The 68,685-nt window shown below is 44.6% G+C and overlaps 7 protein-coding genes, 1 long non-coding RNA gene and 1 other non-coding gene across 18 annotated transcripts in view; 6 read left to right on the top strand and 3 right to left on the bottom strand.

The window, feature by feature from the left end:
* cdk16 (cyclin-dependent kinase 16) overlaps positions 1 to 1,422 on the top strand; it is a 10,412-nt gene extending 8,990 nt beyond the window's left edge. For all 4 annotated transcript variants that reach the window (XM_044130632.1, XM_044130555.1, XM_044130465.1 and 1 more), the window contains one exon: positions 34 to 1,422. In XM_044130632.1, coding sequence (XP_043986567.1) covers positions 34 to 71 — 38 coding nt within the window. In that variant the 3' untranslated portion in view covers positions 72 to 1,422. The remainder of the gene's footprint in view (positions 1 to 33) is intronic.
* Positions 1,423 to 2,756: 1,334 nt separating this feature from the next.
* Positions 2,757 to 2,947, bottom strand: LOC122840523. The gene has a single exon (XR_006372251.1). It is a non-coding gene; the product is annotated as a U2 spliceosomal RNA (small nuclear RNA).
* A 9,187-nt stretch (positions 2,948 to 12,134) lies between these two features.
* LOC122839047 lies at positions 12,135 to 12,609 on the top strand. The gene is made up of 3 exons (XR_006371981.1): positions 12,135 to 12,167; positions 12,254 to 12,304; positions 12,385 to 12,609. It is a non-coding gene; the product is annotated as an uncharacterized LOC122839047 (long non-coding RNA).
* A 14,836-nt stretch (positions 12,610 to 27,445) lies between these two features.
* LOC122837334 (putative uncharacterized protein DDB_G0271606) lies at positions 27,446 to 35,225 on the top strand. Of its 5 annotated transcripts, none has more exons than XM_044127889.1 (7): positions 27,446 to 27,735; positions 27,864 to 28,011; positions 28,110 to 28,265; positions 28,359 to 28,616; positions 31,630 to 32,215; positions 32,315 to 33,559; positions 33,671 to 34,011. In XM_044127889.1, the coding sequence occupies exons 5-7, from the start codon at positions 31,667 to 31,669 to the stop codon at positions 33,869 to 33,871; spliced, it is 1,995 nt and encodes a 664-aa protein (XP_043983824.1). In that variant the 5' UTR covers positions 27,446 to 27,735; positions 27,864 to 28,011; positions 28,110 to 28,265; positions 28,359 to 28,616; positions 31,630 to 31,666; the 3' UTR covers positions 33,872 to 34,011. The 5 variants fall into 5 exon arrangements, with proteins under 5 accessions (XP_043983824.1, XP_043983900.1, XP_043983748.1 ...); XM_044127965.1 differs by having other exon boundaries at positions 32,315 to 33,670; positions 33,830 to 34,011; XM_044127813.1 differs by having other exon boundaries at positions 27,449 to 27,735; positions 32,315 to 33,781; positions 33,830 to 34,011.
* Positions 35,226 to 35,374: 149 nt separating this feature from the next.
* On the bottom strand, positions 35,375 to 39,289 carry LOC122838647 (L-selectin-like). Its single transcript, XM_044129473.1, has 2 exons — positions 38,414 to 39,289; positions 35,375 to 37,412 (listed from the first exon to the last, which is right to left on the bottom strand). The coding sequence occupies exons 1-2, from the start codon at positions 38,529 to 38,531 to the stop codon at positions 36,991 to 36,993; spliced, it is 540 nt and encodes a 179-aa protein (XP_043985408.1). The 5' UTR covers positions 38,532 to 39,289; the 3' UTR covers positions 35,375 to 36,990.
* A 2,823-nt stretch (positions 39,290 to 42,112) lies between these two features.
* LOC122837833 (deleted in malignant brain tumors 1 protein-like) lies at positions 42,113 to 47,109 on the bottom strand. 3 transcript variants are annotated; one of them, XM_044128171.1, is made up of 7 exons: positions 47,058 to 47,109; positions 44,490 to 44,804; positions 43,621 to 43,935; positions 43,216 to 43,524; positions 42,828 to 43,142; positions 42,590 to 42,681; positions 42,113 to 42,250 (listed from the first exon to the last, which is right to left on the bottom strand). In XM_044128171.1, the coding sequence occupies exons 1-7, from the start codon at positions 47,092 to 47,094 to the stop codon at positions 42,149 to 42,151; spliced, it is 1,485 nt and encodes a 494-aa protein (XP_043984106.1). In that variant the 5' UTR covers positions 47,095 to 47,109; the 3' UTR covers positions 42,113 to 42,148. The 3 variants fall into 3 exon arrangements, with proteins under 3 accessions (XP_043984106.1, XP_043984223.1, XP_043984136.1); XM_044128288.1 differs by lacking the exon at positions 47,058 to 47,109 and adding an exon at positions 46,161 to 46,213 and having other exon boundaries at positions 43,621 to 43,948; XM_044128201.1 differs by lacking the exon at positions 42,590 to 42,681.
* A 2,272-nt stretch (positions 47,110 to 49,381) lies between these two features.
* On the top strand, positions 49,382 to 53,808 carry LOC122838313 (C-type mannose receptor 2-like). Its single transcript, XM_044128910.1, has 6 exons — positions 49,382 to 49,492; positions 49,679 to 49,860; positions 51,778 to 51,997; positions 52,120 to 52,452; positions 52,812 to 52,903; positions 53,117 to 53,808. Exons 1-6 carry the CDS (start codon positions 49,456 to 49,458, stop codon positions 53,243 to 53,245), a joined length of 993 nt encoding a protein of 330 aa, XP_043984845.1. The 5' UTR covers positions 49,382 to 49,455; the 3' UTR covers positions 53,246 to 53,808.
* Positions 53,809 to 54,028: 220 nt separating this feature from the next.
* Positions 54,029 to 59,448, top strand: edem2 (ER degradation enhancer, mannosidase alpha-like 2). The gene is made up of 11 exons (XM_044128159.1): positions 54,029 to 54,230; positions 55,258 to 55,368; positions 55,946 to 55,985; positions 56,076 to 56,181; positions 56,249 to 56,374; positions 56,699 to 56,910; positions 56,982 to 57,123; positions 57,780 to 57,904; positions 58,020 to 58,164; positions 58,654 to 58,775; positions 58,861 to 59,448. Exons 1-11 carry the CDS (start codon positions 54,136 to 54,138, stop codon positions 59,329 to 59,331), a joined length of 1,695 nt encoding a protein of 564 aa, XP_043984094.1. The 5' UTR covers positions 54,029 to 54,135; the 3' UTR covers positions 59,332 to 59,448.
* A 7,668-nt stretch (positions 59,449 to 67,116) lies between these two features.
* Positions 67,117 to 68,685, top strand: part of LOC122838501 (peptidase inhibitor 16) — a 9,260-nt gene continuing 7,691 nt past the window's right edge. The window contains exon 1 of the mRNA XM_044129234.1: positions 67,117 to 67,545. Coding sequence (XP_043985169.1) covers positions 67,288 to 67,545 — 258 coding nt within the window. The 5' untranslated portion in view covers positions 67,117 to 67,287. The remainder of the gene's footprint in view (positions 67,546 to 68,685) is intronic.

The following is a 68,685-nucleotide window of genomic DNA, read 5'->3' as shown; positions in this document are numbered from 1 at the left end:
GGTTTCTGACGTTGAAACATTTTCTGTTACCAGCTACCAGCCCGACGCGGAGGCGGAGTCTGCTCTTCTGACACCTGAAGGAGACGGAGCCATCTGAAAGGGAAGTGACCGCAGGAAGTGACATTTTACTTTGAAGGAGCTGAGACTACTGATGTGAAACAAAGAAAACACTACAGATTTCCGGAATGTGAAGAAAACGTGTTTACAGACGATGCAATAATGAATCACAGCAGCTTCTGACCAATCAGAGGGCAGCATGTTTCAGAAACAAACCAATCAGCTTCCGTCTTCCAAGACTTAAAATCCAAACATGGTAGACCAGGAGCATCACCTGCTGCAGTGTGACATCATCATGATGACGTCACACTGCAGCAGGTGGAACGGGTCCCAACATCCTGACAGGTGATTCCAGGAACCAGTCACCTGGTTCCAGTTACAGGTCACATGACCTGACAGCGTAACAGGTCCAGGTCCCGTTACCACCGGTTAGCATTAGCTCGTTAGCTGCTAACGAGTTTCTGGCCTCTGACCACCATGACCAGGTGTGTTTTACATCTTCTCCTGTTTAACACCATTTCTGCTGGACGAAGCCATCTGGACTCTTATTGTGAAAGTTCTCTGCTGCTTCCTGTGTTTCTGTCATGATGAAACTCAGTGACGAAATTTACAGTAAATCAGCTGGATTCCCCCAGGGACATGTTGGTAAAGGATTGGTGGGGCAGATAACGGGGCAGATAGCATGCTCTCCCTGTCTGGGTCTCTGGGTTCTCCAGCATCTTGACTGTTAGTCGATCTGATCGTTTCGGCCGTCTGAGCAGCTCTTCGTTTCCTGATTCCATCCTGTAGAGTTCAGGGGTCAGTGGGCGGGGCTTCCCAGGTGTCCAGGTGATTTAGGAACCTGTTGGTGATATTTTTATACTGAAATAATAAATGGGTCGAGTCTAGCAATAGAGGAAGAGCTCATTAACCGCTATCCAGTTTTTGACTGAAACATGTCGGTTTGTGAGGCGAGAAAGCAGAAAGCAGTGGATGTTTCAAAATAAAAGCATTCCATAGAGGAGCAGGTTGGACGAAGCTTTCTGTTGACCTCTGACCTGTGGGAGTGGGGTTGGTTCCAGTCCCGTTCTCTCCGTCTGACTGCTGAATGTAACTCAGGCAGCTCCCTGATGCGTTCAGGTCTGCTACTTAAACTATCGTTGTTGTTTTTAAGCCAAAGTTCTCTGCAATATTCTGACCTGCATGATGGTATTCTTCCAGTGAACTTCCATGCTGTTAAATTAGAAATCTTCCGACGGCTCAGAAAGCACTGCAGTGTTTGTTTTACTTGAATGAAAACAGGAAGTGGATGTTGTTCTTGTATTTATCTGTCTGTACTCTGGATATATAAACAGACCTGACATTAAAAGACTTTATTTATTATCAGTGTTGGTTGGTTATTGAGGAGCATTCATGCTGGTCTGGAGAGTTTTCAGTCTCAGAAAATCTTTGCTTCAATTTTTTACTCAAATAGAAAGAAATGACTGAAGCTTTGATTAAGTAAACGTAAAAAAGTCTTTGGTAAAATGTCTTCTAGTCAGATTATTTAATATTTATAGCCACAGATTAATTTATTCATCACAAAGAGATGATACACAACAACCTGTAGAACCTGTAGAACCTGACCGAGTTACCAAACATCTCACTTCCAACCTCAACCTGGATCTCTTATCAGGGACGTATGGAAAGCCGTTAATAAACTTACTTTACCTCATCTGAGCACAGGTGAAGCTTCCTCACCAGAATGTTTGCCTGGCGTTCATCTTCATCATCTTCTTCATCATCTTCATCATCCTCTGTGATGACGTGACCCAGCTGTTTGGTTTTCGTACCAACATTTCAGTTCTTGCCCCGACAGATAAAACAAAGTTCTTTGCTTTAGTTCTACATATTAGCATTCTTCGTATTATGCTGCACATCAGAGCAGACATCCAGTAACTGCTGGGTCAAAGGTCAGCCAGGTCGGCAGCATACACAAAGAGATCAGAGTATCACCGATCCCTTTTCCATCTTCGGTTCTTACAGGTTAAACTGGCGAAAGAAGCCCGACTCTCAGCACAGGCAGAGGAGTTGTTGCCCCGCCTACCTGCCTCTGGAAAGACGGTCAATTAAAATCCTCTGTTTTAATTGATCAAACTTTTAGTGCTGACCTAATCAAAGGCCTTAGCTGTCAAACTCCTGTCCTGGAGGCCCGCTGCCCTGAAACGTTTGGATGAGTCTCTGCTGCACCTGAACAGAATAATCAGGTCATTAAGGTTCTGGAGAACCGATCCACACCAGGAGGAGGTCATGAAGACGTTTCATTCCAGGGTTTTGAACCTGTAGTTCATCTAAAACCTGCAGGACAGACTGGAGCTTGAAAACCAGCATCCAGCACCAATAAACCCAATAAACCCAATTTCTCCTCAGAAGGAGTTATCTCCAGAGCTCTGCTATATTGTGAACACCAGCGCCCTCTGTGGCTGTGGAGGAGTAGTGCAGCCAGAAACATGGAGTCTGCGCTCATGTTCGGTTCACATTTGAAAATGTGTGAAAAAGTGACTTTATAGTGAGTTTTCAGCACTACCTGCACCACAGTTTATGCTTCTGTAGGTTTTCCTCACATGACTGTCTCAAGTAAAATATAAGCTCATGTGCAAACTGATATTTTGACGACTAATATAAAACAGCAGATACAGCATCAGAGCTGTAGATATATAGATTTTACATATAACAGCATCAGGGGGTGCACCGTTCCTGGAGGTACTGCAATACCAGGTCGATGCGTGGAGTGGACGGAGCAAGCCCCTATTCCATCTCCCTGCTCCAAAAATCAATTTAATATATGGTCCCCGGGTAGGGGACGTATCAGATATTAAACTGATAAGAACAGATACTACACTTGATCTTAGCCAAAAGGCCGAGAAGCGATAACCTATTTAACTGGGGAGGTAACCATTTCAACCTCGACCATCCCGTTTTTACTCACGGTCCGGATAATTTAACATTTTATCACTCAAAAACATCAAACATAGTAAGTAGAAAATCTAGTTTCCAAAACATTTATGTTGTTTTTGTATCGGAAAATAAAAATGAACGAGCCAAATTAGTCAAATAACCTATGTGAACAAGAAACCAATTTGTTCATTTCTGGTCACGTGACTCACTGAGCTCCAATAGAAAGCCTGAAGGTTGAAACACGTTTAGAAAAGTTTTATCCTTACTTAGAGGTTTAAATATGAACGCAGCTGTTGCATTTTATGTAAGGTCATTTATGTAAAAGTCACTGGATTTACAGTTAATTACACTGTTTGCAGCTGTATGGTTAAAACTAATGACGCGTTTCCCGGGTTTTGACTCTAGTTTGAGCTGAACACGCCCTTTATGTCCACCAGAGGGCGATGTAGGCTCAGTGTAAACATTGCTTACGGCTTAATGTACAGGTAAAGTAAGAGAAGAGAATATTTTTACCATATTTAATATTGTTGGGAGGGACAAGCAGGCCTCCAGACAGACACACAGTTAATTACACTGTATGGTTAAAACTAATGAAGCCTTTCCCGGTTTTTGACTCTACACTGAGATAAATTTCAGCGAGTTTGTCAAATCAAAATCAAATAAAATTTTATTAGTATAGCACATTTCAGCATCAAGGCATTTCAAAGAGGTTTACATCAAATCAAACACAGAAACACAATGAAACATAGAATCAATAATCAAAACACAACATTAAGTCAGATTCTGTCATTAAATTTAGAATTGATTACTTTTTAAATAAAACTCTAAACAGGTGGGGTTTTTTATTTTTCCCCTCCAGGGGGTCTTTTGTGGCTCTAGTATCCCTTATATGACAGTCGGCTGACAGGAAAGGGGGAAGACATGCGCCAAATGTCGGCCGGGTCTGGGAATCAAACCCGCGACCACCGCGTCTTGTTTTTATTTTTGTTTTTTTTAGAAAAAAAGTATAAAAGAAAGTAGTTTTTTAGAGCAGGATTTTACCCTTCTAGAACTTTTACAGACAGTAAAGAGTTTTAAAAGTGGAAAATCTCCGGGCTCAGATGGACTCCCTTTGGAATTTTATTTAACTTTTTGGGACTTTTAGCACCTGATTTAATTGTTTTTATGGATTTTAGCAAACTAGACACACTCCCCGATAGTTTTAAAACAGGAATAGTTACACTTTTATGTAAAGACAAAGATAAGACAGATCTTAAAAACTGGAGACCCATAACCCTTTTAAATGTGGATTGTAAGATTTTTAGCAAACTTTTAGCAGCCAGGATGTGCAGAGTGATGGGGGATCTAATCCACCCGGATCAAGCCTGCGCCGTGCCGGGAAGGAGGATCACGGACAGCCTGGTTCTGATCCGAGACACCATCTGTTTAGATGGTGTCACCATCGCTTCTCGGCCTTTGGCTAAGACAGCGGTCGCCTCCATTGGGTGGTGATAGCGGTAGTCTGTGTGACTTGACTGTTACCACTGTGTTTGAGGTTCATTAAACTTGTCCCTGGTGGAGATATTGACCACTAAATAGTGGAAAATATATCTCCCTTTTATTGTATTTATTTCTGTGTTTGGTTTTAATTATTTATTGGTTTTAGTAAAGGTTTTAGCCTTTAACTGGTGGTGCCTCCACCATGGCGGCTAGCCACGCCGGCATGCGGAGGCACCACAGTGTTCGCTTTTTATTAAATGAAAAAGGAAAAGAAAGTGGTATCACGAGATTGGATTTCTCACGAAAATTGATTCAACAGACTCTCAAGTTTCGGCCAGATGACCTGAACTGTATCCTCTCCCTGCCTTTCAACAAAGGATACGATGCAAGTTTCTGCTCTGCCGCACTGCTTAAAGACTTCTGGACATGGTTTGAGAATGCTAAGACCCAGTTTTCAGCTTTTGACGTTGAGAAACTGACTGACAACTCCCTGAAAACGGTGATTGTCAGGATGTTCAATGAGACTGTCAGTGCTGAAGACATCAGTATGTGGCTGGGTAGATACTGCACTGTGAGAGGCCAGGCTATGAAGGTGCGGGATGTGGACGGCATCTGGAACTGCGCTTGGCGGGTCCCCATCAAACAATGGGAGGACCCCCAAGGCTTCCAGGGCCTGAAACATCTCCCATCCATGATAGTCCTGGGGGAGAACAGAGGCTATATTCACTATCAAGGCCAACCCAAACTGTGTCGGAAGTGCGGCGAGCACGGTCATCTGGCCGAAACTTGTGACAAGATCTTCTGCGGGAAATGCAGAGAAGTGGGACATAGAAGAAATGTACGAACGGGTGGAAATGTAATTTGTGTGGCGGACAAGACCATTTGTTTAGAGACTGTCCAAAATCGTTTGCCAATAAACTAAAAAAAGGGAAAGAACCGGTAACGGAAATGACAAATGAGCAAGTGGACGCAGCTGGGCCGGAAAATTCAAATCTCCCGCCAAATCCTCTGATTGGAGGAAAGGAGGAGGAGGCGGGAGGCGGGGAGGGGAAGGAAGCATCCCCCCAGACCGAAACATCCAGTGAGGGGGGAGATGCTGACTGAAGGCGGAGCTAGCTTGGACTCTGAGGAGGAACAGACGGACAGCAGCGATGATGCCCCCCTCCCCGACGCCCAGCTGTCAAAGAGGCCGGCACCTGAGTCTCCCTCCGATGTTCGGTTTCTTCGGGGAGGAATCCCGAGTCTTCCTCGCGGGCTCACCTAGTGAGACCTCTTTGGACTTTGTTCATCAATCAACCCCAGAAGACTCTAACAAGGTAATGGCTTTAGAAAAACAGCCGAAAATCCATACCCCAAAACCGAGAGTCCGAAGGGGGAATGGAGCTCCAATCCGGCCCAGGCCACCTGGTGGGAAGGAGGAGCTCTGTTCACAGGACATTCTCTGAACCCGCTTTATTTTAATGACCGCCCGTTTTTTAGCATGGTTTTAACTTTGAGTTTTATCTTTGTTTTAATCCTTTAAAATGTCTTACTTGTTCTTAACCATAATACTCATGACTCTCACCTTCTCAACCATAAATGTTAGAAGTGTGAAGTCGCGAGTTAGAGCTCAGAGTGTTTTATCCTTTTTAAGTTCCGTACAGTCGGATTTGTTTTTATTACAAGAATGTGCTCTTCCGTTTTTAAAGAATTACGCCCGGTGGCAGGATTTGTGGCCACGCCCCTCTATATGGAGCGGCTCAAATGAAAATAAAAATGACGGCGTGGCCATTTTAATTAATAATCCGCACATCTCGGTGAAGGGGAGCACCGTGGTGAAAGAGGGAAGAGCACTTTTAGCAAATTTGACTTTTAACGGACAGGATTTTAACCTCTTAAATATTTATGGTTTTAACGATAAACATGACAGGTACGATTTTTTAGAGGACCTGCAGCCCCACATGCTGGGAAGAAAACCTTTTATAATAGGGGGGGATTTTAACTGTATTTTAACTAGAAAAGACAGGAAAAGAACCGGACAAAATCTTAAAATTGATAAGACATCGCTTTTATTACAGAAAATAGTTAGGGATTTTAAATTGACGGATTGTTTTAGAACTATGCATCCCGGAGAGGAGGGCTACACCTGGATCAGTGATGATGGCTCTAAGGCCTCTCGTATAGATTATTTTTTCATTAGGGATTGCGTCCTAACGGATGCTAGAGTGTCACCGGTTTTCTTTTCTGATCACCTCCTTCTGTCCTGCACGCTTTCACTTCCTTCAGGTGCGACGACCGGGAGAGGTCTGTGGAAACTCAACCGCTCCCTGCTGGAGGACCAGGTTCTGGTCGGCCAGTACAGGGAGCGGTACCGCGAGTGGCAGACCCTCCAAGACCTGTACGAAACACGAGCACAGTGGTGGGAGATGGTGAAGGGTAGGACCCAGACTTTCTTTCGACTTGCAGGGAAAAATAAAAAGAACAAAGAACAAAGATGCATGATGGGGCTGCAGAAAAGACTCCAGAGATATCATTTTTTAAATCAACAGGGTATGGATTTTAATAAAGAAATAAAAGAAGTAAAAAAGAAATGAACGTTTTAGCAGAAATAAAGAGTAAGGGAGTAATTTTAAGAAGCAGGGAAAGAGAGATAGAAGAAGGAGAAAAATGTACAAGATACTTTTTTAAGAAAATTATAAATAATCCAAGTTTTATTTCCGAACTAAAATCGGAGAATGGAAATATTGTCTGTAGTATAGAAGAAAAGAAAAAAACGATAGAAGGATTTTATGGCGAATTATACGCAGAGAAAATAGTAAAAGACGAAAACATAAAAGAAACTTTGGATTTTTTAGATAAAAGTATAAAAGAAAGTAGTTTTTTAGAGCAGGATTTTACCCTTTTAGAACTTTTACAGACAGTAAAGAGTTTTAAAAGAGGAAAATCTCCGGGCTCAGATGGACTCCCTTTGGAATTTTATTTAACATTTTGGGACATTTTAGCACCTGATTTAATTGTTTTTATGGATTTTAGCAAACTAGACACACTCCCCGATAGTTTTAAAACAGGAATAGTTACACTTTAATATAAAGACAAAGATAAGACAGATCTTAAGAACTGGAGACCCATTACCCTTTTAAATGTAGATTGTAAGATTTTTAGTAAACTTTTAGCAGCCAGGATGTGCAGAGTGATGGGGGATCCAATCCACCCGGATCAAGCCTGCGCCGTGCCGGGAAGGAGGATCACGGACAGCCTGGTTCTGATCCGAGACACCATCTGTTTAGAGAGAGACAGAAACATTCGACTGATAGTCTTAAATCTAGATTTTGAGAAAGCTTTTGATCGGGTCTCGCACCAGAACCTCTTTCAGGTACTGAGAAAAATGGGTTTTCCTGGGAGGTTTGTAGAGTGGGTGGGACTGCAGTACCGAGACTCTCCAGCAGGTTTCTGGTTAATGGGTTTCTGACAAAAGCAGTGAAAGTGAACTGCGGTGTCCCTCAGGGTTGTCCGTTATCCGCTCTTCTCTATGTAGCGCAGATCTTGAGAAAGGACCCACAGATTTTAGGAGTGACCAAACCGGGGAGTGGAGGGCAGGAAGCCAAATGTCTTTTATATATGGATGATTTTAACATTTTAGTTACAGACCTTTTATCAGTAGATAGAGTTTTTCAACTAACGGAGTGGTTTGGGAAGGCATCAGGGGCAAAATTAAATAAAGAAAAAACAAAGGCACTATTTTATGGATCATGGAGGGAAAACGACAAGATAGGATGTAAGCTGCAAATTATGGAAGATGACCTGAAGGTGCTGGGTGTGAAATTTGATAAAAATGGAGAAGGAAAAACAAACTGGGTAGAGATAGTAAGACGAGTAAAACAACGACTGGGATTCTGGGGGATGAGAAAATTGACACTCAAAGGAAAGATTTTAATAGTAAAAGCAGTGATTTTACCAGTGTTTTTACTCACTAGTTCTGTTTGTCAAGAAATCTGATATGTGTGTATGAGATCTGTCCAGGCTCATTGCAGAAAAACCGAGCATAAAAAGGCCTGAAGAGATTGTTGCAGCTTTGTAGGTTGATTAATGCTGTTTATCAAATGTGTATTCCCTTATTTACTTGATATGTAGTCCCTCTATTGATAAAGAGAAAGGAAAAGTTATAATGATGAACTAAAATCAAATGATCTATGGTTGTTAAAATGTAATGAATTGAGGTTTTACACAGGTTTTACACAAATAACCCTTTGCAGCGACAGGAAGTGGTTAGAAGTCAGAGCGTGTGCGCTCTGACTCCCTGTCAGTTGCAACAGGGAGCAGCAACAGGAAGTCAGCGAAGGTGCTTGCTGCCGCTGATTCTCCAGTTTTTAAATAGAAACGAAATGTCATTTGTCAAGAAAAAGTCTAAGTCAAGAAGATGCTGGAGATTTTAGTTAACAATAAACAAAGTTATCTTTAAAATGAATCATTTAAGAGGAATTTATACTCAACAGTAAACTTAAAGGTTAATAAAATAAATATTCTGTTTCCAGCCTGCAGATAAGAAAGACTATCTAAATATTGTGAGTAATTGAATAAGAATTAAAGAGCAACGCTTTTGTTGATGTTGGTTTGCTTATAGTAAACATTTACTCATGTATTAAAACTGTAACTTATTCCTAGTTTCTTTTCAGAAAACTTGTAGTAAGCTCACGTTAAGTTACAACTGATGAATTATGGATATTATAATGAATTGGTAGATGATGAATTGGAGAGGTAGAATAAGTTATAAATGTGATTTGTACTCTGAACTTGAAATGGTAGAAGGATGCAGCTGCCTGTGAAAGATCAGAGGAAGAGCGTGAGGTGTGAATGGAGCAGATCTCGGGTTGCAGGTGTCACAAGTGCATTAGTTCAACCGCCCACGTGGAAAAAGAGACACGTGGAGAGTTGGGGCCTGGATGGGACCATGGGTTGCGTGCGCGGAGGTTCCTTGTCTTGGTACACTCCCATGGAGAGAGAGAAAAGAAAGGTATAAAGCCACGAGTCTGAAGAAACACGAGGTTCTTCGTCTCCGGAGCTGAGGCTCAACACAAGAGCGGCAAGAAGACCAGCAGAGGATTACGCCGATGGAACCAAGGAAAGCGAGACTCACCTCACTCTGGATTAACAAGGCGAAGATCCACCGACCCACTGCCTTGGTTCCTCATTGGATTTCCCTACTCTGCACTCAACCCAGCGATCTCAAAATACATCGCACAGACTTGGGGAATTGAACAAAAGTCACAGGATCGATCAAGAGCTGTTCGGTTGGATATAACATACAGTTCACCTTATTTCAATTCCGAGGAAGGATTTACTTTTTTAAAGATAAAGATTCCGATCAAGAGCTGTTCAGTTGGATATAACAGACAGTTCATTTTGTTTCATTTCCAAAAGAGGATTCATTTTCCACGGAGAAGGATTCTGACCAAGGACTTCTGTTGCCGAGATCCAATTCCATCTGGGTAGGAGTAGGAGTTTGCCGCACCCTAAAGCCTTAATTTATAGATGACAGTATAGGGAGATTAATTAGAGAAAGGTTAAATTGATCTAAATTTTATTGATTTTCTTTGTATAGTAACCTCAAGTAAATTCTGTATGCATGTCATTTTCCCTGCTAAAGCTTGCTTAATAAACGCATATAATATAAAATTCTAATCAGGTTGTGGACCTTGAAATTAATTGAGTCATTTGAATCAAAGTTCTTCTATTTATAGTAAAACCAGTATACACGATTCTAGTAATGTGGTGGCTTCAGACTTTCCTTTGGTGAGTTTAAGATGATGGCCTTGGGACTTGATTTTTAATCCTAGTCACTAAAGATTATCCAGCCGTTAACAAGTACTCGTTACATTTTAGAAAGAATACTGCCGTTAACAGAAGTGGTTATTGAAACTATGCAGTTGTGAGGGCTACTCGGCTGACCGTTTCCTAACTGAAGAAGGCCATAACTTCTGGACGAAGGTAGTGAGAGCTGGACGAATTTCTTTCGCCACCAGTTTAAACAGATTATCTCTTATAGATCTTGATCAGGGTAAGACCCAGGTCTTAGAGATTTTCCGGACCTGTTAGACAGAGAACTGGTCAGTAGTCAGCCCCGAGGAGTTGAGAGGAGAGGGCGAGGCTGGCTATTGCGTAGTAACAAACAGTTTTTATTCCTCCCAGGAGAGTGTTTTTAGAACTGCAACGTGCCATCTTCTATTTTATCTGGGACTCCAAATGGGAACGATTAAGACGAGAAGTGATGTACAAACCAAAGGAGAAAGGAGGGAAGGGAGTTCCAGATCTTTACTTGGTTTTAGGCAGTTATTATACGAGCATCCATTTACAACAGGCCATGGACATTTCAAAAAATAATAAAACAAACGATATGAACAAATTCTGGTCCGGATCCTACCTTAGAAAATTAAAACTGATAAAAAGTGATTTTAGAACTCCGGTAGCTTTTAATCTTCCCCCGGCATACGCTTTTATACAGAAATTTTTACAACATTTTAAGCTTGAAGGAGAAGAGAGTAGGATTTTAACCAAATCTCGTTTTATCATTTCTGTTGTTCAGGACCGGGAATCAGTGACCCCAGTAACTCCAGTGACCCCAGTAACTCCAGTGCGCGGCCTCCTGTATGGAGACGCCGCCACCGTTTGGTTCAACGTGATCCATCCTGTCCTTCCAAACAGACTGCAGGATGTCCTGCATGGTGGCTCATGGGATCCTGCCGGTCAGAGCCGTAATTCACTCACGCGGCATGTCTGTGACGTCCATCTGCCCCCGACCCGGTTGTGGCGCCGGAGTCGGTGAGGCTCCTGCTGTGGGAGTGCAGCGCTGCTGTGGACCTGTGGGCGAAGGCCGGGTCTTTGAAATTCCCACACTTGCCAGCAAGGGAGGTCCTAAACGTACAACTGGTGCTGTATGGGGTGAGCCACCAGAAAAGGACTAAAAAGGACTTTGAGGAGATGTGGCTCACCCTAACCACCATCAAAGACGCCATCTGGACCTCCAGAAACTTGCTGGTGAGCAGGAGCAGGCAGATCCTCGGTGGCTGTGGTCCGGATGGCGACAGCAAAAAGAGAAACATTGAGGGCTGCAGGTGGCCCCCCAAGGACACAGCCACCAAGAAGAATCGCCTGCGCCTCTGTGGACGAAGGAGCCGGTGACCCACAAACGGAGGTCCAAGCAGCGGCGCAACTTTTTTTTTTTTTTTTTTGTCTGTGCTCAATTTGAAGAAAAAAAAAGAACAATGTATTTTTTATTTCCAGTTACTTTAAAGTCCCACTAAGGATTTTTAATGAATAAAACAAATGAAATGTAGAGAATAAACTCTAAACTAACAAAATAAAATAAATAACCAGTGTTACTTCTTATTTTAGTTAATCTAATTTTTTAAAATGCAGTACTTTAAACCAGTCTTTCTGAGACCCTCCTTTTCTTCACACATCTCCTCCAATAAGATTCGCGGCATTATGTAATCTAATCTAATTGTTTGAGAAAAGTTGGAGGGTGGTTCCTACAACGATTTTTCTGGAGTAAAGCAACATCTCCTCAACTTTGTTATTTTGTCGAGACAACGGCTCAGGACAAGATCTTCCCGAGGTACCGAGGTACATTCTGAATTGTATTTTTTAAAATCTTTTTTTTTTTTTTTTCTGTTATCATTTTTTATCAACAATAATGTCGCTGCTTTCTGATTCTCAGGAGTACAATGCGATATTCAGCAGTAAGTAGCAGAACTTAATAAATAAGAAATCTTAACTGGATATGTTTGAAATGTTTCAAATCATCAAATGTTTTATCTATGTTCAGAACCCACCGCAGAGGAACTTGATGGTTTTGTCCTAACACAATCTAACTACGGTCAGTAAAATATATGTTTTTTAATTTATTTTTAATGAGCTCTTCAATCAATTAAGATAACTAATTATAACAATCTACAGATTTCAAGGAAAATCTGATCATTAGCGAGGATGGGAAAAGCAGCCGTCCCAGAAGTCGCTTGTCTCTGAGTAGATCAAAAAAAGCTCGGGTTCTAAACCCCGCCGATCAGACAAGCACACCATCCAACGCTAAGCCTGAAGCTCCCAATAGCATAAGGTTAAACTCTGCAACGGTCCTTCCTTTTCCTGCCGCCGCGGGAGAAGAAGAACCAGACGCTGATGCCGCTTCTCGTGCTCCAGTAACTAGCACCCCGCCCGGTAAGTTATTATTTTTTTTCCAGAGTTTCAGATATGGAGAAAAAAAAAATCTCTAATCTACTAATTAATTATCTATAAACCAGGATACAAAGCGCCGCCTCCAGTGATCATTATTTCTGACTCGGAGGACGAGTTTCAGGATGATAATCGCGCCATTCGACCGGCTGTAGCTAGGCTACAACGCACAGTAAAATAGTAAAAGCAGTGATTTTACCAGTGTTTTTACTTACTAGTTCTGTTTTTATTCCTCCCAGGAGAGTGTTTTTAGAACTGCAGCGTGCCATCTTTTATTTTATCTGGGACTCCAAATGGGAGCGTTTAAAAAGAGAAATTATGTACAAACCAAAGGAGAAGGGTGGGAAGGGAGTCCCAGACCTTTACTTGGTTTTAGGTAGCCATTATACTAGTATCCACGTACAACAGGCTTTAGACATTTCAAAAAATAAAAAAACAAATGATATGAGCAAATTTTGGTTTGGATCCTATCTTAGAAGGTTGAAATTGATTAAAAGCGATTTTAGAACTCCAGTAGCTTTTAACCTTCCTCCGGCATATATTTTTATACAGAAATTTTTAAAACATTTTAAACTTGAAGGAGAGGAGAGCAGGATTTTAACCAAGTCTCGTTTTATTATCTCTGTTGTGCAGGACCGGGAATCAGTAACCACAGTGCGCGGCCTCCGGTATGGAGATGACACCACTGTTTGGCGCAACGCGAGCCATCCCGTCCTTTCGAACAGACTCCAGGATCTATCCTGGATGGTGGCTCATGGGATCCTGCCGGTCAGAGCCGTAATGCACTCCCGCGGCATGTCTGCGTCGTCCATCTGCCCCCGACCCGGTTGTGGCGCGCCGGAGTCGGTGAGGCACCTGCTGTGGGAGTGCAGCGCTGCTGTGGACCTGTGGGCGAAGGCCGGCTCCTTGCAATTCCCACACTTGCCAGCAAGGGAGGTCCTAAACGTACAATTAGTGCTGTACGGGGTGAGCCACCAGAAAAAGAACAAAAAAGACTTTGAGGAGATGTGGCTCACCCTTGCCACCATCAAAGACGCCATCTGGACCTCCAGAAACTTGCTGGTGAGCAGGCGCAGGCAGATGCCCCCGGTGGCTGTGATCCGGATGGCAGCAGCAAAAAGAGCAACATCGAGGGCTGCAGGTGGCGCGCCAAGGACACAGCCACCAAGAAGAATCGCCTGCAATCACAATCGCCTCTGTGGACGTAGGAGCCGGCGCACCACGAACAGAGGTCCAAGCAGCGGCGGCCTGGCTCTCCGGGTGAGGCAGGAGGGAAGGAGCTTCAGGGCAGGTTTCCCCTCTGGGCCCCAGAGCTGTTTTGGAAGAACGGGATGGCTCTGAACTTTGTAAGGGGAACCCCGGTCCTGTACAACTTTTAACACCTAGAGCCTTTGTGTTTTTATCCCTGTTTTAAGCTCCTTTTAGTTTGAAATGGAAATGGTGTTTTTAATCTTTCTTAAACGAAAACGAAAGGAAAAATTTCTGTATAACAGTAAAAATGTTGTGTATTTAAATTGTTTGAAGTAACAATAAAAATTTTTCGAAAGAAAAAAAAACAACGCACAGCTCCTGTAACCAGCTCTGCACTGGAAAAACAACCAGACACTGATGCCGCTTCTCTTGCTCCAGTAACTAGCACCCCGCCCGGTAAGTTATAATTTTTTTTTTTTCAAAGTTTCAGATATGTGTAAAAAAAAAATATCTAACCTACTAATTAATTATCTTTAAACCAGGATACAAACCGGCGCCTCCGCTGAGGATTATTTCTGACTCAGAGGACGAGTTTCAAGATGATAATCGCACCTTTAGACCGGCTCTAGCTACTTTACAAGCGGTTCCTCCTCCTCCTGCTGTGAGAGCGCGACCCCCACGTCCTGCGGCAGCTTCTGTTGTGAGACCCTGGGGTCCCCTTAATACTCCCGCTGCGCTTGCGCAGCGCAATTCCGAGCCCCATCCTCGTCGTCGTCGAGTGGCTAATGGGGGTAACTCACCTACCGTTCAGGACACCCAGAACACACCAGGAGCGGCACGATCGAGACGTAGAAGATTGAATGTTCCCGCATTGCGTGGTAAGTTTATTTAATTTATAATTTCAAAACTTTAAGGAGAATATGGCATTACTAAAAGCAAATTTTGTTACCTAGACTTTGCTAGCTGCTACTGTTGTCTATAACAAGTGTTAATACTTACAGGCCGGGACAGGTGTGCTCTTGCTGATGAATTATTTACAGGTACATTTTTATTTTTTTTATTCTTTTTTTTTTTTTATGAATGCCTGACCCAGCACCTACAAATGTTAATTTCTTTTTCATCTGGTTCCTATTTTCAGAGGCTTTGCTGTTCATGAATCGGATCCCTGCCAGACGCCAGGTTCTTATCAGAAGCGGTAGTGGAAGAAGAATTTCGAGACGTCATCTGGATCAGGTTAATAAAGCGAGAGCTACAACGCTTCTTGAAGCAAGCCAGATTCTGATACGTCTGTTTCCCACAATGTTGAGGTGAACGGTGAAATGAGCTTTTGAATCTCTGTGGGTGTTCTTCTTTTTTCTTGCCGTCTATATAATTATGGATGAACAAAGGGATGATTTCCAAGCAATAAACATACTACAAGAGTTAAGAGAAGCATCTGGTTATTTTAGACAATTTGATGATGCAGTTAGAGTATTAAGTAGGTCTCTGTCTCCAATAAATGTTCAACAAGAGGGGTCACAAAATCCTACCGGTCAACCACCCTCACCTGGTTCAGATAATTCTCAAATATCAGAATATTTAATACAAATTCAGAATTCTGTTTATATTTTGAATAGACTGTCATCTGCATTGCAGCCTCTACAAAATCCAAACAGTCCTAGTCCTCCTCAGAGTCCTTTGAGGTCGCCCTTTTCAAACGACTCTGAAGTGCCAGACCCATTCAGGCAAATTGATGAGGCCGTAAGACAATTAAATGGGCCTCTGTCTCCAAGAAACAGTCAGCAGACACCTCTTTCTCCACCCGGTGACCATGAGCCGTCCACATCAACAGCCCCTCCCATGGTCCTTCCCACATCAATGGCTCCTCTTACAACACCTCTTTCTCCATTGGGTGACGATGAGCCATCCACATCAATGGCCCCTTCTGCAGCAGCAGCAGCAGAGATTGTTGATCAGATTGATCAGAGCGGTGGTAATCTAACTGATCCGGCTGTAACTAACCATGCTCAGATTGGGACAGATCTCCCACCACCAATTGAACGTCAGCGTTTCAATAACGTTGAAATCAGACGCCCCTTTAGACTCCCACAGCCATACCCAAGATCTGCTCCTGACCTTGCTTCATTTTATACAGACGTTATGCGTGTTCTTATTGAACTAGCAGATGCTGCAAGCTCAGTAGCCAGACGTAACGATGTTGTCCAGTTAGAACTGGTTGGAGATAACGTTGCACGGCATGTAAATATTCCTATTAATGGTGATAATGTAATAGAACCAGCATTTGTTGACTTTCTAGATGAGTTGGTTCAGTCAAATGCAGACTTGCCCGCACATGGAGACCTCGAATTTGTTCTCCAGATTGTTAGAGATCCTTCCGGTGGTGTAAAACGCAAAGCTGCAAAAACTTTAGACTCTGAACTGATTAATAAGAAGAGGCGTCATCTCTATATTGTAGACAATAACGACCAGTGTTGGCATAGTTACTTTGAAAAAGTAACTTTAATCGGACTACTGATTACTCCTTGAAAAAGTAACTTAGTTAGATTACTGACTACTTGATTTGGAAAGTAACTAAGTTACACTAAAAGTAACTTTTTAGTTACTTTCAGCAGCTGCTAACAACAACACTCCGCCTCCTGTGAAAATCACATTGAGCTTTGTCAAAACTTAATTATCAGCTATTTTATAATGGTAACATCAACAATGTGTCTCCACTGATAAGGTTGAACTGAAGAGGAGATTGTAGAAAAAAAAAAAAAACGTGAGTAGTTTGTGTGGTCCACTGTTGTCTGGAAAACTAAGAAGGATTTTAAAGCCTCCCCCTAATTCCCCCCAGCCTCCAGGTTCTGCGTTACGGCCCTGCATTTGGTGTCACAGCTCAGCACCCAGAGCTCCTCCTGCAGCTCCACCACTCAGATGGCTGCACAGATTTGTGACACTTATCTTAATATTAATAATTATAATGGTTAAGTTGCCATTATAATTATTGGAAACTACGGACACGTTTATTCGTGGCTGTTTTCACGTTTATTGCGCTGTTCATATTGGTCTCGATGTTTGCAGTTTTCTGGAGCGCAACACGAAGCTCGACGTCATTCAGAGGTAATATATTAAGTTGACATTAACAAAGACACAGCGGGACGGATCATCCGGGAAATGATGGACAGGGAGAGACTGAGTAAAACTACCTTAATGACGGACAAATTCTGGGATTTATTATGAGTCTCTGTTTATTTCACGTTCAAAAACGAGCCCAATAAGGCGCAACCAGCAACTCATTAAATTTGCAAGCGACTTAAAAAAAATGAAGCCCAAAGCCGCTTGTAATAATCGGACTTGGCGACAGAAACTGAAAATAGTTCTAGTTTTTCCACCAACAAAATCTTCCTCCATTGTTTACATTTCTGTCGCATAGAGACGTCGGTCACTCGACAAGACGAGTAGAGGAAATACGATTACGGTAAATAACAAAAGAAGATAGTAACGCACAGTGATTTTGATAAGTAACTGTAGTCTGACTACTCGATTTGAAATAGCAACGCGTTAGATTACTGGTTACTGAAAAAAGTGGTCCGACGTCAGTAATGCGTTACAAATTAACGCATTACTGACATCACTGATAACGACAATCAACTTTGCTTTGCTACAAGCCTTGCACACATGTATAATCAGAGTTTTACAGATATGCAAGCGCTACATCAAGCTAGAGAATGGCAGCGTCAAGCTGGTCTCAGTGAACACACTCCCGTTTCATTCACTGATGTTGCTAAATTTGAAAACATTTTACAAAGAAAAATTGTAGTCTTTCATAGAACTTCAAATAGTTCCATTCTGTCTAAATTTGAAACAGGCTTCCAAGATCGTACAAATGTGTGCTTCCTCCTTCTGCATGAAAATCACTATTACGGCATAAAAAACTTGAAGGGTTTCATTGGTGCACGTCATCTCTGCGATTATTGCTTTACCGGATATGACAATCCCACCATGCATCAGTGTAAAGGATACTGTTATATCTGCTGTAAATCACCCTGTTAGTCAGGAGTTCAAGCCTGTGCACTGTCAAGATTGTAACAGGACTTGTCGTAACTCTTCATGCTTTGCTGAACATAAACAACCTTGTTTCAAACCTCGTGCTAAAGTTTTTGTAAGTGAATGTCAGATGAAAAAACTGTGTACACTCTGCAAAAGGGTGTACCATGTTCCAATTACCAAACAACAAACACCACATGTCTGTGGAACAAAATGTGTCATATGTGGAGAAAAAGTAGCCCCCAGTGTTGACGTGACTCTCAGTGATCACCTGTGTTATATACAGCCTGTTACTAAAAGTGATGAACTTGATAACAAACTGATTTTTTATGATTTTGAATCATTTTTTGATCAGAACGGTGTTCACGTCCCCTTTCTAGTCTGCACTAAAACTTTGAAAGGTGAGCAATGGTTTTGTTATGGACTTGATTGTGCCCAGAAATTTCTTCTTCATTTCAGGAAATCGATTTACAGAGGCTTTACATTTCTAGCACATAATGCTAGAGGGTATGATGGCTACCTGATCCTGAATGCCATGGTCCAATTAGGTATAAAGCCTCATCTCATAATGCAGGGAAGTAAAATTCTCTGTTTTACCCAGATTACAACCTGGGATTCATCGAGAGCCTTTCATTTCTAACAATGAAGCTGAGTGCATTCCCAAAAGCTCTGGGTTTCAGTGATAAAACGAAAGGTTTTTTTTCCTCACTCATTCTCCTCAGAGGAGCATTTGCGGTATGTAGGACCCTTTCCTCAACCAGACTGCTATGGCGTAGCGCTTATGACTCCTTCTCAACAGCAAGAGTTTTCTGACTGGTACAGAGAAGCATCCAGAGAGGTCTTTAATTTTGCAAACAAGGCTCTTTATTATTGCAGGAATGACGTCGACATTCTCTATCAAGGGTGTGTTAAATTTAGATACCAGTTTTTCAGTGAGACTAACGATCCTTTTAAATGCATCACGATCGCCTCGGCATGTATGAAGGTTTTTGTAACTAATTTCCTTCCACCTCAATCCTTGGCAATTCCATCACTTGTGGATTATCGTCGCAGCTCAAAGAGTTTCTCAAACGCATCCATTCAGTGGTTGGAATGGGTCGCTTTTGATAGAAACATACATATTGAGCATGCATGAAACACGGGGGAAAGGAAAATTGGTCCTTACTCTGTGGATGGATTTGCGGTGGTGGCAGGTGTACACTGTGCATTCGTGTTCCACGGCTGCCTGTACCACGGCTGTACTCAGTGCTTTTCACCTCCAGAGACATGTCCTCTGAGAAATGTGACATTTGAACAAATTCATGCAGCCAGCGTTGAGAAAGACAGGTTGCTGCAGTCTAAATTTGGCGTCCGTCTTGAGATTCTGTGGGAGCATGAATGGGTAGAAATGAAACGGTCTCATCCAGGGGTGATCAGCTTTCTCAAAAGATTTAATCCACCTGAACCTCTAACGCCGCTCTATTTGGAGGTAGAACTTGTGCTCTCAAATTGAGACATACAGCAGCCTCTACTGAAAGTGTACATTATGTGGATTTCACCTCACTGTATCCTTTTGTCAACTGCAGCTTCCCCTACCCACTTGGTCATCCTACAATTATCTACAAAGATTTTGATCATCCTGGCAGTTATTTTGGTTTCATCAGAGCTGTTGTCTATCCTCCCAGAGGTCTTTATTTCCCTGTGCTCCCTTACAAGACATCTCGCGGTAAACTTGTGTTCACACTTTGCCGTACTTGTGCTGAAGAAAATAACCAGACAGCTTCCTGTTCCCACACTGACCAAGAAAGGGCTCTCACAGGTGTGTGGGTCAGTGTGGAATTTCAGAAAGCTTTACAGTCTGGTTATCGTCTGATGAAAATCACAGAGGTGTGGCATTTTGAGAGAAGCAGTAGCACAATATTTCAAGGCTACATTCACACTTTTTTGAAGGGTAAACAGGAATCTTCTGGGTACCCAGCTGATGCAATCGATCAGGAGAGCAAGGAGAGATATGTGAGAGAGTACAAACAGCATCAAGGCATCCAGTTAGATCCAGAGAAAATTGAAATCAATCCCGCTAAAAGGCAGGTTGCAAAGCTTTGTCTGAATAGTTTTTGGGGAAAATTTGCACAAAAGAAATGACCTCACTCAAACCAGTATCGTGAGTGACCCTGATGAGTTTTTCAAGTTCTTGTTCTCTGGTAAATATGATATAAAGTACTTTCACTTTCTAAACCCTGACACCTGCATGATACAGTGGGGCTACAACAAGCAATGCATCACTCGCCCAAATAAAGTAAATAATGTTTTCATCGCTGCATTCACCACTGCTTATGCACAATTGAAGCTATTAAGCTGTATGGAGCCATTGCAAGAAAGGGTTCTGTACATAGATACAGACAGTCTGATCTATGTGGTGAGACAAGGGGAGACTCCTCTGGAAACTGGTAATTATGTAGGCGATTTAACCGATGAATTAAATGGAGATTCAATTCAGGAGTTTGTAGCAGCAGGACCTAAAATTTATGCTTATCAAACTAAACATCAGAAAAAAGTGGTCATGCGTGTTAAAGGCATCACTCAGACACGTGAATGCACTGACAGGGTTAATTTTGACACAATAAAAAAACTGGTCGAAGGTTACTTAGGTGGCTCCAGAAACGGCGTTATCAGAGTCCCTCAAAAAACCATTAGACGGAATAAAAAGGGGTTTGTGTTAAAAAATTCAACATTTCAGAAAAAGTTCAGGGTGGTGTTTGACAAGCGTCGGTTACTTCCTGACGGTACGACCTTGCCTTTCGGATATTAAGTTTTGTGAGTCCGCTCTATGTTCATCCATATTTACAGGGAGAGTAAATTTTTTCTTATTCTTTTTTAAATTATTTTGTTTGTTTTCTTTTATGTTGTTAAAGAAACTGCTTTTGTTGTTTTTTTATTTTTTTTATTTTTTATTCTTGCCATTAGATAAAATAATTTTTTTAGTACATTTTTGTTTGTATTTTTTATTCTTTCTATTAGATAAAAGAAAAAATGTCGCATTCAGGTGATGTACAGGAGCCTTTCTTTTTTGATCCCAGATTCAAGACTCCTTTTTCATGTTTGATTGTGGGTCCTAGTGGTTGTGGGAAAACATATTTTGTAAAAAATTTTTTATTGGATTGTAGTCATGTAATGGATGCTCAACCTGGAGCCATTGTCTGGATTTATAATTCTTTCCAACCTATTTATGCTGAATTGCAAAAATTGAATAAAAACATTAAGTTCATCAAAGGTTTACCTGATTCTTTCGAAGATGAAGAGTTGTTCCCAGTGAATCAAAACCTTTTAATTATTTTGGATGATGTCATCTTCCAAGCTTCAGAACATCCGGAAGTTGTAAAGTTATTCACAGAATTCAGACATCATAGAAATTGGAATGTAATAATGTTAACCCAGAATGTGTTTCACCAGGGTAAGTTCAGCCGAACTATTAGTCTGAACAGTAATTATATGGTATTGTTTAAGAGTCCTAGGGACAGATTACAAGTAAATATACTTGCACGTCAAATCTTCCCATCAGCAAAGGGACTTTTCTTAGAGAGTTTTGAAGATGCAACCAGAGAGGCTCATGGTTATTTAATCCTTGACCTTACCCCCACCTGCCCAGAACATTTCAGGTTGAGATCGGGTCTACTTCCAAGACAGTGGCTGGTTATATATGTGGCGAAAACAAAGTAAATAATAATAATCATGTCTGCACGGATAAAAAGAAATGTACCTCTCCTTAGGGCTCTCTACCATGCTACGCCCCAGAAGCGAAAAGATATTCTTGGACACTGCTCACCTGATTTTCTAAAAACTTTGTGTGAGATTGCTCTGAATATTTTAAAAGGTAACATTAAACTTTCACCTTCTCAACATCGGAACCTGAATAAACAGAAGATAATCAGATTGTTGGCTGACAAACGTGCAGGTTTAAAACGTAAACAGACAGCTCTCAGGAATCAGTGAGGAGGGTTCATTCTTCCTATTTTAGCAGCTCTGGCACCCTTGATCGGAAACCTGGTTGGTGGAATAATCAATAAATAAATAAATAAAATGTCTCAAAAGATGTATCTGATCTCACCGCACCAGTTTAAACGTTTGAGTCAACCTGACACATCTATCAGACAAACGGCTGAAGATGATTTGGATTCCAAGATGAGAGCGATATTGAATGAATCAGGACTAACTTCATATGAGAAAATAAAAAAATATGATGCTCTGCTACAGAGATATTTGACGGGTAGGGTTAGGGTTAGGGGTTAGCTTAGTAACCTGAGTAACTGATCCTGCCGGTCAGAGCCGTAATGCACTCCCGCAGTGCAAGCTGCTGTGGACTTGTGGGCGAAGGCCGGGTCTTTGAAATTCCCACACTTGCCAGCAAGGGAGGTCCTAAATGCACAACTGGTGCTGTACGGAGTGAGCCACCAGAAAAGGACTAAAAAGGACTTTGAGGAGATGTGGCTCACCCTAACCACCATCAAAGACGCCATCTGGACCTCCAGAAACTTGCTGGTGAGCAGGAGCAGGCAGATCCCCCCGGTGGCTGTGATCCGGATGGCGGCAGCAAAAAGAGAAACATCGAGGGCTGCAGGTGGCCCCCCAAGGACACAGCCACCAAGAAGAATCGCCTGCGCCTCCGTGGACAAAGGAGACGGTGACCCACAAACGGAGGTCCAAGCAGCGGCGGCCTGGCTCTCCGGGTCAGGCAGGAGGTAAGGAGCATCAGGGCAGGTTTCCCCTCTGAACCCCAGAGCTGTTTGGAGGAACGGGACGGATCCAAACCTTGTAAGGAGTCACCCTGGTCCTGTTCAACTTTTAAAACCCAGAGATTTTGTGTTTTATACTCTTGTTCTTAACTTCTTTTAGTTTAAACTGAAGAATTGTATTTTTTAAAGGAAAAGAAAATGTTTGTATACCTGTAAAATGCCATGTTTTTAAAAATGTTCAAAGTAACAATAAAAATTTTCAAAAGAAAAAAACTTCTATTCCCCCTAAACTACCATTTCATCATCGTTTTCTCCATCTTGTTCTTTACTCTGAACTCCGTTTAAGTAATGAGAAAATCAAACAAAATGTATTTATTGTTTTCTTTAATTTCATTGAAAGGTGATAACTGATATTCAATCTCTTCTGGGCCCCAGACAGCGCCCCATCTGCAGCGGCTCTACAGAAAATAAAAACGACGGCTGGCCATTTTAATAAACAATTTCACATCTTGGTAAAGGGCAGCACTTTTAGCAAATCTGACTTTTAACAGACAGGATTTTAACCTCTTAAATATTTATGTCTTTGAGGACAAACAGGTTTGACTTTTAGAGGATCTGCAGCCCCACATGCTGGGAAGGAAACCACTGATAACTGGAGGATTTTAACTGGATTTTAACCAGAAAGGAACCAGACAGGAGTTTAAAGTAGACCAGACATCGCTTTTACTACAGAGAATCGTTAGGGATTTTAAACTAGTGGACTGTTTTAGAGCCATGGATCCTGGAGAGGAGGGCCACACCTGGGTCAGAGGTGGTGGCTCTAAGGCCTCTGGTATTGATTATTTCTTTATAAGGGATTGCGCCCTGACCGATGCTAGATTGTCACCGGCTTTCTTGTCCGATCTCCTCCTTCTGTCCTGCACGCTTTCACTCCCTTCAGGTGCGACGACCAGGAGAGGTCTGTGGAAACTCAACCGCTCCCTGCTGGAGGACCAGGTTCTGGTCGGCCAGAACTGGGAGCGGTACCGCGAGTGGCAGACCCTCCAAGACCTGTACGATTCAGGACCTCAGTGGTGGGAGATGGTGAAAGGCAGGACCGAGAGTTTCTTCTGACAAGCAGTAAAAATAAAAAGACAAAAGAACAAAGATGCATGATGGGGCTGCAGAAAAGACTACAGAGATATTAGTTTTTAAACCAACAGGGATTTTAATAAAGAAATAGAAGTAAGAAAGGAAACGAGCATTTTATTGGTAATAAAGAGAAAGGGGCCCTGCGACAGACTGGCGACTTGTCCAGGGTGTACCCCGCCTCTCGCCCGGGACGCAGCTGGAGATAGGCACCAGCAACCCTCCCGACCCCATTTAGGGAAGAAGGGTGTAAAGAAAATGGATGGATGGATAAAGAGAAAGGGAATAATTTTAAATAGTAGAGAAATAGAAGGTGAGAAATGTACCAGATACTGTTTTCAGAAAAAGGCTTGTTGGTGAGCGTCTGGTGGCCGGGCTCAGCCCGAAGAGAAAACATGGGTCCCCCCTCCCATGGGCCCACCACCTGTGAGAGGGGCCAAAGGGGTCGGGTGCATTGTGTTATGGGTGGCAGCCGAGGGAGGGGGCCCTGGCGGTCCGATCCTCGGTTGCAGAAGCTCTTGGGACGTGGAATGTCACCTCTCTGGTGGGGAAGGAGTCGGAGCTAGTGTGTGTGAGGCTGAGAGGTTCCAGCTAGAAATAGTCGGTCTCATCTCGATGCATGGCTCTGGTTCTGGAACCAGTCTCCTTGAGGGGGGCTGGACATACTTCCACTCTGGAGTTGCCCAAGGTGAGAGGCGTCGGGCAGGAGTGGGCATACTTGTTGCTCCCCATCTCGGCGCCTGTATGTTGGGGTTTACCCCGGTGAATGAGAGGGTAGCCTCCCTCCGCCTACGGGTGGGGGGACGGGTCCTGACTGTTTGTGCTTACAGGCTGAACGACAGTTCAGATTACCCACCCTTTTTGGAGTCCCTAGAGGGGGTACTGGAGAGTGCTCCACCTGGGGACTCCCTTGTTCTGCTGGGGGACTTCAACTCTCACGTGGGCAACGACAGTGAGGCCTGGAGGGGCGTGGTTGGGAGGAATGGCCCCCCCGATCTGAACTGGAGTGGTGTTCTGTTGTTGGACTTCTGTGCTCGTCATGGATTGTCCATAACGAACACCATGTTCAAGCATAAGGGTGTCCATATGTGCACTTGGCACCAGGACACCCTAGGCCGCAGTTCGATGATCGACTTTGTGGTTGCTGAGGCAAAAACTTGAACGTGGGAGGAGTTTGGAGAGGCCATGGAGAAAGACTTCCGTACGGCTTCGAGGCGATTCTGGTCCACCATCCGGCGTCTCAGGAGGGGGAAGTAGTGCAGCACCAACACTGTCTACAGTGGGGATGGTGTGCTGCTGACCTCAACTCAAGATGTTGTGGGCCGGTGGGCAGAATACTTCGAAGACCTCCTCAATCCCACCGACATGCCTTCTATTGTGGAAGCTGAGCCTGGGGACTCTGGGTTGGGCTCTCCAATCTCTGGGGTCGAGGTCGCCGAGGTGATCAAAAAGTTCCTCGGTGGCAGAATTTCTTGACCAGGGTGAGAATCTCGGTCATCCAGGAGGGACTCAGAGTAGAGCTGCTGCTCCTTCACATCGAGAGGGGCCAGTTGAGGAGCATCTGGTCAGGATGCCTCCTGGACGCCTCCCTGGTGAGGAGTTCATGTCCCACCAGGAGGAGGGGAAACCCAGGACACACTGGAGGGACGATGTCTCTCTGCTGGCCTGGGAACACCTTGAGATTCCTGGAGGACCTGGAAGAAGAAACTGGGGAGGGAAGACTGGGCCTCCATTCTGAAGCTGCTGACGCCACGACCCGACCTGGATAAAGGGATGGATGGATGGATGGAGTGTAAATATCTATTTCCCTATATTCCTGTGCAGTCTGACCGTTTGTTCAATAACTTTGGAGTTTATTTTAACGTCATACAAACCAGAGATGAATTACAGCAGATTTTATCAGACAGTGAAGTAAAAACCTTTAAAGAATCGGTTCTTGTTTAACTTTCTCTGAATCTCACAGAAACACAAAAGGATCCAGCGATTTAATGTCCAGTCATGTTCAAATTAACGTTCACAGCGTTACTTCCTGTTTCTACCAGCGTTACTTCCTGTTTCTACCAGCGTTACTTCCTGTTTCTACCAGCGTTGCTTCCTGTTTCTACCAGCGTTACTTCCTGTTTGTCGTCAGACAACGTAGCTTCTTGAAGAAAAGACGACCATTAACCTCGGGACGTTTGGGTTTCGTTCAGAGCTGCGTACTTCAATCCAGAACATAGAAAACTTCTCTGCGTATCTAGAGACGTAGATCGGGTCGTTTCTCCAGGACTTGCATAATGTGGGTTGTCATGGCAACAGCTCTGAATGTAAAGGTGTAGTCAAAGTAAAGGAACGTTTTGCTTCATTCTCATATGGTCGAGTAGATCCATGTTTGCATAAATATTTTTAATCCACTCCAGATGTTTCCTCGTCACAGATCGAGTCGTTTGTTTCGTTTTACAGTCAGTAACATTAAAACCATCCCAGCTCTCAGGACTTCACACATTTGATTCACTGCAATCTTTTCTTTAATCACTTTGCTTTTTAGGATTCAATCACCTGAAGCAGAAGTTTGTTTTTATTTGGTAAAATCTGCATCATGGCAAGAACAGAAAGCAAATTATATGAAAAACATGGAAAAGTTTATAAAACCTTGTGAAAACCTGCAGAACTGTGTTGGATTTATCATTCAGCTGCTCAGGACAGAAACCTGTTCACACGTCAGGAGCTGCTATGAAGAAACAACTGATTTGTTTGGGGCAGTTGGAGATGAACCAACATGATGTTTGATCACCGTTCCTGTCAGGATGGGAGTTGGACCCAAAGGTAGGAGGCTGAGCTGATTTTAAAAAACTAAAACTTAAAGAAACATGGAGAATTCAGTGAGTCAGAAAAGAACAAAAATGATAACAGGAGGAACCAGAATGGAGCGACAGCCGGGTTTAAATACTGAACCAACAAATGAGCTGAGCTGATTGGCTAACGAGCTGCAGGTGTGAGGAGAGAGGGAGAATGGGGCGAGCGAGAACAGCAGGAGAAACAGGAAATGAATCTGAGACTAAAATATAACTAGAAACAAAGAATAAATAAGAATAAATCAAGTAGAATCACTGAGAAACTAAAGCAGGATAGAAACAAGGCTGGAGAGTTCAAGGCAAGAAACTAAAGAACACGACAATAATGAACCAATGAAACGATCAGAACAACCCAGATCCACCAGACAGGTAACCAGGTAACCAGGTAACCAGGTAACAAACCAACCTGTGGCTGGTTAGCGGTTAGCTTATCTCTGCCAGGGTGGGGAAACACTGAACTAAATAACTGAATGTCTTCAGATTTCAGTTTTGACTCTTTGCAGTTTGTTATTGCTGACAGATAAAGTTTATGTTATTGCTGCACAGGGAAAAAGTCTGCGTATATTTATGAGAACTTAAACATGCTGAGTTATCCGTTAAATATGGCGCCACACATTTATGATTTATTCATGAGACCCTGGTCATTTACTGGGTTTTATGTCTCCATTAAACTTCCAGTCAAGCTTCACATTATTACTGCATGAACTCAGGGTTGAGTAATTTAACATATTAATTATTATTATTGCTCAGCTGTATTATTGCTGTCTTTACTATCCAGGTAAATACTGAAGATCTGAAGGAAACTCTTCCAGAGGACAGACTTGCTCCGTCTTGTTCCTGTGCAACATGTAGAGACAAGATTAAAGATGTAAAGACAGAAACAGAGGAAGGTCTTTCTTTATTCTGGCACAGGAAACTGTTGAAGTTGACCAACCACAGCAGGTTGCTCCTTTTATGGTTGCTGTGACTCAGAGGGAGGTTCTCCTTCTGAAGATGTTTTGGTGCAGAACAAACATCTTCACTGTCTGATAAGAGTCTCAGTATCTAGAGTCACCATGACAACGATCAAAAGTTTCCTTTCAACTCACATTACTCACATTGAACCGACGCAATGATCATTGTGGTTTTCACTCACAATGTCTGGAAACATCCGGTCCGTGACTGTTGGATCTACATCACTCTTCCAGGTTTTACCATCATGTTTTTGTTACTTTGGATGAACAAAGTCTTCATCGGATCCTGCAGGATGTTTAGCGGCTCCACGTCGTCTCCACTGAAGTGTGAAAGTAAATGTGTTTTTGTGCTTGTTCTTCAGATTGTGAAGTCTTTTCTGACTGCTCTGCTGTGGGTTGTCTATGTGTTATTTGACGGTGATTGGTACGCCTGCTGCTGGAACGGCCTGTCTGGACCACAGAACCCATGAGGAGCAAATCATTGTTGATGACCTGAAAAATTATTCAAAGGTGAGTGGCATCATTATTATTTATGCACAAGGTTAGAAGTGATGGACTTGTATATTTTTGGCAGCATTATTAAATATTTACCACCATTTGCTTCACAGATAGGGTTAGGGTTCACAGTTCCCCTGGATTGGCAGACCGGGGTGGTGGTCCCCCTGTTCAAAAAGGGGGCCCACTTTAACTTCAAAGGGACCGATACAGTCAGTTCCAGTAGAAAAGAAGGCCGGCTTGAAGAGGCGCAGTCGAGCTAAAGGCAGGTCAGCCATTTTAGGGACTGTAGGCCTCGCCCTCCATCTTTGACAATCGGTGCAGGTTCTCTGATAACGCCGAATTGCTTCTCTACCTTTCAGGATCCAGTAATGGCGCCGCAGCTGGGCAAAGACTCGCTCTGGCCCGGGATGCCATAGCCGACGGTCACAGTCCTGGATGAGTAGCTTGGTCACTGGATGAGAGGGATCAAGAACCAACGGATGAAGGTTGCAGAAGGGTAGATCTTCGGCACGACGTAGACGGCCACCCACTCTTATCAATTCCCCACTTTCATCTAGCTCTGGAGACAACTTTAAAAGACGACTACTACGTTGAACTGGTTTCCCTTTGGATAGAAGGTAAAATTCATCCGGGAAACTCTCTTGTTGAGCTCTCTTTATCAGAAGCATCTCTGCTTGACGGTAGCCCTCAGCAGTGGGACAACTGTCCTTGGCCGCCCCATGAAGCTCTTGTACTGTTGCATCCAGAAGCTCATGCCAGGTGTCATACTGATTCATGTAGGCTGAGGGGGCAGATGTGATGGCACAGAAGGTTGATCTGCGAAACTCAGAGGCATCTGGGGGGGTTTTCAAGTTATCAGATTGGTCTTTCAACCATTGTTCTCAAGGTAGATGTAGGATGGGAGGACCTTGACTCCATTGGTTTGGTCTTGCTAACCCCTGTAGTGTTTTGCCACGTGTTATGTCATCAGCAGGATTTTAGGCAGATTCCACATAGCGTCAGCTCTGCAGATCGGTCAACTCCTGGATCTCAGCAATGCGTGTGCCCACAAAGACTTTGAAGCGGCAGGATTCCGATCGCAGCCAAGTGAGCATCGTGGTAGAGTCTGTCCACATCACTGTCTTCTCAATATGTAGGGAGAGCTCACCCTCAAGAAGCTTAGAAAGCTGGGCTCCCATAAGCGCTGCACATAGCTCCAGCCTTGGAATGGAGTGAAGACGTTTGGGAGCTACTCTGGATCGAGCCATAAAAAAGGACACATGTGCTTGATCATTCTCTCCAATCATTCTAAGATATGCCACAGCACCGTAAGCCTGCTCTGATGCGTCACAGAACACATGCAGCTCTCTCCATTTCGCCTCCCAGGGTACATCCATGGGTAGGTATGGTCTGGGAAAACGGATTTCAGGAAGGAACTGTAGCTCTTGTTCCCAAATATCCCACTGTTGAAGGAGGTCAGGTGGTAGCTGGGGGTCGTCCCAGCCCCGATTCTTATCCCACAGACGCCTGACTAACATCTTAGCTCTGGTGATGTTTGGTAGTATGAATCCCAGTGGATCGTACTGACTGGCTAGTACTCTGTAGATGATGCACATGGTCGGAGCCGCATACTGGACTGGACGATGTTTATAGCCAAGCATGTCGGAAGCGAAGTGCCAGCTAAGACCCAGGGTTGATTCTGGGCTCTCTTTTACTTTCCGCAAGCCAGAGCTCAGCACTGTCTGATCGGTCTTCTTCTGATAAGTGGCTGATGGCACATGGCTTGTTGCTGGCCCAGGATAAATCCAGCTGATGACAGTAGAGCTCTTAGTTGGTCCACTAATTCTCTGGCCTCAGTGGCTGTTGGCACACTGTGGAGACAGTTATCCACATAAAAGCATCTCTCTATAAAAGTTCTCACCTCCTCTCCTGGCTGACTGTGGTCTTTGGCATGGCGTTGCAGAGTAAATGTGGCACAACATGGGCTGCAGGTGTTGCTAAAGAGTAAAACCTGCCACTCGTACACTGCAGGTGGTTCCCCATACTGTAGGTTGCGCCAGAGGAAGCGCAGAAGAGGGCGATCTTCAGGTAGTAAGCGGACCTGGTGGAACATATCTTTGATATCACCACTTACTGCCACAGCATGCTCACGGAACCTTAAAAGGACCCCAAGCAGAGAGGAACCGAGGGTGGGGCCAGGAAGGAGATAATTATTCAGGGTTTGGCCTTGGACTTGAAAGGAGCAGTTAAATACTAACCTATGCTTCCCATTGTGGCTGACAAGGTGGTGAGAAATATACCATTCTTCATCTCCTTTCTTTAGCTCTTTAACTTCCACCCTCATCACGAAGCCAGCCTTTATCAGTTTGTCTATTTCTGACTGGTAAATCTCCGCTTTCTTTGGGTCTTTGCGAAGCCTTTTTTCAACTCCTCTCAGGCTGCCTTAAACTATTTAAGGGTCTTTTGAACACCAATGCTGTAAACGGCCAAAATGAGGTGAAAATAGGACCTTCAATCCAAAATGGCCGACTTCCTGTGATACTTGCACTATGACATTAATTGTAAATTCTGAGCATCTTGGTGAGCTCTACAACTGTACCAAATTTTAGGTCTCTACAATGAAGTAAGGGAATAACAAAGGGTCCTTAAAAATTGCTAGGTGGCGCTGTTGAGCCATTTTTTTTGCAATTTTTGTGACAACCTTAAAATTCAAAATTTTTAAACAGCCCGTCCGCCAAGTTTGGTGAGTTTTTGAATATGATAAAGCCCCCAAAAAGGCCTCCAAAGAGGGGGGCAGAAAAATAATAAAACAATACAATTACAATAGGCCTTCACAGTGCTTTGCTGCTTGGGCCTAATTATCCTAATAATTATTATTCATTTTTCTACTAACAATAACAGCAGTGCTTAGCCTGGCGTGGGGCCTAGTAAATCTTGGCCGCCCACCAGGCTTATAATACCCTGGGGGAAACCCTGAAGTGGACATTTCCTGGTTCAAGGGAAATGAGGCATTCATATTTTATTTGTTCTGCCTTATATTAAGAGGTATAGGTTCTCTAGATTTCACTAAGGTTCTTTAAAGTTTATTGTGGTGACTAAATAGTTGGTTTTCTTGTTACTTCATTTTAATAAAGTTAGGCTGAATTATTTTGCCTAAAATTCTGTTTGTCTGGGTCAGATTTGTCATAAACTGGGTCATTGGTGCCGCACACCGATGGTGGTACCAGACTGATATTGAAACCAAGCACCCTCCATTTTAGTTTTCTCACATACAGTGGTTAAAGGTGCTACAAACATATGACATATATTCTTTTATGCTGTCTGTCAAGTCTAGCATAAAGGTCCTCTGATCTCAATAATCAGTCTGAGTCTCTATGAAACAGTTTGTATGGATTATCAGTAACCTGAGGCTACTGTCCAGGTTCCTAGTTCAGTTTGATCAGTTGTTGTTGTGTAATGTTTCATATTATTCAAAATAGTAGCTTTTAAAATTACATTTCAGCAGAAGAATAACTAGAGGTATTTCTATAGGATGTCGATACTTCCTGTAAATCAGAAACCTAGACTGTTTCCTGTTCACAGTAGAGCCTTAGTATCTTTTGTTCCGACCACAGAGATTCTCTGTTGTTCTCATTACTTCTTGTTTCTCAGCCTTCAGCTGTTGACAGACTTCAATCATCAACCGAAGATGAAGGACTGGTTGGCAAGTTTTCCTCTGAAGAAATTCAGCATCTTCGCCGTCCTCATTGTGGCTTTTGTCTACAATGTCCTGTTTGAAGGAGATGTGCCATGCACCTGCAAAGATGTTGGCAGTGACTGCGTTTTGTATTTGGTTTTACCAAGTTTAATTATTTTTGCCTTGATGATATGGACCGACGAGACCTGCTTCAAAGTATGTAGAATTTGCTGTTCCAGTAGATGTTCCTCTTGTCAGAACGATCAGCAGCAGAACGATCAGCAGCAGAACGATCAGCAGCAGAACGATCAGCAGCAGAACGATCAGCAGCAGAACGATCAAGTACCAAGATGTTTATTTGGTAAACCACTCTGTAGTTCCATTTTCAAAGCCTTTCTTGTTAGCTTGCTGTGGATTCTGTCGGTGTTGATCGATGGAGATTGGGTTGTCTGTTGTTTGAATGACGGTTCTGAGCAACAGTCACAGTTAGCCTGCAAAGAAAAAAACAACATCACAGCCACGGAAAAATTTATCATCACACGACTGAAAAATACATCCAGAGTAAGTGATTTATTTAAATTAATTTTCAGCACTGTGTTGTTGTGAATTAAAATATCTTAGTGTATAAACACTAAATATCCAATAAATCTTTCCTTTCAGTACGTGGGCTTTGGTGGAGTCCTCTTGGTCCTTCTGTTACTAATATTTATTAAAGTATTTGATAAGAAGAAATGCTGCTGCAACTTCTGTAATTGTGACAGAAGGAGGATCTATTACAAGATGGTTCTTGAAGAGAATGAAGAGGTTCTGAAAAATGAATTAAGAGAAGCTGCAAAGCGTGATCTGACTGAAAAAATCCAAAACAGAATACAGCAAGACAAATGGGAGGAATGTTTTGAGGTGGCTGAAGAGATGATTAGAAACGGCTGCAGACCAAAAATTGTTCAAAAAACAGAGCAGCAACAAGATCGTCAACAAGTTCAGCAACTTGTCCCACCACCAGAGCAGCAACTAGACCTGCAACAGGAGCAGCAACCACAGCAGCAGCAACAAAACCAGCAACTGGAGGAGCAACAAGACCAGCAACAAGAGCAGCAACAAAACCAGCAACTGGAGGAGCAACAAGACCAGCAACTGGAGGAGCAACAAGACCAGCAACTGGAGGAGCAACTAGACAAGCAACAAGAGCAGCAACAAAACCAGCAACTGGAGGAGCAACTAGACCAGCAACAGGAGCAGCAACAAAACCAGCAACTGGAGGAGCAACAAGACCAGCAACTGGAGGAGCAACTAGACAAGCAACAGAAGCAGCAACAAAGCCAGCAACTGGAGCAGCAACCAGAGCAGCAGCAACAACACCAGCAACTGGAGCAGCAACTGGAGCAGAAACAAGACCAGCAACTGGAGCAGCAACAAGACCAGCAACTGGAGCAGCAACAAGACCAGCAACTGGAGCAGCAACCAGAGCAGCAGCAACAAAACCAGCAACTGGAGGAGCAACAAGACCAGCAACAGGAGCAGCAACTGGAGCAGCAGCAAAACCAGCAACTGGAGCAGCAACCAGAGCAGCAGCAACAAAACCAGCAACTGGAGGAGCAACAAGACCAGCAACAGGAGCAGCAACAAGACCAGCAACTGGAGCAGCAACAACACCAGCAACTGGAGCAGCAACTGGAGCAGAAACAAGACCAGCAACTGGAGCAGCAACAAGACCAGCAACTGGAGGAGCAACAAGACCAGCAACAGGAGCAGCAACTAGACCAGCAACAAGAGCAGCAACAAAACCAGCAAATGGAGGAGCAACAAGACCAGCAACAGGAGCAGCAACAAAACCAGCAACTGGAGGAGCAACAAGACCAGCAACAGGAGCAGCAACAAGACCAGCAACAAAACCAGCAACTGGAGGAGCAACTAGACAAGCAACAGGAGCAGCAACAAAGCCAGCAACTGGAGCAGCAACCAGAGCAGCAGCAACAAAACCAGATACTGGAGGAGCAACAAGACCAGCAACTGGAGGAGCAACTAGACAAGCAACAGGAGCAGCAACAAAGCCAGCAACTGGAGCAGCAACCAGAGCAGCAGCAAAAACACCAGATACTGGAGGAGCAACAAGACCAGCAACTGGAGGAGCAACTAGACAAGCAACTGGAGCAGCAACTAGACCAGCAACTGGAGCAGCAACAAGACCAGCATCAGGAGCAGCAACCAGAGCAGTAGCAACAACACCAGCAACTGGAGGAGCAACAAGATCAGCAACTGGAGCAGCAACTAGACCAGCAACTGGAGCAGCAACAAGACCAGCAACTGGAGCAGCAACAACACCAGCAACTGGAGCAGCAACTAGACCAGCAACTGGAGCAGCAACAAGACCAGCAACACGAGCAGCAACCAGAGCAGCAGCAACAACACCAGCAACTGGAGGAGCAACAAGACCAGCAACACGAGCAGCAACACGAGCAGCAAACAGAGCAGCAACAACACCAGCAACTGGAGCAGCAACTAGACCAACAACGGGAGGAGCAACTAGACCAGCAACTGGAGCAGCAACAAGACCAGCAACACGAGCAGCAACCAGAGCAGCAGCAACAACACCAGCAACTGGAGGAGCAACAAGACCAGCAACACGAGCAGCAAACAGAGCAGCAACAACACCAGCAACTGGAGCAGCAACTAGACCAACAACGGGAGGAGCAACTAGACCAGCAACTGGAGGAGCAACTAGACCAGCAACTGGAGCAGCAACCAGAGCAGCAGCAACAACACCAGCAACTGGAGGAGCAACAAGACCAACAACGGGAGGAGCAACTAGACCAGCAACTGGAGCAGCAGCAACACCAGCAACTGAGACCGTAACATCATGATGCACTGGAACCATTAGCTTGTCCTGCTGCTCTAAACTGGTATTGCTGGAGGATATTTCACATTTATTGTATTATTATTTTTTAATGGTTCCATATATTTGACCAGTGGTGATTTCTGTCTCATCTATCCATCCTGTAGCTGTGTTGTGTTTATATTTTGGATTTGTAATAAGTGTCTGAGCTCAGGGCTCCTGCAGCTGAACGACTGTTCCTTCAGATTTTCCTTTAAAACAGAAAAGAATCATTTTTTATTTTTTTCATTATCTAACCCTCTTTACTATTAACAACATTTAAGGGAAAAAAATCAAATCATCTTGTCTGTAGCGAGTCTGTGTGAATCCTGGACGTCTGCACAAAGCCTGAATCTCATTGGTCAGTTTACTTTTGGCAGCTTGGAGTTTTTTCTGTAAGATAAAATGAACAAGCAGAGTTTGAATCCTCCCGTAGTTCTAAGATCAGTTTTTCCGTGTTTTTATCATGTGCAGTTCTGGCGAGTCGTTGGTTTAGGAGATGTGTGTGTGTGTGTGTGTGTGTGTGTGTGTGTCATCATTACATCACTGGTGCATTCACACCAGTGATGTAATGATGACAAAACCTTCATCCAAACGTTTCGTGCTTTGATTGGTCCGTTTGTCTCCAGATGTTCTCGGCTGCAGGAGTTTCTCCTCTTTCATTTTTTCCAGAAATGGAATAAAATCCGTTCCACCATCTGAATGTTTCTCTGTGTGAAGCTGCTTTCTGCTTCTTCCCACTGACAACTTTTAACGTTTTGTTCTGATCATTTTCCACCAAATCTCTCCGACCATTTAATAAACAATCATCAGTCAGCCGGACCGCAGCGTGGTCGACCCTAAAGCCTCGTCCTCCAGGTCAGGATGTTTACTGTTTACTTTGGGACAAATGGCTTCGGTCAGCCACTGAACTGACCGACAGGCGCCGTCGTGTCAGAGAACAAGTGTGACCTCTGTGGTTCTGGTGGCTGAAACTGGCACCAGTTGTTTTAATGGTTTTAACTTGAGTCTGTGGACGTTACTGCTGGGAAATCCCACCATTTTGTCTCCAGAACTGAACATTTCCAATCAAAACGACGTTAAAGCAGAAGAGTGTGATCCAGATTAAACATATTTCAATAATATACAAAAACAAAAACCATTTTATAAAATGTATAAATAATGTTTCTTTTTCCCAAGCAGAGGGTCAGCTGTCAGTGACCCTCATGGCTCTGAGGATTACCCATAATTCCCTGCTCTCATGGTGCATTTTAGCAGTTTAACCTGAACCATTTTAACTGTTACTCACAGTCAAAGTGCCCCTCCCCCACCTGTTGCTATTCCACTCATTCTGTGCTGCCTGGATTTTGGATTCTTGTGTTTCTTCGATCTTTGAATCTTCATCGTTTCTCTCACTGACAGACACGTTTTGAACTTTATTGTTTTTATTGCTTTTCAAACATTAGGAGTAAAATTAATCATAAATACAAAAACCAACATCTGGAACTAAATACATCTGTTTTAATGCCTGAATGAACGTTTCATTCACTCTAAAGGAACATAATAAATAGAACTGCTGAAGGCCGGAACATTTTACAATCAGACTTATGAACCTGAAAGCAGCAGATCCTCTCAGACGGACGTCGGGTTTTTCTCCTTCAGTTTGTGGAAAACGTTTCCGTCCGACTGTTTCCTCCAGCTCAGCTGCACGTCTGCATCCAGTCCTTCCTGTTTCAGCTTCAGCAGCAGCTGGAAGAGGAAGAATGATCACATTTATGCAGATTAATATTCAGGTTCTCTCTGCAGGAGGAAAACCTGTGACTGGATCCATCCGCTGCGTTTCTATTCAGCATGAAGCTGCAAAATCAGAGTCATGAAAACAAACATGTTTAAAGCTGCAGAACGTAACTGAATGTTGAAGCTGTCAGAATGTCCTGACCGTTTATGAGACTTAACCTCCATGTACCTGAGTCAGCAGCTCTTCCATCACTGCTGCAGAGTTCAGATCCAGGCCGGAGGTTTTCTCCAGCTTCACAGACACGACTTTCTGAAAAACAGCAGCTGTGACAGCAAAACGGTTCATGAGCGACAGGCAGAGGGACCAGGAGGAAGAGTGTGATGAAGACCAGGGGCTCCATCATTATTAATTGATATTTATTTATAGAACAGATACTTTTTGTTTCATTTCTTTATTTCAGTTTGTGTGTTGTGTTAACTGGGTTTCACCTTCCTGCTGTGTCTCCTTAGCAGGATGAAGCTCTGAAGTTTTATTAAGTTTGATTTAATTTCTTGATTGACTTTAGGACTAGTTGTTTCTAATTTGCAAGCATGTAAATATTTATTTGTACCATTTATTTTGTGTTGGGTTTGTAAATAATTTATTGTTGTCTGTCACCTGGTGGGTGGAAGTGGCCAAAACATAAATCCAGCTGCTGTGCAGAGAAATGAGTGTCGGTGTATTGATGACCTGCAGCACCAATAAAACTTATTCCACCAAATCTTGTTGCGTTGCCTCTCCTCCTCCTAACGCAGCGCCGCCCTCGGAGAGCGACAGAGAGGCTGAGGAAGACTCACTGGAGGAGCAGATGAAGGTTTTCTTTACGTCACACCGCCAGTCCTCCCACTTCCCCAGAGCGTCAAACGTGGCCAACACACACTTCTTCTCCTTGTTGTTGGGCTCGGTTCTCCTCCGGTAGCTGAAGGATGAGCGGCTCCCGGCCGACCACTTCCAGCCGTCTCGGTACAGTCCGGCCCAGACTTTGGTTCCTGCCGGCACCAGCTGCTGGACCTGCTGGTTTTCGGACTCGTTCCTGATGCTGGCCAAGTCCGAGTGCTGCTTCCTGCAGAAGCTCTGGGCCTCCGTCCAGTTCATCCCAGACCGGACCAGAACCAAACTCACACTGGACCCTGAAGCACAGAACCAAGGAACACAGCAGCCAGTAAACATGAGAGAAAACACTTTCCAAACGTCTGAACTGGATGACAGGAAAATTTGCATCAAAAACAAATGAAGATTAACAGTTTCTAGCAAAATCATGAACATTTTCTGAGCTCCAAAAGTTTAAAACTCAGAAATCTTGAGATTAATCTCAGAAAACTCTAAAAGTAACCTTTGTTTTTTTTTTACTTTTGAAACTCTAAAGTTGAAAATGTTCAACATTATGAGTTCAGAAAATTCATCCATCCATTTCCTGTTCACCCTAACGGGGTCAGGAGGGTTGCTGGTTCCTCCCCAGCTGTGTTCCAGGTGAGAGGCGGGGTCACGGGGTCACGGGGTCACCCTGGACAGGTCGCCAGTCTGTCGCAGGGCAACACAGAGACACACAACCATTCACACACACACTCACACCTGGGGAGAATTTAGAGAGATCATTTAACCTGACAGTCATGTTTTTGGACTGTGGGAGGAAGCTGGAGAACCCGGAGAGAACCCACCATGCACAGGGAGAACATGCAAACTCCATGCAGAAAGACCCCGGGCCGGGAATCGAACCCAGGACCTTCTTGCTGCAAGGCAACAGCTCTACCCACTGCGCCACTGTGCAGCCTCCTGAGCTCAGAAAATGTCCAAATAAAATGTTCTAAAAGTGTATTAGTTTGTGCTTGCATTTTTTTTCTTTTCAAGTTAATTTTTCCATCTTTCCTCAGTTTTTAATGAAACTTGTAAATGTTGCTGTGGGGTGAAGCCCCGCCCACATGGAGCCCAGCTTTCATCTCACTACAGATAAGAGCCAATAAAACAGAGAAGAAAGTATTAATCTCAACATGTTTTAATACTTTTCTTATAAATCTTCATCCTATCAAGTTTGAACATTTCTACGTTTTTTCTAGGAGTTTTTGATCTTTGTAGCTCAGAAATGTCCATATTTGAGTATGAAGCGGGTCGCGGGTCACGGGTCGTGTGGTACCGGTGATGTTGGCGCAGACGGGCCACAGGCCCCCCGCGGTCACCATCCCGCAGCGCTCGGTGCTCTGCCACTTCCTGAACGAATCCTCTCCGGTTCTGTAGAACCCAGAGTCCGACATGGACCAGCGCCAGCTGTCTACGTCATCATACAGTCCGATCCAGGCTCTCTGAAACCACAGGAACGTTCTGATTCACGCAGAGAGAACCGGTTCTTTGTTTTCTTTGTGATTTTATGAATAAAAATCAAAACTCCTGAGAATCATCTGTTTTCATTTCTTTCTTTCTCTCTTGGTGATCATGTTGAAATGTTTTTGGTGTTTTGATCGTTTCATTCTACTTTGATTTTCTGTGTTCTTTGACTAGACCAGTCTAGTTTTACTTCAGTTCAGTTCTTATTGTGTTTCTTTCTTAGTCTTTGTTGCTCTCGTTGAATTGGCTCTAGTTATTATTACATAGATTTATTTCCTGTCCCTCTCACTTTTGTAAATGTTTCCTTTTCTTTTCTCTGTTATTTTCTGTTTCTTCTCTGCTGGACTTTTCCTGGTTTGATGGTTTTTGTTCTGCTCTGGCTCCCTGGTTTGTGGCTCCTGTCTGTATCTCATCATGACTGAAACATATTTTCTCCAGGATCTGTTTTCCTGTTTCTGCTGTGACTCCAGAGGAAGTGAAAGCCTCTGATGTTTTATTTCATACGTAGCTGAAAGAAGTGTAGACCATGTTGTTCATGACCGCCATCTTGTTCAGCTTGTCCACATCCTCCATGGTTGCTATGGTAGCCAGGTCTGAGTTGGTCCTCCTGCAGTACCTCTGAGATCGGTCCAGGTCATCGGCTCGTAAACGAAACAATATTCATAAGAAGAAACGACGCCTGAGAGACGCAGGCAGAGTTTAATCTGCTTCAGCGAAACAAAACCTTACTAAACGTTTCCAAACCAAAACAACAGAAGAACTCATTAAAATACAAATCAATTTAAATCAATTCTGAGTGAAACTTGCCTGCTGCAGCGGTGATGAAGAGGAGCAGCGCCTCCATCCTTCCTCATCTGATCTCTGCTTTGATCAGAAACTGTCTGCCTCTCGGCTCCAACATCCTGAATTATTGGCAAGTCAAAACTATTCAAATCAGCCGCATTTCCATGGAGAAGGTCAGATAAGGTCACGATGAAGGTTCTCCTCTTCCTCCGGAAAATAAACGAGTTTAAAACTCCACAGAAAAAACTTTTAGTTTGTTCAATGTCTGCAGAAACAGTTTGAACTTTAACCTCAGATTTTATCCAGCTCCAAAATTTATATTAAATTCTGTGAAAATAAAAATCCCAAAATGATCTTTTAGAGAAACAAACTGACAATTAATTAATTTAACTTTATGTTTATTTTATACTATTTGTGGCTTAACTGATGATTAAAATTAATACATTTCTGTATTTTCAGTAACCATGTTTTTCAGAGTTGTTTCTTCAGAAGGTTCTGGTTTTTATTTCTGCTGCAGAAACATAAAAGTGTTAAAACAGCGAAACATCAAATCCTGTGATTCAGTTTTAATCCTGGTTTAAACTCACATCTTAGTTTGAAGCTGTGATTTTCTCAGGCTGATGTTTTAAAGTAGAACTTCATGAACCTGAATAATTAAACATGAATCTGAATAATTAAACATGAATCTGAATAATTAAACATGAATCTGAATAATTAAACATGAACCTGAATAATTAAACATGAATCTGAATAATTAAACATGAATCTGAATAATTAAACTTGAATCTGAATAATTAAACATGAACCTGAATAATTAAACTTGAATCTGAATAATTAAACTTGAATCTGAATAATTAAACTTGAACCTGAATAATTAAACTTGAATCTGAATAATTAAACTTGAATCTGAATAATTAAACATGAATCTGAATAATTAAACTTGAATCTGAATAATTAAACTTGAATCTGAATAATTAAACTTGAATCTGAATAATTAAACTTGAATCTGAATAATTAAACATGAATCTGAATAATTAAACTTGAATCTGAATAATTAAACATGAATCTGAATAATTAAACATGAATCTGAATAATTAAACATGAATCTGAATAATTAAACATGAATCTGAATAATTAAACTTGAATCTGAATAATTAAACTTGAATCTGAATAATTAAACATGAATCTGCATTTAGGATTTTCTTCTCTGTTTTCAGCTCAAATCATCCTGGACATGTGAAGCAGAACAACAGGATAAATGTTGTTTCTTTGTGTTTTGGTTCTAAACACACAAAGTTCAATCACAAAATCATAACAAGTCATATAAAAGCTTTTGGCAATTTGTGGAAATTAAAACTCTTACTGGGTTTCATTACAGTCAGAGGGAACCAAAGCCTCACACAAAGTGTTATTCCTGCTGGAGATTAAAAATCACCACAATCCTCTTTAGTTTACAAGTTAAACAAATTATATTCAAACTTGAGAAGGAAGCCGAGTCGCCGACGATTCAGTCGTATGAAAATGAGATCCGGACTCTGAGGACGGGATGGAGGATCTGGAGGAGACGGACTCACATGATCACATTTCACAGATTAATTCAGCAACTATTTTACCTTCTGTGGCTATAAAATGTTATAAATATTAGGACTGACTTGACAAGAAACTTCCTGAATCAACGCCTTGAAATTGGGCCTCTGTCTCTTTAAGAAGCTGCTGCTCTTCCTGAAGCTCCGCCTCCAGGAAGTCATCCAACATGGCTCCTCTATTAACCCTTTAATGTTCCTACCAGCGCTGCTCTGAGCAGCAGCTCCTAATGAGCTCAGCAGCTGTTTGCTAATTTTTGCTGGCTAGTCTGAAGGAGCTGAATGAGGGAGGAGCTGCGGTTGCCATGGAGATGAAAGGATTTCTGAACCATGAAGGGATCAAAGCAGCACTGCAGGTTTGATTTTTATTAAATATTAAAATATGAGGTAAAGATCAAAACAGCTGATTTTACATGAAACTGTACTTTTAAAAAAATGAATCTTTCATTTAAACACATTAAATTCATCCCAATAAAAGCATTTTGAAACATTGATTTTATGTTTAATAAATGCAAATGTTTACATTTCATTAATAACCTTCATGATGAATTTCTGCTAATGATTGTGAACCAGCTTCCTCAGGTCTGCATCATGTAACAGGAAATAACTGATCAAATGTCTGTTATGTTTATGAATTCATGATGATCAGAGAATTAAGAGCCTGCTTGGTGGTCAGATGGATCAGAACCAGGAGAAAGAAAGATGTCATCAGTACTTTATTAAAATATATTCAAACCCAAACAGACTGATTTTCTCCTGGAACTCCTCTTCGCCTGTTCTTTGTGGCATTCTCAGTATCACTTAAATGGTAAATAATGACTTTTTATTGTAATATAAATGCCAGTTTGATGTTTGTGTTGCAGTTTGACCAGGATGAGGAAGATGGAGAGGAAGAAGTCAACCTGCTGTTCCCGCTCAGAGCCACCAGGGGGCGACGTCACAGCGCCATGTTGTGTGGGACTCTTTCATTGGTTTACAGCTTTCAGTTGGATCTTAATTATTACATTTCAGAGCTTCACTCTTAAAACATTCAATATTTGATCATTTCATGTTTTATTAATTTACTGTTTTCATGTGAAGTTCAGGTTGGGAGGAACTTTAATTCCCACCTCTAAGCTACAACGTCTGATGATCCTAAACACAAATCACTCAGGAAACAAAGACTTTATTTATTCTGCTCTTCAGTTTTGTCCTTTGTCCTTGTTGAAGATTTTTCCGTGTGAAGTCATCCAGCTCAGTTTGATGTTTCCGTTCAGCTCCTGATCCTGCAGCTTCTGTTTCAGCTGAAACAATAAAAGAAACTAAAGTTTAGTTTGTTCATCAACGGACCCATCAGTGTTCAGGAAAATAAATGTCTGCAAGTTTTCCTGTCAGCCTGGGAGCAGCAGAGAACCGAAGAGTTAGAAAAGGAAGATGAAACAGAACCGAGACAAAAAGAGCAAAGATCCTAAAGATGGAACAAGAGAAGAAGAAGTTAAAGCTGAAACATCAGAATCGTTACTTTCATCATTTCTCATCAAATCTGCATCAGTTCTGAAGGAAACATGAAACAAACTCTGACATGATGTTCTGGAGCTGAGATCTGTTAATAACTAAAGACGGTTCGTGTCCTCAGGCTTCACCTGGTTCAGAAACCCGTCCAGCACCGCCGGGTAGTTCAGGTCCAGAGAGGAATCCTGCAGAACCTTCAGTCTCACCACCTTCCTAAGGATTCCTAAAGATTTGAACAAAACCGACAACCATTAATGAACTCAGAGCCTCAGAGCCTGGACCCGGATGACTTGGACCTCGATGCCAGGTTGGTTCTGGAAAGCTCGGATCCTGTAAGCCAGAGGTTGACCCGCTGCAGGCGGCCGGTACCTTCACAGAGCGCTCCGGCGTCCTCATCATGGTCACAGTTCTGCAGCCCAAACCCGCTGTGGCCGCAGTCCGTCAGGCTCCTCTCGGTACCGGAGCAGACCAGGTCGTCCAGCATGATGCTTCCAGTTCCGGGTCCGAACTGGGCCCCACCTGGAGCTTCATAGGCCCGGTCACAGCCCAGCTCCCTGCAGACCACCGCGGCGTCGCTCAGGTCCCAGCCGTCATCGCACACCGTCCCCCAGGCCTGGCTGTGGCTGTGGTAGACCTCCACCCGTCCAGAACATCGGGTTGGACCCGCCAGTCTGACCGGGGCGCCTGTTGGACGAAACGTTTCCCTGAACAGCCGCTTCCACACCGGGACTGACCGGCCTGGTGGAGACCGGCTTACCGCAGACCACCGCGGCGTCCTCAGCGTGTCCGCAGCGGTTCGCCCCAAACCCGCTGTGGCCGCACTCAGTCAGGTCCGCTTCGGTTCCGGAGCAGCTCATGTTAGCGAACCAGACCGGGCCGGTTCCTTCCCCAAAGCTTGCGGCGCTGAGGGCGGCCTGAGGCGGCCCGCAGCCCAGCTGCCTGCAGACCACCGCGGCGTCGCTCAGGTCCCAGCTGTCATCACACACCGTCCCCCAGGTGCCGTTGAACAGAACCTCGACCCGCCCGGAGCACCGGGTTGGACCGGCCAACCGGATCTGGGCTCCAGCTGAACGACACACCAAACATTCACTTTACATCTGAACTGAAATCAATGAACAGAAGTGAGTCTAAATCTGTTTGGCTGTAATGTGGCGTTTCCTACCACAGGTGGCGCCAGCGTCTTCACTGTGATCACAGTTCCGAATGCCGAACCCCGTGTAGGAGCATTCAGAGAGGCTGACTTCCGTTCCTGAACAGCCCAGGTCACTGAGCCAGATCTCCCCGGTTCCCTGGCCAAAGTAGGCCGAGGTCGGAGCGCTGAGCGCCGCGCCGCAGCCCAGCTGCCTGCAGACCACCGCGGCGTCGCTCAGGTCCCAGCCGTCATCACACACCGTCCCCCAGGCGTGTCCATGGTAAACCTCCACCCTCCCTGAACACCGGGTTGGACCAGCCAGTCTGAACTGGGTTTCTCCTGGTCCTGACCAATGAAACTGGTTTTTATAAACTGTCAGCATTCCAAACTGCAGCAGAGCTAAACCACACTCTGAAATTTTGCATCTAAAATGTGAAGGAAAAACATGGCGGACAAGCAAGCGCGCCCCCTGGTGGCGGCTTGAAAGATCTCAAAGATTCGGTCCATAAAAACAGTGATGACAACACACTGTCAGCTGCCGCCATGTTGCTACTAACTGTGTTTATTTCTTACTTCTTTTAACATGTTGTGTTAAAAGAGGCGCTCTTTGCTGCCCCTTAGTGTCTTTCAGCTGCAGTTGCAAGGAGCACTCAGAAAATAAAAGCAGGAAAAGTTTTTGCCAGATTCAGAGCGTCAGGCATAAACCAAACTAAAGTCAGGAGATATGTTTTGTCTTTTTTTGTCAGCCTGAATTCACTGCAGGAAAAACAAAGAAACAGGCTGAGCGAACTGTGCAGCTTGTAAATCTCTCCTGATCTCATGAATCAAACTGACCTGCTGGGTTTGATGCTGAGATGAATCACAGAAGTTTTTATCTGCAGTCATTCATGTCGTCTTACCTTCACAGATGACACCAGCGTCTTCTCCATGTCCACAGTTATGCCTTCCAAATCCTCCGTGGAGACAATCAGCCAAGCTGCTCTCGGTTCCTTTGCAGGCCACGTCGTCCAGCCAGATCGGGTCGGTTCCTTCACCAAAGTAGGCGACCGTGGGGGCCCTCTGTGGGGGGCCGCATCCCAGCTGCTTGCAGACAACCGCGGCGTCGCTGAGGTCCCAGCCGTCATCACACACCGTCCCCCAAACTTCATCATGGTAGACCTCGACCCTCCCAGAACACCGAGACGGTCCGACTAACCTGGTCTGGGAGTCAACGACTGAAAGACACAGAGGAGAAACTGGAGATATAAAGTCTGCTGGTTGGACGAAAACATCCATCCATCCATTTTCTTCCACTTTATCTGGGGTGGGGTCACGGGGGTAGCAGCTCCAGAAGGGACCCTCTGATTTGGAGGCACTGATCGCCATCCCAGCCGCTTCACACTCGGCTGCGAACCGCTCCAGCAAGAGCTGCAGATCACGACCTGATGAAGCCAAAAGAACCACATCATCCGCAAAAAGCAGAGATTTGATCCTAAGGCCACCAAAACGGATCCCCTCAACACCTTGGCTGGTCCAGAGATTCTGTCCATAAAAGTATTGAACAGAATCGGTGACAAAGGGCAGCCCTGGCAGAGTCCAACTCTCACCGGAAATGAGCCCAACTTACTGCCGGCAATGTGGACCAGACTCTGACACCGGTCCTACAGGGACCTGACAGCCCGTATCAAGGAGCCCGGTACCACATACTCCTGGAGAATCCCCCACAGGGCTCCCTGAGGGACACGGTCGAACGCCTTCTCCAAGTCCACAAAACACATGTAGACTGGTTGGGCGAACTCCCAGAACCCTCCAGGACCTGCTGAGGGTGTAGAGCTGGTCCAGTGTTCCACGACCAGAACCAGAACCACACTGCTCTTCCTGAATCCGAGGTTCAACAATCTGACGGACCCTCCTCTCCAGAACCCCCGAATAGATCTTGCCAGGGAGGCTTAAGAGTGTGACATTCATCTAACAAAGTCATTTTAAAGAAGCTCAGGCAGAATCATCAAGGATGCAAATTTCAGGCAAACTGCTTCTGAGACTCTGAATCAGGATCAGCAAAAATTTGAATATTGGCCCAAATATTAAGGATGTGGACAAAATTTAAAATTTATAATATTTGATGAGATCAATAAACAGGATTTGATTCCTGCTGAACTGAGCAGACTCCAGAAGACCCAGTGGACCCGAACAGGCAGGTGACTCCTGGTTCTGGTTCCTCTGCTCTCTTCCTCCAGACTCTCAGACCTTCTGGTTCTGATTCTGCTCAGCCCGGGCCAGGCGGTTCTGATGGACCCATTTGTGTATGAAGTTCTGAGTGCAGCTGAGGTCCAAACATTTTGACTCAAACTTATGAATGGATTTTATTTGATCATTTTATCTGCAGATTTGTTTAATCCACACTTTTTCCTTCCACTCAACTTTTAATGAATGTTCTTGGCTTCTTTGTGGAAGGTTTCACCGACTTCCATTATTGATCCAGTGCGACAAAGTGATCATAGAATATTTCTATATTAAAATCTTTCTGTCATGTTCCGTGTTCTCCTGTCTCTCCTGGATTAGTTCCCAGCTGTGTCTCGTTCCCTGATTACCTGCTGTGTATTTAGTGCAGGGGGGGCCAATCCTGGTCCTGGAGGTCCTGGAGGTCCTGGAGGTCCTGGAGGTCCGGTCTCCTGCAACCTTTAGATGTTTCTCTACTTCAACACACCTGAGTCCAATAATGAGGTCGTTGACTCTGCAGAACCCGACTGCACTGAGGAAGAGATTCAGCTGTTGGGTTCAGGTGTGTTGGATCAGAGAGACTCTAAGAGCTGCAGGACACCGGACCTCCAGAACCAGGACTGACCACCCCTGATTTAGTGTCTGAGCTGTGGACAGGTCTGATGTTTTTCTGTTCTCAGTCCATTCGTGTACCTTGTGCTGCCTGCGTTGAGCCCTGGATTTAGCTCAGCGGTGCTGCCTTGTGTTTTGGATTATTTTGGATTATTTTGGATTATTTTGACCATTAAACAACCATCATCATCTCACCTGGATCCACAGCGTCTGTCTCACCGCCTCACACCACAATTCATGACACTTTCTTATTGTTTCTCTCAGAGAAACTCTGCTGTGAAAATAATTTATTCAGTTTTTAAAGTAAAATAAACTTTGTAATGATGTTTAAATTAACAGAGATAAACCTGTTTATACATTTGGAAGATTTTTTTTCCATCTTTACTTTTTTATAAATAAACATCAAAAATGTTTGGATTCATTCAGAAACAGCCTGAACTGCTGCTCTACATGCATTTCTCTTATTTATTAACACCTGTCCAACAGTTTGCTCTCTGTCGCCGTGACGACCAGCCCCCCATCAGACCTGAGGATTTGAACTCCTACCTGCTGTCGCCGTGACGACCAGCCCCCCATCAGACCTGAGGATTTGAACTCCTACCTGCTGTCGCCGTGACGACCAGCCCCCCATCAGACCTGAGGATTTGAACTCCTACCTGCTGCAGCCAGCAGGACCAGCAGGATCGTCTCCATCGCTCCTCTCCAGTCTAACTGCAGGATTTCAGCTTCTTCACTTTTACCAACAACATGCAAATTTTATACAAACTTATTTGCATTTCAGGAGAAAGTTTATTTTGACACCTGGCTTTAAAAGTACAAACATGTTGAATCTTATTTAAATCCCAAATTTCTCATTTGACTTCAGCAGGAGAACAACAAACAGCAGAATCCAGTTTTTAACATTTTCTTCTTGACATGAAGCTGAAAAACATGCAGATTCAATAATAATCATAATAATCAAAGTAGTGGTGATTGTTTACCAAGATAAACAACCAATAAAAGTTCCATCAAGCTGCTACTGAGCCACTGGGGTCCAGTTTCTGGACGCAGGAAAAAGAAACTTCAGTGTCCAAACTTGTTGAGTTTTTATTCATCATGGGATCATCGGGGTCTTCAGGCTGCACTTTGTCTGGTCCCTCACCTGGACCCGCCTGGCTGGGTGACCCTACCAGGATCACTGGGGCCTCAAACCCCCCCACCACCATCAGATTCAAAATGATGATGAAGAAATGAAGAATCCAATATCATCATCATCACCAGATGTCATTTTTCTGGTTTTCTGTTTGTCTTCTGTTTCATCAACATCAAACTGATGAAAACTAGTTTGTGTTTGTTTTTCTGTTGGACATGAAGAAACCAAACAGAAACGATCCAGAAGCTACGGAACGAGTTTGATGCCAGAATTAAAATGAACTTTAATTCTGGCACCAAATTAAAACTCGGTTTGAAAATCCCAGTTACCTTTAAGCTTTTATAGCTGTGAAAACATTTTAATATGAGAGTCTGTTGGGTTTAAAGGGACAGTTTGTGTTTTCGTGCTTCCTTGAGGCTGACCAGGTTTTATTCGTCTTTCCGTCTTCAGACTGTTTTCCTTTGGTTTCCATCCACTGTTGCATTAGTTGCCGCCTGCTCGTCTTTTTTCAGATCAAATGTTTTTATGATTCCAGCTGGTTTTTAACTCATTTGTATTTTAATTTTATTCTCTTTTATCTCTGTGATGTTTTCTGTTTTTTTATTCTGAACCTTGTGGTTTTATCCAATAAAACTGTAAATAACATTTCTTAACTATTTCAGTTCCATATTTTAAAATAATAAGTAATCACGAAGCGTTTCTATGATCAGGTGAACGTGTTCGTCGCTGTTTTGATGCCATTATTTTACTGATGAATCCTCTGCAGCGACGCTGCAAATAAAACATTAAAAATAAATTTTCTGTTCTAACTCCAGGTTTGAAAAACAAAACAGGAAACCTAAAATAACCCGTCAGAAAGCTGGAGGGATTGGAAACACTTTGGTATAAACTAAAACAAACTGGATGTTTGTTCTGATTAATGTCAGTGATTCTCATGAAGCTTGTTTTTAATCTCTGAACATGAAAAATGTGCACGACTGATATTTAAAGTATTTTCCATTAAGGTTTATTCAGAGGAAGTTTCTGTCTCACATTGTGAGAAATAAACGGCTGGGTTTTGATTTGTGCTCCTGACATTTTATAGTAACAAATTAATGTAAAAAGAAAATATTTCCAGTTCAGAGAAACCAGACAGACCAGTGACAGTTTGTGTCATTTAGTGTGTCTTTATTGGAGTTAAAAGTCCAGAAGGTTTGGATTTAATGTATTAAATATTTTACATGAACAAACTGAAGCTTTTCTGTGAAAAACCAAACGGGTTTGATGACTGAGGCAGGAAGCATCAGAGTAATCAGATTACATGATGAACAGCTGCTGCATTAAAACAGGAGCTGAAAATCATCAAAGAAAACAAAATAAACTAAAATAGACTCAGACAAAACGTAACGAAGTAAAGGATCAGAATGTCATTAACATAAATACAAACGGATCAGAACTCCAATAAAACCCAAACAGGAAAGTTCTGTTTGTCCTTCCTGTTCTGATCGAACTGCAGAAACCAGATAAACCAACATTCCTTTGATATTTTCACAAAGCTGCCATCATGCAGATGTAACGGCTGCAAAAACAGGAGAAACTCCGAATTTAAAGGATCTGCATTTTGAAAACAGCAAACAGAGAAGACGCTCCGCAGACGTGATGTCACTTCCTCTGTTGAGGCGTGGCCTCCCCAGCCGAAGGAGCTTTAACTTTGTGACCAGATTAAAGTTTAAATCTTCTGTAACGTGAAGTTTCTTCAGGTTTTGTTGTTGGCGGCGTTGATGAGCAGTTTGGCAGCAAAGCAGCCAGGAATCGAACCGACGCCTCTGCAGCGGCTGTAGTTAATGTTTCCCATAAATTCAAATGAAATGGCAGCTTTGCATGAAGCTCAGAACCTTATCAGGCCTGTTGACTGTTAATCTGCCTCAGACTGAGGGAGGAAGATGGAAGCCGTTCTGCTCCTCATCGTCGCTGCTGCAGGTTGTTTCTGTGATCATATTTCTGATCATAACGTTGTTTTAGAAACGTTTAGCGGAGCTGCAGTCTGGTTTTAATCTGTTATTGATGTTTTCTGATGCCAACAGCTCATCAGTTTCAGCTGCAGCCATTAAACTGTGAAATTAAAGCTGATAATATTAATAATAATCTTCATGTTTCTCGGTGCAGTGCTCAGTTCTGTTCCTGGACGGAAATATTATTTAGTTTCCGAGCCGAAGGATTGGACTGCAGCTCAGAGTTTCTGCAGAGAAAAGTTTTCAGACCTGGCATCCATCCAGAGCGCGGCGGACGTGGAGGCGCTGAACAAGCTGCTGGACTGGAACGAACTGGGAGAACTGGGAGAGCACTCTGTAAGTTCCTGATCTCTGTGGTACAGCGGTGGCCATGGATCCACCAAACCGATCTCCAGAACCATTAGTGACATGTTTAGAAAGAAAAGAGGCATCAGAAAAAAGAAACAAGAAATAAACAAATGTAAGACTCCAGAATACCGGTTGCTCTGAGTTGCACTCTGCCATGGTTGCTCGTTGTCACAGGTTCTGGTGACCTCAGGGTGACCTCAGGGTGACCTCAGGGTGACCTCAGGGTGACCTCAGGGTGACCTCAGGGTCTCTTTATGTGGAAGATGTCGTCCTACTGGCCTCGTTGGCTCGTGATCTACAGCGTTACTGGAGCGGTTCGGAGTGGGGATGAGGATCAGGGCCTCCAAAGGTCAGAGGTCATCCTCCGGGTCGGGGGGACGTCCTGCCTCGAGAGGAGGAGTTTAACTATCTCTGGGTTCATGAATGAGGGGGAACGGAGCGGCTGCTGTACCGGTGGAGAGAGAGCCCGGTCCAAAAGAGAAGCTCTCGATTTACCGGTCGATCTACGTTCCCACCTTCATCTGCTGTCATGAGCTTTGGGTCAGGACCAGAAGAACAAGATCGCAGATGCAAGCGGCTGGAATGGGTTTTCTCTGCAGGGTGTCTGGGTTCAGTCAATCAGTCAATCAATCAATCAACTTCATTTAAACCATCAGGTATGGTTCTGGTCGCAGGTCGTCTGGAACGGACTCAGTGGAGACGCTGCTTCTCCAAACCAAGAGGAACCAGGAATCAGGTTTCAGGTTGAGATGGACAGTGAGGAGGTAATAATTACAGAGGAGCCGGACCGGACCGGACCGGACCGGACCGGACCGGACCGGACTGGACTAGACTGGACTGGACTGGACTGGACTGGACTAGACTGGACTGGACTAGACTGGACTAGACTAGACTGGACTGGACTGGACCGGACCGGACCGTACAGGACCGGACTAGACTGGACTGGACTGGACTGGACTGGAATGGACTGGACTGGACTAGACTAGACTAGACTAGACTAGACTAGACTAGACTAGACTAGACTAGACTAGACTAGACTGGACTGGACTGGACTGGAATGGACTGGACTAGACTGGACTGGACTGGACTGGACTGGAATGGACTGGACTAGACTAGACTAGACTAGACTAGACTAGACTAGACTAGACTAGACTAGACTAGACTAGACTAGACTGGACTGGACTGGACTAGACTAGACTAGACTGGACTGGACTGGACTAGACTGGACTGGACTGGACTGGACTGGACTGGACTGGACTGGACTGGACTGGACTGGACTAGACTGGACTGGACTGGACTGGACTGGACTGGAATGGACTGGACTAGACTGGACTAGACTGGACTGGACTGGACTGGACTGGACTGGACCGGACCGGACCGGACTGGTTTGCTCTGGACTGAATTATTCTAGTCTGGTCTGGAGGAAGACCAGTAGTTTGGGCTGGAGGACGTTTGGACCTGTGGTCTCTGCCCCCTCACTTCATCCCAGCCTTTCAGCTGTTGGCTCGGACCTTTGAGGGTCCAGTTCCTCCGTTTCGCTCCCATCAGCCTCTCAGGTTGAGTAGCTCTTCGTCATCAGAAGTCTTCGTCTGAGAGTTAATGTGAGAAACTAAAACCAGAAGAAATACTTCCTGGTTTTACTGCAGCGTTCTGACTAAATGTCCTGCTCTACCAGAGATTTTAATTCTTTTGCTGATGAGTTTTATGAAGTGATTGAGGTGAAAACATTAAACTTTAATGGAGACAACAGAACCCGGTCCTGTTGGAACCGTCACTTTGACCATGAATGAATTCAGTTGTGACTTTAGTGAACCGAACAGTGAACCAGTTCTTTCTAAGAGTGAATCACAAGTCTGAGGCGTTCAGGGTGTCACAGGTGACTTCAGGAAGTGCTTTTCTCTCCAGACTCCCTGGATCGGTTTGTACGATGACGTGAACAGCTGGCGCTGGTCCATTTCCGACTCTGACTTCTACCAACAAGGTGAGGAAAAGTTCAGGAACTGGGCGTTTGGAGAGCCGAACAATAACTATGGAAGAGAGAACTGCGCTGAGATGTATGGAGACGGACGCTGGAATGACGAATTTTGTAATCAAACTCAAAGTTCCATCTGCCTGGATGTCAAAGGTCAGCATTTTATTTGCGACAAAATGATTGGATGTTGCAATTTTCCACTTATGGAAATTTGATAAATAGTTTAATGTTGATGCTCAGTTTTGTGATTTTTGAAGGTTTTATTTGTGTTTTAGGGACAAACGTGACGTTTGTTCACGTCAACATCAGCATGACCTGGATGGCGGCTCGGCGGTACTGCAGGGGGCGCCACACCGACCTGGCCAGCGTCAGGAACCTGACAGAGAACTGGCAGCTGCAGGTCCTGGTGCCGACCGGGCAAGGGGTCTGGATCGGCCTGTCCAGAGAGTCCTGGAAGTGGTCGGATGGAACCGGCTCGGCTTTTAGGTTCTGGATGTCTGGAGAACCCAGTAAGACCAGGCAGAACTGCGCCGCGGCGAACATGACAGATTCTGGAAGATGGCAAAACTTTCTCTGCACAGAAAAGAAACCATCAGTTTGCTCTGCAGGTACGAAACGGTTCTGTTTCGGTTGGTTGGGTTTGTTTTGGACTGTTTTGGTTCTGTTTTGTTCTGTTATTGTTGGGTTTGGGTCTGTGAGAAAAGCAGCATTGCTCTGCTGTGCATCATGCTGGTGTTTGTGCTGTTTAGTTTCTCTGGACGTCGTGTCTTCGCTCTGATCCGTTTTGAGGTTTGGTTCTTCGCTCTGAACCGGATTTATAACCTGCAGCCATGTTGCTTTCAGGCAGAAGAGGCTTCTGTCTTCAGACACGATAAACTTTTTCAAGCCACATTGCTTTCACATGTTCACATGTTCTTCTTTCTTCTTTCTTCTTTCTTTTTTTTTTTTTTTTTTTTTTTTTACAAAGATCCGTCTTTAAAGCAAGTGAAGCTGAAGGTGATGAGAAGATCCTCTGTGGATCTGAACGACCCGGACCTGCTGGAAGACCTGCTGGCGAAGGTAAATCATGTCTTTTATCTTGACTTCCTGTTTTAATTTGGTAGATCCTGTTTCATTGTTCATTTCCTGCTCTTTGTTCAGCTTTAGTTCATTGTTTTCTTTGCAGTTTTCTGTAATTATTTACCGATAAATCGACTCCTGGGTGGACAGTGGCGCAGTACCAGAAACGACCACATGGCGGCGGTGTGAAAACCGGGTTTGTTTTTGTTTCAGATGAAGCAGAAGCTGAGGGAGCAGGGAGTGAGTGGAGACGTCAGACTGAGCTGGAGGAAGCAGAAAGATGGAAAAATCTTCCTGAAACGCGAAGAGAAAACCAGGAGGAAGAAGAAGGACGAGCTTTAGACAATCTGCTGCAGATGAAACGTCTTCAGAAGTCTCTTCTAAAGTTTATACACCACAGGAAGCAGCTCTTTACAGATAAAGATGTGAATGTGAATGTTATTAATCTGTATAAATGTAGCAGGATCTGTTCATTAAATCAGGTGAGAATCAGGTTTTATGTGAGTTTAGGATGATGAGCTTTGGACACAGTGAGAGATCTGGGATGAAAATCCTCCTGATGGAAACCAGTCTGAGTTTCACCATCTGCTTCTGAATCATCCGTCAGTTTCATTAAGACTCAAACTGACTGTAACCTGGCAGCTCTTTAGCCTTCATTTACAATTATGAACCACATTTAGTTTGGAACTCTCATCTATAAATATATGATAAAATATGATTTCAGCCTTTTTTTTCTCACTAAAATGTTGGTGAGAGAATAAAATGTTCCTGTTAATTGCTGTAAATATTAAAATTGTGAAATGAGACACTGGTAAAGTTTAGTTGTCAGAAATCTTGATTTGTACTCGTAGAAAAATGTTTTTTTGAACATTGAATGATTTCCTGAAGAGAAAATAAAATAAAAAATGAGCCGACTGGATTTAGATCGTTTATCTAAATGTTTTGTGATGTTTTGTTTTGCCTGAACTGTTAGAACTGAAGACGGCCTCTGCTTCAGGTAGGACATTTACTACTCACAATCCCTGAGCAGAACCTCGATTTGAACATAAACTGTCCAATTAAGGATTTTTTTGTTGCCCTTCACAATATGGCGGCTTGTTGACAATAAAAGTTAGCGCACAAAGATGACGCATGCGCAGGCGCCACTTCCTGCTTCCTGGCAGCAGCAGTTGTCCTGATCTTCTGGTCGTTGTTGGACTTTTCTCTCCGTGTCCACCTGTCTGTCCGGGTCCATGCGCGCTCCCGTCTGCGCGGCGCTGCTGCTGCTGTGCGCGCTGAGCGACGCGGCGGCTCGTCAGTTCTCAGAAGAGCAGATGGCGGCTGTCAGGTGAGCAGGACAGATGTTGGTCCAGAACCGGAACCTGTGGGTCAGAACCAGAGCAGATTTCCGTCTCTTCTGGTTCTGGTTCTGGTCTGTATGTCCTGGTTCTGGTGTCGGATCGGAGCTGCATGGAGCAGCTGCTGCAGCGTCAGGGTCGGAGGTTTGAATCCCAGTTCCTTTCTGCTGGTGGGATTTTCTCTGGTTCCTCCAGCTTCCTCTCCCAGAATGAAACCATCAGGCTAGCTTAAAAACATCAAGCTAGGCTAAAAACATCAAGCTAGGCTAATAACACCAGGCTAGGCTAATAACACCAGGCTAGGCTAAAAACATTAAAATAATCTTAACAATAATCCATCCATTTTCTGTTCACCCTTCGTCCCTAATGGGGTCAGGAGGGTTGCTGGTTCCTCCCCAGCTACGTTCCGGGTGAGAGGCGGGGTCACGGGGTCACCCTGGACAGGTCGCCAATCTGTCGCAGGGCAACACAGAGACACACAACCATTCACACCTAGGGAGAATTTAGAGAGACCAATTAACCTGACAGTCATGTTTTTGGACTGTGGGAGGAAACCGGAGAACCTGGAGAGAACCCACCATGAACAGGGAGAACATGCAAGCTCCATGCAGAAAGACCCCAGGCCGGGAATCGAACCCAGGACCTTCTCGCTGCAAGGCAACAGCTCAGGTAGCTGTGCAGCCCCCTTAACAATAATAATGTATAAAATGTATGTTGTATAATAATGAATAGTAAAAACATGTATAATATAAATAATTGTGTGTAAAACTGTTTAATCAGTAATAATGAAAATATTTTGACTAAATAATAAGTTATCTTGTAAACCTGCGTATTGTTTGTATTTGTCCGTTAGCGTGTGATGTGTACAAGTTTCAGTGTTTGTAATTTCATCCTGTTTGTTGCGTTCAGCTTCTGTTGGGTTTAGATCTACACCATGCAGCTTCTGTTGGGTTTAGATCTACACCCTGCGGTTCTGGAAGCGACCCGGTTCTGATCCGTATTGACTCTAACCCGCAGGCAGCGCATCAAGTCCATGTTCTACCACGCCTACGACAGCTACCTGAGCAACGCCTTCCCCTACGATGAGCTCCGCCCACTCACCTGTGACGGACAGGACACCTGGGGCAGGTGAGGCCACGCCCACAAAGCCTGGGTTTCCCTGTAAAGAACTGGTTTTATTTATTTTCTTGTACAATTGACTCATGATTTGCTGAATAATTAGATTGTTATTGATGTAAAGGTTCAGTATGCAACTTTTCTAAAATGTTTTTTACATTTTTCTCCATGTTGGGACATTTTGTTATGAAACAGATCATCTGTGAAAAGATCGATCTCCTTCCTGAGCTGCTGTTGAAGAAACCGACCAAAACAACCAATCAGAGCCAGGAGGCGGGTCTTAGTGCTGTCAGTCACTTCATGTACTCGCTGCTAAATGTGCTAATGGCACAGAAACGACCATGACAGGAAAATTGTATCTGCCGTCATCTATGGCTATGCTAACTAGCTTTAGCATTCACAGCAGACTGTGCTAGCTGCAGGATAACACATTGATTGACAGCGCTAAGACCCGCCTCCTGTCTCTGATTGGCTGGTTGGAACACCGGGGCAGAGCAGCTTTAATGTTATTACAAAACTATCTGTTTTATTTGTTTTCATCCGTTGAACAGCAGAAAATAAACTAAATCATTTCTGTCTCTCTCTTCAGTTTCTCTCTGACTCTGATCGACGCCCTGGACACGCTGCTGGTGAGAACCCAGACCTGTTCTGACCCGGTCCGGTCCAGTTTGGAGCAGTGTGGTCCGGTCCAAAGCTGAAATGCTTCCCTCCTCCTGCAGGTTCTGGGGAACCGGACCGAGTTCCAGCGCGTGGCGTCGCTCCTCCAGGACACCGTAGACTTCGACATCGACGTCAACGCGTCCGTGTTTGAAACCAACATCAGAGGTGAGGCCCGCGGCCCGGTTCTGGTTCTGATGGGCGGATCCGGAGCTGACCTACTGTGTCTTGGTAGTGGTGGGCGGCCTGCTGTCGGCCCACATGCTGGCGGGTCGGGCCGGGATGGAACTGGAGCCCGGCTGGCCCTGTTCCGGTCCGCTGCTCCGGATGGCCGAGGACGCAGCCCGCAAGCTGCTGCCAGGTACCAGAGCGGCCCGAACGGGCTTCCACTAGAACCTCTCTTTGGTAAAAGAGTTTCAGAGACATTTCAAAATGAACTTAAGTCAATTCAAGTGGAGTAAGGTAAATGTATCCCATAATGCATTGTGTCACCAGCCAATTAAACCACAGTTTTTGTCCCAAATGTTTGTTTTAAGAACTTTGACAGGCTGAACAGGAAGGGAACCAGAGCGGGTCGGACCGAACCGTCCGTCATAACATTTAGTCAGAAAAGGCTAGGTTGTGTCATCAGGTTTCCTCCTGCGGTGGGAGAGGTGCTGCTGACCTTTGACCTGACTGTCTGCAGCCTTCGATACGCCCAGCGGGATGCCGTACGGCACCGTGAACCTGCTGCGCGGCGTCAGTCCCAGCGAGACGCCGGTCACCTGCACCGCCGGCGTGGGAACCTTCATCCTGGAGTTCGCTGCGCTGAGCCGCCTCACTGGAGACCCGACGTTCGAGAGCGCGGCGCGGCGCGCGCTGACCGCCCTGTGGAACACCAGATCTGACATCGGACTGGTAACCGAACGCAACCGAATCCAAACCAAGAAGCAGCAGCAGTTTGGACCGACCCGTTTCTGCCCATCCAGGTGGGGAACCACATCGACATCGTGTCCAGGAAGTGGGTGGCCCAGGATGCCGGCATCGGCGCCGGTGTCGACTCGTACTTTGAGTATCTGGTGAAAGGAGCCATCTTGCTGCAGGACCAGGAGCTTCTCAGCATGTTCCGAGGTAAAGCTCCGACCGAAACCACAACCTTCTGCTAGTCCACCAGCAGTGGAACTCATTTTTTGTTTAGCACTTGAGCTAATGGTTAGCCTCTAGCTTTTAAATTAAAATTTTCCACATAAATTCATTTATTTTAGTTGTTTTGACAACTTTCAGTAGAATAAAGTTTAGCATCTTTGATTGAAGTTATCATTCTAAAATTAGCTTCTGCTAAATGCCATATTGATTGTGCTAACATTTAACCTTATCAGAATCTTTATTATTGAGGATTTACGCTTAGCATAGCTAGCTTATCAGGTTGAGGTGAAAATGGTTAAATTTAGCACCTTTGCGTTAGCTTCCACTAAATACAATGTTCATTTAGATCTTTAGCATTAGCAGAATGTTTATGATTAGTGCTTTAGGGTTAGCGCTGTTAGCTGTTTAGTTAGGACAGCTAGCTTTATGGTTGGCGCTGAGACTTTTTAGTTAGCACATTTAGTTTTTGATTAGCACAGCTAGCTTGTTAGTTTGCACAGCGAGCTTTAGGGTTAGAGCTGCTAGCTGTTAGCGCAGCTAGCTTTTTAGTTAGCACAGTTAGTTTTTGGTTAGCACAGCTAGCTTTAGCGTTAGCGCTGCCCACCACAGTAAACCCTCACTGTGTCTTGGTGTTTCCTCAGCGTACGATCGGGCCATCCAGAACTACACGCGTTTCGATGACTGGTACCTGTGGGTCCAAATGCACAAAGGAAGCGTCACCATGCCGGTGTTCCAGAGCCTGGAGGCTTTCTGGCCCGGCCTGCAGGTACAGCACACCTGGACCATGAGGTCGGGCGGCGAGCCGAGCCTTCATCCTTCTTCCCAATTTATCGCAAATGCAAGTGAGGATTCATGGACTAATAAGAGTCCATGTGTTTCAGTCTCTGCTGGGGAACTTGGACAGCGCCGCCAGAACCTTCCAGAACTATTACTCAGTGTGGAGGCAGTTTGGAGGCCTGCCGGAGTTTTATAGCATCACGCAGGGATACACAGTGGACAAGAGAGAGGGGTACCCTCTGAGACCAGGTGAGACCCTCTGAGACCAGGTGAGACCAGGTGAGACGAGACCAATAGTTTTTGTTTCCTGTAAATTTTCTCTCTTTGCAGGTTTTTGGATTGTTTGCTGAATATTTTAATTCTACTCGATGTTGTTTGCTAAAAGCTCAAAGCATAGAATTACACTGAATAGATCTGCTCTTATTGATCGGTCACAATGTCACTGATACCTGATCTAGAATTTTTTAGACCATCGGGACCGATACAGATATCAATATTTGATCAGTGTGTTTCTAGTTGTAACCACGGCAACAGGTCAACATATCTGGCTCTGCTTCTGAGTTTCTGAGTGATAATCCTCAGATCGTTCTAGGTCTATGCTCCATCATGCAAAGCTTCACAGAAAACGTCCAGAACCTTCATGTTTCCTCCTCCAAGCCGCCAACGATCAGAAAGCCGGACGCCTTTGACTCGTCGTTGTTTTCAGGAACTGTAATAAGGAAAATGTTTTCATTCCAGAGCTGATGGAGAGCGCCATGTACCTGTTCAGAGCCACAGGTGATCACACCTACCTGCAGTTCGGCCTGGACGCCGTGGAGTCCATCGAACGCATCGCCAAGACGCCTTGCGGCTACGCCAGCGTGAGTCACCTGACCTGTGAGTCAGCAGGTCACCTGACCTGTCAGTGAGGTGATGAAGGCTCAGTCTGCTCCTCTTCCTCTGCAGGTCAAAGATCTCCGGGATCACCAGCTGGATAACAGGATGGAGTCGTTCTTCCTGGCTGAAACTGTCAAATACCTGTACCTGCTCTTTGACCCCGCCCACTTCCTGCACGGCGGGGGAGCGGAGGGGGACGGGTCGTGGGAGGGAGGCGGAGCCAGTGGCCAGTGTGTTCTGGGGGCCGGGGGGTTCATCTTCAACACTGAGGCTCATCCTCTGGACCCGGCGGCGCTGCACTGCTGCAGCCGCCATGCACAGGAGCGCCGAGAGCTGCAGCACCTGCTGCTGGGGCTGACGGCGCCCGCCGGCCAATCGGAGCGGCCTGCCGCTCAGTCAGAGGACCCTCCCCCCAGCCAATCAGAGAGCATCGCTCTGAAGCCTGGAGAGAAGAAGGCCCCGCCCCCTCTCTCATGCCCCGTTCAGCCGTTCGGCGCTCGGCTCGCCGTCCTGGGCCAGGTCTTCTCTGATAACACCTGATTGGCTGCAGGTGGGCGACGCCCTAAAGGAGCTCCTGGACTCTGAGGCGCCTCCGGACTGACAGACGTCAGTTTAAAGTTTATTTTTATTTATTAAAAATGTTTCTGAGTTTTCAGACTCTTTTCTCTCCTGGAGGTTTGTAGGAATCAGAACCGGGACCCAAACCAACAATCTGCATCTCTGAAAAATAACATTTAAATTAATTTCAAAACATTTTCTGCACTTTGTGTCAAAATAAAACCACACCTGAGTTTATTCAGGCTGCAGACTGCAGGGGGCGCAGCGGCTCCGCTGTAGCTGCAGTATCGTGAAATGGCCACCAGAGGGAGGCATCTGCGCTGGCTTTGAGTTTCTGATCAGTTTTCTATAAATATTTGGACTAACAAACACTGAGGGGATTTCCTGAGGGGGAGACGACGGGTCGTTAGTTTAGAAACTTTAAACCCAGAGAAGATTCTGGTTCTGGTTCTGCTCAGCAGAAATAACATCCAGGATTAAAGTCAAACATTAGAGGTCGTAGTTCAGGTCTCTGGTTCGATTCCAGGGCCTCTCAGTGAAACTCGGCGCTGTTCTGCTGCTCTGCTCAGCATTTGGTAAACATTACACTGAGGGAGACGTGACCCGACCCAGAACCAGAACCTCCCTGAATCTGATCTCCTCTCCCTGAAGAGCTTTCCTCGTTAGATTTTTCAGCTCCTTTTAAAGATGAAACGTGTTTGTTGTTACCCTGGAGAGCCCGCCGGTACCAGAACCAGAACTCCTTTAGTCCTTGTGTTTGATTGGATGAACGTCTGCGGATCTTAACGAGCTTCGGGACGCTGAGCGGACCGGACCATTAAAGGTTTCACTTCCTGGATCAGGTCAGGATGTGGCCTAAACAAAACATACTCATTAATCTGGACAAAATATTCTTAGATAATCAGATTTCATTCTGCTCAGTTCTGCCTGTTGAGACGTTTTAGGGCCTCTGTCTCTTTAAATCCAGACAAAAAGCTGCTGGCCACACCCACAACTCAACATTTACACTTTTACATGAAGCAGATGATAAATTATGAACCTGCAGACAGAGGCGCCTGCAGGGGGAAGTTATAGCAAAAAACATCCTGGTGGTTTTTAAGAAACATGGAAAGACGAAAATGTTCAAAAAGTAAATTCTGCATAATAGCCGTGACCTGTAAGGGTTAAAGGTCATGACATGATGGTCAGGAAACGACTCATCCAGTTTGGCTGTTTGGACGGATTGAAGGAGAAAAACCTCAACAGGATCAGGAGGCACGGTGGTGGCAGGTGATGGTCTGGGCCTGCGGCGGCGCTCTGGAAACACCTGGAGCTTCCTGAGGGGCGGGAGGAGCCACTGGGGCCACTGGGGCCATTGGGGCCTCTTTGACCGCAGCGTCAGCCTGACCAGAGAGACTCCTCTCTGACCAGATGGACCAGTTAAAGCACAAACCAGTTCCAGACGCTCTGGTTGCTGGGTGGGGTCCGGCTGCCTGACGTCTCTAAGGAGGGTCCACTTCCTGGACCTATGACATCATCGAGGAGCATGTGCAGACAGGTCCATGATGATGATGATGAAGATGGTCGGCTCAGTCATTACATAATGTTGCATGAGAGACACACACACACACACACACACACCCACACACACACACACACACACCCACACACACACACACACACACACACACACACACACATTACGTCTCTCTCTCCTTATGGGGATTTCCATTCATTTCCAGACAGTTCTGTTCTGGTTCTTATGGGTCCTGGTTCTGGCCCGTTCGGACCAGTTGGCCCTCACAGAGAGAGAAACACTCAGCCATCTGTTAGCCATTAGCAGCCGGTCGGTGACAGCAGAACGCTTTGGGCCGGGCCGGGTCACATTCTGTTCACATGATGTTTGGATCAATCCGCTCCTCTCCAGCTCTGGTTCTGACTCTACGACCCACAAACTGCAGAACCAGAACCTCAGATGGACCCGCAGCCAGTAACCCGTTAACGGGTAACTTAGTAACGGTTTACTGACGTCGGATCACGTTTTTCAGGAACCAGTAATCAGATTACAGTTACTTATCAAAATCACTTGGCGTGAATATTTTAGTTTGTAATTTCATTTTATTTCCTTTAGGGGTCTTGAAGAATGACCACCGTTTCTGTGCGACAGTATCAGCCGGTTTCAGTTCTGGTCCCGATTTTGGTTCTGGTTCTGGTTCTGGTTCTGTCTGAAAGCAGTCGGGTCATTTTGGGTCTGGAACAGAAAGTTTCTCTGGAAACATTTTTCAGTTTCTGCCTGAAGGCGTAAAATCTGAAAGAGCTTTTATTTTGATAGTCCACTTCCATGCGCTGCTTTGAATGTGACCAAAATATTTACTGAGATCCCAAAAATGTGTTTAACATTTAAAAATGAAGAAAATAAATATCTGCTGTTGAACTAAATATTTAGTTCATGAATATGAATTATGAGTTCCCGGCAAATGTCACCGAGTCTGGGAATCGAACCCACGACAGCTAACTTTAAAGTCAGAATTATTTTTTTTTTCGGTGGCCCTAATCCTCTTCCGTACCCCCCCCCCTTCCTGTCAGCCTACTGTTATATCAGGGACACTAGAGCCCATGAAGAAAACAAAAAAAGCCATGGTTCTGGCGTTGCAGCAACGTGTTGCAGCAACAATGTGCCGTCTGGAGCCATTCTGATGTTTCTTTTGACTAATTTTTCACATGAAACTTGATTTTTTCCCTCATGTGTAACTTTGTCTGTTTGTCGGCGTGGAAACCGTTGAGGAGAAACAGAGGGAGCCTTGAGCTGAGCCAGGGGACCAAGGGCCCGGTCGCATGGGGCCCACATGGGGTCCGGCCGCATGGGGCCCTGTCACATGGGGCCCTGTTACATGGGGCCCTGTTACATGGGGCCAGGTCGCATGGGGCCCTGTTACATGGGGCCCTGTCACATGGGGCCCGGTCGCATGGGTCCCTGTCACATGGGGCCCTGTTACATGGGGCCAGGTCGCATGGGTCCCTGTCACATGGGGCCCTGTTACATGGGGCCCGGTCGCATGGGTCTCTGTCACATGGGGCCCTGTTACATGGGGCCCGGTTGCATGGGTCCCTGTCACATGGGGCCCTGTTACATGGGGCCCTGTTACATGGGTCCCTGTCACATGGGGCCAGGTCGCATGGGGCCCTGTTACATGGGGCCCTGTCACATGGGGCCCGGCCGCATGGGGCCCTGCTCCTGCTGCTGGTGAGTTTTGGTCTGAAAATTAGCCAGATTGATGTCATGGAACCAGACGGTCCGGTCCAGTCCGATCCGGTCCAGTCCATCCGATCCGGTCCAGTCCGATCCGGTCCAGTCCAATCCGGTCCGGTCCAGTCCGATCCGGTCCAGTCCAATCCGGTCCGGTCCAGTCCATCCGGTCCAGTCCATCCGATCCGGTCCAGTCCGATCCGGTCCAGTCCATCCGATCCGGTCCAGTCCGATCCGGTCCAGTCCAATCCGGTCCGGTCCGATCCGGTCCAGTCCATCCGATCCGGTCCAGTCCGATCCGGTCCAGTCCAATCCGGTCCGGTCCGATCCGGTCCAGTCCAATCCGGTCCGGTCCAGTCCATCCGGTCCAGTCCGATCCGGTCCGGTCACGCCCAGCTGTATTCTCGCCTCTCGCGTTTCGCCGCTCGGCTCGTTGCTTTGACAGAAACTGGATCCTCTGGTTTTACAGCAAAACGCCATCTGAGCGCTGACCTCTGACCTCCCGAGCCACAGAGTGGGAAGTGAGCCGTGTTGCAGTCTGATAACAGCTGGGGTCAAAGGTCAGCAGCAGCTGAGGCTTCAGGCAGTGAGAGAGGTGTCACCGGGTCCAGCAGAATCTCAGCTGTTTCTCTGTTTGATGACCTTTGACCTGCTGAGTCGATCCTGATTCTAGTTGCCATAGAAACGTAGCAGCAACACGAATGGACTGTTTGACCTGATGCTACAAACCAAAGACTGAAACCTGGGGAGCAAAACACAAAGCAACAAAACCATCAATCATAATAATCAATAACCTAAAATCAATCAGATTTGAAACCCAGAGACACAAACAGAAACGGATCAAAACAAGATGAGAACCGAGGAAAACAGATTTACAGTGATCCCTCGCCACTTCGCGGTTCACTTATCGCGGATTCGCTATTTCGCGGATTTTCATAATGCTTTTTTTTTTTTTTTTGGTGCATTGTGCTCTGCATTCTGATTCGCTAAAAACTCACTGCCGCTTCTTGTATCAAAACATGCTACGAATTGTGCTATCATTTTGTCGTCTCGTGCAGTTATGTGTACGTACATAAAACAGCTTGGCAAATTTACATTAAGTTGGCCAAATTATCTTGTAATTTCGAAGAAGAGAACACTGCAGAGCGCAGTCAGGATGCAGAGGCCCAGTCTGAAGAGCAGTGAAACGGCCTACACGTCAGTCACTGTATTTGTATACATGTAATAGTTGCTAATTGTAAAAAAAAAAGTTTTCTATTTCGCGGATTTCACTTATCGCGGGTCATTTTCGGAACGTAACCCCCGCGATAAACGAGTGATTACTGTAACTGAAAACAGTTTGATTCAAGAAAGTTACAAAATTATTCATTCACAGCTTTTGTTTCCTGTTAGGGGAACAGAACCGGGTCCAAATGAGAGATTATTAAACCAGATTATTAAACTAGATTATTAAACTAGATTATTAAACCAGATTATTAAACCAGATTATTAAACCAGATTATTAAACTAGATTATTAAACCAGATTATTAAACTAAATGTTTTCTAAACTGGTTTCTCACTGAAACGTTGCTGAGATCAAATCTGCGTCTCGGTGATTCAGAGCCTGAAATGCTTCCAGGCTGCAGGGTGGAGTCCGATTCTTCTGTCCGCTCGTTTCCAGATGGAGGGTGGAGAAACCAGAACCAGGCCCAGTTCTGATGGGAACCAGTCGGATACTTTACCGTTTAGCTTCCCAACTAAATATTTAGGTAAAATCTATTTAGCTAATATGAAAATTAGCTTGCTAACTATCAGACTATCAAAATAAAAGCTGGCCTTGCAGACTTCCTGGTGCTGCTGGGACTGAACTGGGTTTTCTGTCGATTCTTTTCCTTTAAAAGTCCAACAAGTCGGGCCGTTTGGATGGAAATAATCCAAATGAAACCGAAATGTGTCGAACAGCCTGGCAGTGAAAACACGGAGCAGAAAACGGATCAGAACCGGGTTTGATTCTTCCAGAATGTTTCTCTCATCCTGCTAGAATTTGAAAACTGCCTGGAAGAAAATGAGGAGCGATAAAACTTTATGGAGTTATTAAAAAGAACAAAATGTTTTGCTGCAAATGATTAAAATGTTGATGTGAAAAAACAAAAATCTGAAAAAAACAAAAATGTGAAAAACAACAATCCTAATCCAGACAGAAGAAATTTAGTTACAGATCTAGAGGTACAGATCTAGAGTCAGTTCAGCCTCAGTTCTTTCAGCTGTAAACTAGATATCAGGATGACCTCTGACCTCTGACCTGAAGCTTCAGAGCCACATAAAGACGGTTCCAAAGTCGGCCTTCTATCAGCTGAATAAACTTTAAATCCTGCTGGTTTGTGAATCACTGCTGCTGGATCAACCTGCTGGTTCTGGTTCTGGTTCTGGTTCTCAACCAGAGCAGCTGATTAGAGCTGATTTCAATTAATAATCAATGAAACATTGATCAATATATTTAATGATGATATTATTGTGAAACTCAGCAAAATGTTTTGTTGTTGACTTTTTATATTTGAGAATTAATTACGTAATTAAATAAACCGGATTGATTGATTGATTGATTGATTGATTGATTGATTGATTGATTGATTGATTGATTGATTGATTGATTGATTGATTGATTGATTGATTTGCTCCAGTGACTCTGTGAAGCTCAACTTTCCTTTTGGAGAAGCGGTTCTGTTAAAAGGAGCTGGTTTGGTTCTGATAAGTTCTGGGTCAGGACCGTCCGTTTCCGATGAAACCGGGCCGGTTTGGGTTGAATATCCAGATCTTCTGCTCCGTCTTTGGTCGTGAACACAGTTTGGAAACGGAGCCAACAGATTCCCGACCTTCCCAGCTGAAGCCGTGATTCTCTGCCAGAACCGAAACGATCCGTCATGTTCCGCTTGGGAAGAGATTACCGGCACATGTGAATAATTTCAGGATCAAAACCAGCAGATGGAAGGAGATATCGGCGCAGGTGTTCTACCCGACCCGACGGTCCTGGTTCCAGTCACAGCCTACTGGGAGGAAACCAGTTTACAGTAACTCTATATCTACAGATATAGAGTTACTGTAAACTCTATATCTAGATAGAGTTTATCTATATCTATATATATATCTATATATATCTATATCTATATATATATATATATATATAGCTAGCATCTGGGCTGGATGTCGGTGGTGGAATTCCCACAAGTGATCGACGCCACTGATCCGCCATCTTGGTAGGAAAACGCAGCACAAAACACGGCAGACCCTGGCTGCTGTCGCATGAGACGGAGAATGGAAACATGTCAGACGATCTGCTACTGCAGCTCAATGCTAGTGAGCACGAAGAATTTATCCAACATGGCTGCTTACCATCAACGTTTAAATGGATTTATAAAAGATGTACGAACTCTTCATGTGAACAACAAGGTTCTGCTGACTGGCAGACGGAGAACAAGTCGAAACACAGAGGCTACGTGTCCTCTTAGCTAGCAGATAAAAGCTACAGTAGCTAAGCTAACGCTGCTAGTTAGGCAGTAAGTACTATAGTAAATATCACTGATTTTTATCTCAGTATCACTCAGAGGCAGCGAGTAACTTGTGGCTTGTTTACTGTTGTCATAGCAACTCCATAGAAACTGCCTACCAAGATGGCCGTCAGTTCCAAATGTTCTGGAATTGTGGTGTCTGATGAGATCTATGAAGCGGAACATGATGATGCAATAAGGTGATGGAGGGAATTATTGATTACAGATATTTGACAGAAATGAAAACAAAAACTGAAAAACTTTAAAACTTAACAGAATAAACAATAATAAACATAAACGTGCTACTTCCTGTTGTGTTTTTTCTGTTTATTATCTAATTACAGCGATAACACCTCCAATTGCTTCCGCTAATTCACTAATTGCAAAGCTAATATTTAGCTTAGCGCTCTTGCTAACTTTGAAAATTTTTTGCATTTAGCTTCCCCTAAACAAAGTTTTCCAGATAAATTCGGAAGCGCTGATTTTCTCCAACGTTTTGTGAACTTTCAGGCGAATTAAGCTCAACATGTTTTAAAGTTTTTGATTGTTGGGAATTCTTCAAGTCACTAAATGTTTATATTCACGCTCTTATTTTGAAGTGGACGAAGAAAGTTTTATTTCCTCTCCCAGTTTAACATTTTCCTCGGGAACATCGAGTTTCTTCAGGAGAAGGAAAAAACGAAGAGAGGAAAACAGATGGAAAGGAGAAGTAAACAGTCAGAACCTCAGACATCACAAAGCAAACCCAACAGTCCAAATGACAGAACCGGGCCGCCTGCAGAACCAGAACTGGTACTGGGTGTGCTGGTTCCAGGCAGAGCGAGCAGGAAATGTGATCATATTACTCCAATGAATTTTCCTGAGTCTCTCCCTGTCAGGAGTTTCATTCTGCTGCAGGTTTAACTGGGGGCGGGTCATGTGATCCCTGGAGGGGGGGGGCTGGGGGGGGGGGGGGCAGATAGAGGGTGTGTGTGTGTGAAGGAGGAGGATCCTGGCTCGGTTAAATTTGAGTCAGAATCAGAACGATGTGCAGAGCTGAGCAAGAGCGGCACTGAGGACAAAACTCTCACACACTCTGAGACAACGGCACATTGTTCACACACACACACACACACACACACACACTCTCTGATCCACGCCGCTGGACTCTGGACCACCTCAGGATTCCCTCAGGACCGTTACACGCCATGCACCTCAGGGGCCAGTCTGAGCGGCAGGGGGCCCCTCAGGTCGGGGCCCCTCGGCGGAGCTCCAGGACCAGGGGGGCGTCGGCGCCGCGTCGCCCGCCGATGGGAGCCCCAACCTGGGTGAGCCTGCTGCTGGGGGCCCTGCTGGTTCCTGGAACCTGGAGCTTCCTGAACGAGTCAGAGGAGGAGCTGCTGGTGGAGATGCACAACTTCTACAGAGGACAGGTTTCCCCCAGCGCGTCGGCCATGATGCCCCTGGTAAGAGCCACGCCGCCCCGCCCTGCACGGCTCTGCTGTCAGAACGTCTAGAAATACAAAACATCTGTTTTCGTTTCAGTTTTAGCTTAATAAGATTTTCATTACTAATTTCTACTCGACTCCGGTCCGTTTGCTAGAAAGTCCGGTTCAGTTGGGAAGGTGTGAACGCTAATTGACCTCTGACCTCTGGTCCTCCAAACCTCAGTCTAGGTTTGGTGGAAGTGAACTCTGGTTGTGTTTGAATGTGAAAGCCAAGCAGGAAGTGCACTACAGCGCAGGGAATTCTGGGTAAATCCAACCAAAGCTAACATGTTAGCCTAGCGCTAGCAGCAGAAATGTCTCCTGGTCTTCAGCCAAAGACTAAAGAGAAATCCTCCAACACTAAAATCTGACGCCTCCATCTTGTTTCCATCTGGTGAAACAGGAAGTTGCTCTCAGTGTCTTCAGAGGTTTTTGTGTGGTTTCCTTCAGTGGTTGTTGGTGCAGCGCCCCCACAGGCCAGGAGGGGAACAGGTTGGTTTGGGTCAGAACCACAGCAGCTGCAGGTGGAGCAAATGATGAAGTTCTGGTTCCAGTAGAACCGGGTCGACCGGTTCAGGAGGGAACAGCCTGAAAGTACCGTAAATCCAACCAGACCTCAGAGGTTCTGGTCCATATTGACATGAAGGCGTTCATGTTCAGCTGGTTCTGATGGGTCCAAAGTGTAAGGAAACATCCCACATCATGATACCATTAACATTAGAATGCTGGAGCTGAAGGTATCGGACCGGGCTGCCGGTTCTGGTCCAGTTCTGGTGGTTTTCCTTCGGTTGATGTAAAGTTCTGTAGAGGTTTATAAATGTATAAAATGTTTTATAAGATTTTTTATTTTGTTTTTATTACTGTCACAGTTTCAAACTAAATATTTAACTAAAAGTTGAATATTTAGTTCAGTTTTAAATATTTAGCTGTTACTGTTATTAACTGCATATTCATTACAGATGAATGAATGACATGGTGAAAATATCAAAATAAGAAGCAAAATAATTCATATTGTTGTTAATTACTGTCAAAACGCTTCAGTCAAACTTCAGTTTTGGGTTTTTACTCCTGAGGTTTTGATGGTAAAATAAATGATTTTTTCCATCTTGTCAAACTGAA

This window comes from Gambusia affinis, linkage group LG01 (genome assembly GCF_019740435.1).
Source record: "Gambusia affinis linkage group LG01, SWU_Gaff_1.0, whole genome shotgun sequence".
Classification (NCBI taxonomy): Eukaryota; Metazoa; Chordata; class Actinopteri; order Cyprinodontiformes; family Poeciliidae; genus Gambusia; species Gambusia affinis.
The sequence above is the reverse complement of the archived record's forward strand: the minus strand, read 5'-3'. Positions and strand labels throughout refer to the sequence as shown.

Bases quoted from the DNA above. Each gene is read 5' to 3' on its own strand.
- LOC122837334 (XM_044127667.1), top strand. From the start codon at position 31,667: ATGAAGGACTGGTTGGCAAGTTTTCCTCTGAAGAAATTCAGCATCTTC. The intron at 32,216-32,314 runs GTAAGTGATTTA...CTTTCCTTTCAG, and splicing joins GACTGAAAAATACATCCAGA to TACGTGGGCTTTGGTGGAGT.
- LOC122838647 (XM_044129473.1), bottom strand. From the start codon at position 38,531: ATGTCGGACTCTGGGTTCTACAGAACCGGAGAGGATTCGTTCAGGAAG. The intron at 37,413-38,413 runs GTACCACACGAC...TCTGTGCTTCAG, and splicing joins CGTCTGCGCCAACATCACCG to GGTCCAGTGTGAGTTTGGTT.
- LOC122837833 (XM_044128171.1), bottom strand. From the start codon at position 47,094: ATGGAGACGATCCTGCTGGTCCTGCTGGCTGCAGCAG. The intron at 43,936-44,489 runs GTAAGACGACAT...TTCATTGGTCAG, and splicing joins CGCTGGTGTCATCTGTGAAG to GACCAGGAGAAACCCAGTTC. The intron at 43,525-43,620 runs GTAGGAAACGCC...TGTGTCGTTCAG, and splicing joins AGACGCTGGCGCCACCTGTG to CTGGAGCCCAGATCCGGTTG.
- LOC122838313 (XM_044128910.1), top strand. From the start codon at position 49,456: ATGGAAGCCGTTCTGCTCCTCATCGTCGCTGCTGCAG. The intron at 51,998-52,119 runs GTCAGCATTTTA...TTTGTGTTTTAG, and splicing joins CATCTGCCTGGATGTCAAAG to GGACAAACGTGACGTTTGTT. The intron at 52,904-53,116 runs GTAAATCATGTC...TTTTTGTTTCAG, and splicing joins TGGAAGACCTGCTGGCGAAG to ATGAAGCAGAAGCTGAGGGA.
- edem2 (XM_044128159.1), top strand. From the start codon at position 54,136: ATGCGCGCTCCCGTCTGCGCGGCGCTGCTGCTGCTGTGCGCGCTGAGC. The intron at 56,182-56,248 runs GTGAGGCCCGCG...GTGTCTTGGTAG, and splicing joins GTTTGAAACCAACATCAGAG to TGGTGGGCGGCCTGCTGTCG. The intron at 57,905-58,019 runs GTACAGCACACC...CATGTGTTTCAG, and splicing joins CTTTCTGGCCCGGCCTGCAG to TCTCTGCTGGGGAACTTGGA.